The sequence below is a fragment of the Hippocampus zosterae genome, chromosome 13, assembly GCF_025434085.1.
Source record: "Hippocampus zosterae strain Florida chromosome 13, ASM2543408v3, whole genome shotgun sequence".
Lineage (NCBI taxonomy): Eukaryota > Metazoa > Chordata > Actinopteri > Syngnathiformes > Syngnathidae > Hippocampus > Hippocampus zosterae.
The window spans coordinates 12,632,501-12,694,200 of record NC_067463.1 but is presented as its reverse complement, the minus strand read 5'-3'; the positions used below and the strand labels follow the sequence as shown (position 1 = coordinate 12,694,200).

Below are 61,700 nucleotides of genomic sequence, written 5' to 3'. Positions count from 1 at the left end.
ACAATTTCTTCAAAATAAAATATTGGAAAGGGAAATAATCTGTTGCCATTATAAAATGTTGATTTACGATCAATGTGCTTATTATGCTGTGACTTTCAGCTTTGTGTCAACAGGGATATCCAAAGCAAACCATCTGCGTGATTCATTTGTCAGTTTTTCCACACCAGATCCCCGCTTTAAAATAAAGTCCCGTCTGACTTTGGGCAATGGGCAGGGTAGGCCGATAAACAATTATTTAACAAAATGTTCCATGTAAGCTTTTGATTATATTATCAATATCTTCATTGTATTTAATTATTTACAATCAATTAATCATTTAATCAGTGAATAAGAACATTGAAAAAAACCCACCCCCACCCCACAAAAAAAAAAAAAGAGTATGAGTGTGTGCATGAGGCACGTGGGCAATATTTAGTTTTAGAGCACTTGGGTTTTACTATGACATAATTCTGTAGCCTGTTTCATGCTTGCATATTTTGTTGTGACCTTCAGTGGTGTTGTGCTGTCTGCTGTGTCTCTTAATACTTGTACACTTATTTGGTTGAGTGAGTCAATAGCCGAGTCGTCAATTGAGCTTCGTGACAGTGTTAATGTTAACGTGTAGTGTGCTGTGCCAGTTTCTGTCACACACATTCACTTTTCCTCTTCATGTAATTTGCTCAAAGAGCATCCACTTGACAGTGCAGCATCACTGTGCTTCACACATGACATTCATCAACCTACACTGAGAAAAATGGTGTGTTGGATTTAGAGTACTCCGTTTTATTTCATCAAGTGGTTGCACAAGATAAAAATCATTTGGATCCCCATGCATTTTTGAAGTCGAAGTATAGTCTACTTAAAAATGCATCTGGATCCAGATGATTTTATTCCACGCAACCACTTGATGGAGTAAAATTCAGAAAATTCAACAAAAAAACTTTTTTCAGTGTATATAGAGTTAGAACGTGAGAACAGAAGGTCACTTCTTCTCTTGTCATCGCCTCTGTTGTGCACTTAGGCTTATAATCAACACAAAAGACACTTTTCCATGAATACTGATACACACACACACACACAGACGCACGGTTGTGTTGTGTACGTCTCATCTCCCCCCCAGCTCTGGTCTCGGTCCACGATGAGCCATGCTCTGTAATGTGGAGCCGCGCGATGACAGGGCGATTGGCGATGGACAATGTGCCGTAATTTGTGAGGGGCCAAGCCCTGAGAAGAATGATGGGTAATTAAGAGGAAGACCCGGAGAGACACCATGGGGGCCACTGGTTTGTACAGACAAGCCAACAAACTCCTCTCTGGTCTCGTATAACAGGCGCGTACACGCACGCGCGCACGCACTTATTCATTTGTTGCTGGCTGAATTTACAGTTGCTCTCACATGATGTGATAAGCATGCAATTGTATTGTATGTTGAAGATGTATTAACCAGAGGTGGACTTCGCCAGTTCGGTAAATCCCGTCAGTGAGCTGCCGTCAGTATTTCAGGCCGGCCCGGTCTGTCCAAGTTGTCAGCAACAGTCAAATGGCGTTGAGAACGGACTTATCAGTACTAATTCACAGGCAGGCGACTGATACGCAGCCAAATTCAGAAAAAACAAGAACTAAAACGTGCATAAAGAGGCCTTCATGTGTGGAGTTGTTCTCCCCCATGCCTCCGTGGCTTTTCTCTGGGTACTCTGGCTTCCTGACACATTCCAAAAACATGCATGGTAGGCTAATAGGGCACTCTAAATTGTCCCTATGTGTGAGTAATAAGTGTGAATGGTTGGTTTGTCTTTGTGTGCCCTGTGATTGGCTTGCCGCTTACTCCCGGAAGACACCCGCGACCCTCGAGACGATAAGGGGGTCGGATAATGGATGGATGGGTGGATGGGTATATATCAAATATTTGCTTTGGTGTTGAAGTGGGACTACACAGCTTTTTCATGACGCTATAGCCCCTTCTTGTCCCGGTGCAGCGCCGTGCATGATTTTGGAACTGTTTGGAGGATTAATTGAACAATATGTTTACCATTGTGTCTGTATTTTGCAGTGGTGTAGAATGGCATTGCGTCATACAAGGAGCTGTTTCGAATATGTTTTTCCTCTCATGGAGCCAGGCAACAAAGGCGATGTGCACAGCCGAAAAGACGTAACAGATGATTGACGGTATGTTTTTCCCAAATGTCTTTCTCATTTTAACACACTTGTTATTGGCCCTTGCTACAAGCAGTTCATGGTATTCATTTTTAGTGTGCTACTTTTACGACGCTTCGACATCGGTACCAACTGACACTATTACGAGACAGAGAACATGTCTTTGTCAGCGATGGTTGTCCTGAGATGCCTTACACGCTCTTTCCTGTTGACAATGTCCCGTCTGTCTCTTCTTTGTTTCCACGTCGGCTCCCACCTTCCCTCCTTTTCTTTTTTTGGAGCGTCCCTCCGCCCAACATCCCCCTGGTGACCAGCCTCTACTCCCTCTCCTCCCAAACTTTCCCATGCAACTTCTCTTTTTTACCGGTGCCCCCCTGACTTCCTCCCACCGATGTTTTCAATTTACCACCACTATGAATCGGTTCACATTGTAACGTTATCAATTAGGCAGAGACTCCGCACATTTAACGGGCCCGGGAGTGAGCTTTGGTGATTTACTGGCTGCGAAGGAAATGGGAGGGAGGGATGTGCAGACATGGGCTGATACGAGGGGTTTTCTGTGGGAACCCAGTCAACGTGGTGCGTACCTTGAAGAGTTGGTCCTGTGTGTGGTTTTTGGTCTCAGTTGGAATGTGGTTAAAAATTCTTGAGATGAAAAGAGTTGTGAGAGGAAACGCAAGGGAAAGGAAAAACATTGGATATTCTCCGCAGGGTCAAATGGTTCTTATCATACGTTATAGATTTCAACCACACACTTGGACATTCAGCCACACTTTTTTTTTCTGCTGTACAAGTTGTATTCTGGCTGTGGAATAGGTAGCCAGCAAAGAGCATGCAACACACAGAAGGACGTTGGGCAAATTCGACCAATGGAGCATTATTGTTCTGTTGAACTTGAAAGAAGCCAAAGAGCCACATATTCATTTAAGATTCATACATAGAGTCACAACAAACAGTCCCTAATGTCATCCAAACCTGGGAGTTGAGTGACCTGATCTTCTCACTGACAATAGCGGAACACATTCAACAAACAATCCCACTTCATCGAATAGGTCCTTACAAAACGAATTACCGGTAACCGCGTATCTGGTCAAAAATAAAAATATGGCTAAGACCATTTTGAAAGTAATGTCACAATAAACCAGCTTGCTTGAGAGTTTATACTAGAATGTATTCAAAGATGCATACCTGTATATACAAGAAGTAAAGATATACTGAATTGTTTGCATAGAATACAATGAGTTTTCTTGGAGTGAATGTGTGTGTGCATATAGGTGTGTGTATAATGGAAGGTCAGCGTAAATAAAACAACGTAAGAAATGAACCGTGCGGTCCGGTGATCCAGTGGTTAGCGCCTCGACCTCACAGTGCAGAGGTGATGGGTTTGATCCTGGCTCCGGCCTCCATGTGTGGAGTTTGCATGTTCTCCCCGGGCCTGCGTGGGTTTTCTCCAGGTACTCCGGTTTCCTCCCACGTTCCAAAAACATGCATGGCAGACTGATTGAACACTCCAAATTGTCCCGAGGTGTGAGTGTGAGCGAGGGTGGTTGTTCATCTCTGTGTGCCCTGCGATTGGCTGGCAATCGGTTCAGGGGGTCAGAGCTGGAATTGAAGCTGGTACCTCTGCACTGTGAAGTCGACGTGCTAACCACTGTACCACCGGGCCGCCTAATGTATAAATAGATTTTTATATACTGTATATTGGTCTAGTTATGAGTATATATTAGGAGCCGGGGCTCCGTTGACAGGTTCGTCAGTGCGTGTGAGTGTCTGGGCATGAGTTGTGGTTGACAGCAGCAGCTTGCAAGTGTTCTCATTTTACAGTGTATGTGTGTGTTTGACCGTTTGTCGCAAAACCCCATTCAATAAATTTGCAAGTGCGGCTCCCCTTTCCAACATTCGAGGACATTGCAGCACATTTGTTGCTCCATTTCTTGTCATTTTTCTCAATTAATGGCGGCCCTGAATGTTGCTTTTACCCCAAACCTTGGCTCACAATTCAAAGTATACCTAAGGAGGAGGGAGGGTAGGAACCGGTGTGTATTATTATCATTATGATGATGATGGTAAATATTATTATCCTGGATTGAACTTATTTCCATTATTTTATAAGAACATTTTTAAAAATGTGTATCAATCGGAAGCCGACCTAGTAATTAAATAAAATAATTAATTCCTATGTGAAAAACATGTCACACATATATGCCGATATACCTGTATAGCTGAAGAAAAGAATGATGTAATTCACAGACATGTGGACATTGTGTCAAATGTGCAGGATCGGAGAGCAGCAGATAGAGACGCAGGGCCGAGGAAGAGGAGGAGGGAGACGCGCTTTGATCTTGCCGCTCGTCTGCCATGCTGTTTCCTTTCAAGGTTTGCTGGTAAGTTTCAGTAGACACCGCCAGGTCCGCTCCCAGGGATCAGACGCTAATGGATCAGTTAAAGGGGCCAATTCTTTATGGCTGGGCTAAGTGTTATCATGTGGGGTTAAAGACACTGACCATGGAGCAAACCCCTGTCAGATAGCTGCTCCTCTGGGGAATAATAGAAAGCCCTTTGGCAAAGTCAGGTTCGTGAGCGAAAGTGGCTCTCGCTTGGATCATCTGTCTTACTTAAAATGGATTGATCACTTATATTTTGCTCCTATCCTCTCCACAGTCACACATCAGGGAATTTCTCTCGAACGAACCCTCGGTGCTGTTGGAAACCATTTGTCAGCCGAGCAAGACACAAAGCGGACGACGGATTCCAGAGGTTGAGGTGATCCCTTCCATGCAACATTTCATCCTTGGGACCTGTCAGGGTATGTGTGTGTTTAATGGAGGGGGGTGGGTTGCTTCAAATACGACACAGGACCTTCCAGATAAGATCACAAAGACAGACATAGCTCCTAAAGTGATCACTCAGCCTGTGTTTTTGTTTAACGAGTGAAGCAAGGGCTGGATTGGCAGGTCGTCCGACTCCCTCTAATTTAATGTGATAGATTCAGTCATTAAGTTAATTGGCAGCTGGTTTTGATCACAGCAACCTGTCGCAACCACTCAGAGCGTTTATGGCATCATTTTTCTTGTCGAAAGTCAAAAGATCAGCGACCCTACACGAGCTCTTCTGTTGCTGATTCTGTTTTTTTTTCAGAAGTATAACTACAATAGCACAAAGTAGAGCAGGGAGAGAAAGGGAGCGGGCGGGGAGCAAAAATCAGGATGCTTCGTATGTGTTTGTTTGCCTGACCACACTGCGGCAAGCAGCATTTTCAGCAATTAGCCGTGTGTGCTTAGACAAATATGAAGCCTGAGATAGAGGACGCTCTCCTGCTGACTGACAGTTAACCCATGGTGCAACCTACATTCTTACCATCAAGACATCATAAACAACAATTCTTGTGCAAAGTTTGGAGAATGGATGGTACAGCCACCATTTTTGAAGGGTGGGTTGTCAGTATATGTCCTGTGAATGACTGCCGATCAGTCTGGGTTGTTCAGCGCACGCTGTCCCAAGTCAATTAGAAAAGGCTTAAGCTCACCCGCAAGCCTGATGAGGACAAACTCAATCCGAAATCAATGGATTGATGTGACAACACACATGCGTTCACTATACAAATGCCAATTTACATTCTCCATTCACAACTCTAGTAGGAGCGATAATAATTCATTATTGTTACTTTAACTTCTACTGCCAGTTGTTAAATCTCGGAAAAGTCGGCTTGGAGGCTGACATTCAGTCAAATAGGAGAGGGGACCAATGCGAAAAGAGCCGATAACACATGCTTCAAATTGGCCAGTGGTTCTAGATTGGTTTACAAGGCTGGCTGCTTATCAGCCTGGTGGCATCCCCCCCCACCCCCGCCCCCCATTTTGATAAAGCACCAGGGAGTTGTGGGTCAATTAGCTTGCCATAGCCGAAATTCCTGCAGACAGCCAATTAAATCGCTGGCCCGAAGTCATGCCGCCTGCTCTTCCTGTTGACGGCTCATGCTGTAAAACTTAAATCTAGTGCTATTTATTAGGAGAGCGCTGTCGGAGTTCATGTGGGCTTCTGAAACATTGGCAGATTTGGGCAAGCTTTTGTGCCAGGGAAAAAAAATGAGCACATAACACCATCCAGTGTGGGTCCTTGGGCAAAGAGATGCGATAACATGGCTCTGTTGGAATGCTACTACTCAAGCAACCCTAGTCAGAGGGGTTACATGCAGAGAATGTGGGATAAATGGTTACTTCGAAACCCACAGTCACGGTTGACCACGAAACAACTAGTAACTTAGTGTTCCAACATCCACAAACGGCAACTGCTGTCACAACTTGAGATTGATGAGGTACAACGCAGGTTCCATGGTGAAGGGCCCCAGGCTGCCAGATCAGAGGAGGAGGTCATACAAGAGATTGGGAGGCAAGCCCCAATGAATGCAGATGATGAGATTGGGTGGCCAGCCCCAATGAATGAAATGCTGAGCGAGGCAGCAATTGACCTGAAAGCTAATATCATGGCGAGAATGAAAGCTGGGCAACCTAGAAACCGATTACAACGGCTATGGGAAGTACCACCTGAAAGTCTCATGGAAAGTGTGAATGCAGCACTGAGGGCGATCCCTACCGAATCGATCACGGAAACCAAGGAGCTGATATACGCTTCAGCATCAGTGATCCTTGAGATGCTTGGCTATAAGAGCAACCATGGAAGCCATGAGATACGCTACCCACCATGGAAAAGACGGTTGGAGGTCTTTTCTCCAACCGTCAGTTGGTTGGAGGCTAAGATTAAGGTGGCCCGGAAAGATGTGAGTCAATTGACGGAGGCCCAGAGAGATGTGATGAAAAGGCCGATACCCAAGAGGTACATCTAGATGACCATACCTGAAGGACCCGAAACTGCCAAACAAAGGCTCCAAGCCTTGTCCAGCCGCCTAAAGCGGAACACGAAAGAGAATGAGGCCAGACGAATAAACAGGCTGTTCACAACACAACCTGCAAAAGTGTACGCTCAGTGGCAGGGTCCTAACAACAGAGCTGACCACCAAGACTTGGAAACTGAAAGGTACTAGAAAGGCATATGGGAGAAGGAGGTTGCACATAACAGCAGTGCACAATGGCTGGTGACCCTGAGAGAGGAGCACAGCAACCTCCCTGAACAGAACCCAGTTACCATAACAGTGGCAGACATACAGGAAAGAGTCTCAGATATGAAGAACTGGACAGCACCAGGCCCGGACATGGTCCACACCTACTGGCTAAAGAAACTCACAGCACTCCATGAGCGCCTAGCAGTACAAATGAACCAGCTGCTGAGGGATGGGACTCACCCAGAATGGCTAACCGAAGGGCGAACGATCCTGATCATGAAGGATCCCTCGAAGGGTGCAGCCCCATCCAACTATCGGCCAATAACCTGTCTCTCCACAACATGGAAGCTCATGTCAGGCATCATTGCGGCTAAGATAAGTGGACACATGGATCAATACATGAACGAAGCGCAGAAGGGCATTGGTAGAGATACCAGAGGAGCCAAACATCAGCTCCTGGTTGTGCAGTGCTGGGAACAGCAAGGATACTGCGCAGAACCCTCCAGCTGGACGGACACCACCCGAGGGGGGGTGAGACGAGGATTTTATATATATATATATATATATATATATATATATATATATATATATATTCATTCATTCATTCATTCATCTTCCGAGCCGCTTGATCCTCAGTAGGGTCGCGGGGGGTGCTGGAGCCTAGCCCAGCTGTCTTCGGACAGTAGGCGGGGGACACCCTGAATCGGTTGCCAGCCAATCGCAGGGCACACATAGACGAACAACCATCCACGCTCACACTCACACCTAGGGACAATTTAGAGTGTTCAATCAGCCTGCCATGCATATTTTTGGAATGTGGGAGGAAACCGGAGCACCCGGAGAAAACCCACGCAGGCCCGGGGAGAACATGCAAACTCCACACAGGGAGGCCGGAGCTGGATTCGAACCCGGTACCTCTGCACTGTGAAGCCACGTGCTAACCACTGGACTACCGGGCCGCCCTATATATATATATATATATATTTATATATATATATATATATATATATATATATATATATATATATATATATATATGGGGCAAATATGAGCACGTAACACCATCCAGTGTGGGTCCTTGGGCAAGATCCTTCACGCTAATGCCTACCTCATACAATGATGAGAGACAATAAAACGAATGACATGCCGGCTCAGACGTCGCCCGGCCAAACAAGGTCTGCGTCAGGTGCTGGGGAACCAGAGCACCTTGATGAAAAATGGGCTACTGGAACAAAGCGGAGATGGGCGAGAGGCGATAACATGGCTCTGTTGGAATGCTACTACTCAAGCAACCCGAGTCAGAGGGGTTACATGCAGAGAATGTGGGCTGAATGGTTACTTCGAAACCCACAGTCACGGTTGACCACGAAACAACTAGTAGCTCAGTGTTCCAACATCCACAAACGGCAACTGCTGTCACAACTTGAGATTGATGAGGTACAACGCAGGTTCCATGGCGAAGGGCCCCAGGCTGCCAGATCAGAGGAGGTCATACAAGAGATTGGGAGGCAAGCCCCAATGAATGCAGATGATGAGATTGGGTGGCCAGCCCCAATGAATGAAATGCTGAGCGAGGCAGCAACTGACCTGAAAGCTAAGATCATGGCGAGAATGGAAGCTGGGCAACCTAGAAACCGATTACAACGGCTATGTGAAGTACCATCTGAAAGTCCCATAGAAAGTGTGAATGCAGCACTGAGGGTGATCCCTACCGTAACGATCACAGAAACCAATGAGCTGATATACGCTTCAGCATCAGTGATCCTGGAGACTCTGGGCTATAAGAGCAACCATGGAAGCCATGAGATACGTTACCCACCATGGAAAAGACGGTTGGAGGCTAAGATCAAGGCGGCCCGGAAAGATGTGAGTCAATTGACGGAGGCCCAGAGAGGTGTTATGAAAAGGCCAATACCCGAGAGGTACATCCAGATGACCATACCTGAAGCACTCGAAACTGCCAAACAAAGGCTCCAAGCCTTGTCCAGTCGCCTAAAGCGGTACACGAAAGAGAATGAGGCCAGACGCATAAACAGGCTGTTCGCAACACAACCTGCGAAAGTGTACGCTCAGTGGCAGGGTCCTAACAACAGAGCCGACCCACCAAGACTGGAAACTGAAAGGTACTGGAAAGGCATATGGGAGAAGGAGGTTGCACATAACAGCAGTGCACAATGGCTGGTGACCCTGAGAGAGGAGCACAGCAACCTCCCTGAACAGAACCCAGTTACCATAACAGTGGCAGACATACAGGAAAGAGTCTCAGATATGAAGAACTGGACAGCACCAGGCCCGGACATGGTCCACACCTACTGGCTAAAGAAACTCACAGCACTCCATGAGCGCCTAGCAGTACAAATGAACCAGCTGCTGAGGGATGGGACTCACCCAGAATGGCTAACCGAAGGGCGAACGATCCTGATCATGAAGGATCCCTCGAAGGGTGCAGTTCCATCCAACTATCGGCCAATAACCTGTCTCTCCACAACATGGAAGCTCATGTCAGGCATCATTGCGGCTAAGATAAGTGGACACATGGATCAATACATGAGCGAAGCACAGAAGGGCATTGGTAGAGATACTAGAGGAGCCAAACATCAACTCCTGGTTGACAGAACAGTCGCACACGACTGCAGGTCCCGACGTACCAACCTGTGCACAGCTTGGATTGATTACAAGAAAGCCTATGACTCGATGCCACATACATGGATCACTGAATGCTTGGAGTTGTATAAGGTGAACAGGACCCTAAGAGCCTTCGTTGCGAACTCGATGAGGATGTGGAAAACCACACTTGAAGCCAATGGCAGGCCACTTACCCAAGTGTCCATCAAATGTGGCATATACCAAGGTGATGCACTCTCCCCACTGCTGTTCTGCATAGGACTGAACCCCCTAAGCCAAGTAATCACCAAGACAGGCTATGGATACCGCCTCAGAAATGGAGCTACAATCAGTCACCTCCTCTACATGGATGACATAAAGCTGTATGCTAAGAGCGAAAGGGACATAGATTCCCTGATCCACACAACCAGGATCTACAGCAGCGACATTGGGATGTCATTCGGGCTTGAGAAATGTAGTCGGATGGTGACTCGGAGAGGAAAGGTAGTCCGCACTGAAGGGGTCTCACTCCCAGAAGGAACAATAGCAGACATTGAGGACAGCTACAAGTACCTTGGTATACCACAAGCCAATGGCAACCTCGAACTGGCAACAAGGAAAGCGGCTACGGTCAAATACCTCCAGCGAGTGAGGCAAGTCCTAAGAAGCCAGCTCAATGGCAAGAATAAGACCCGGGCAATAAACAGCTATGCCCTGCCAGTGATCAGATACTCTGCAGGAATAATAAGGTGGCCAAAGGAAGAGATTCAGACCACGGACGTTAAGACCCGAAAGCTCCTAACCATGCATGGAGGGTTCCATCCCAAATCCAGCACCCTGAGACTGTACGCAAGCCGAAAGGAAGGAGGCCGGGGACTAGTGAGTGTGAGAGCCACTGTCCAGGATGAAACATCCAAGCTCCATGAATACATCAAGGAGAAGGCTCCAACGGATGACGTACTCAGAGAATGTCTCAGACAATGGGGAACAGAAGATGAGGCGCTGGAAGAGGGACCATCATGGGAGGACAAGCCCCTACACGGGATGTACCACCGGACCATAACTGAAGTGGCTGATCTCAAGAAGTCCTATCAGTGGCTAGAGAGGGCTGGCCTGAAGGACAGCACAGAGGCACTCATCCTGGCTGCTCAGGAGCAGGCCTTGAGCACCAGAGCCATTGAGGCCCAGATATACCACACCAGACAAGACCCAAGGTGTAGGTTGTGCAAAGAGGCACCTGAGACGATCCAACACATAACTGCAGGGTGTAAGATGCTGGCAGGGAAAGCCTACATGGAACGCCATAACCAGGTGGCTTGCATAGTCTACCGAAACATCTGTGCGGAGTATGGACTGGAAACCCCAAGGTCAAAATGGGAAACACCTCCGAAGGTGGTGGAGAATGACAGAGCGAAGATCCTGTGGGACTTCCAGATCCAGACTGACAAGATGGTAATGGCGAACCAACCAGATATCGTGATCATAGATAAAAGGCAGAGGAAAGCCGTTGTAGTGGATGTAGCGGTCCCAAGTGATGGAAACATCAGGAAGAAGGAACATGAGAAACTCGAGAAATACCATGGGCTCAGAGAGGAGCTGGAGAGAGCCTGGAAGGTAAAGGTGACAGTCGTGCCTGTGGTGGTCGGAGCACTCGGGGCAGTGACCCCCAAACTAGATGAGTGGTTGCAACAGATCCCTGGAACAACATCGGATATCTCAGTCCAGAAATGTGCAGTGCTGGGAACAGCAAGGATACTGCGCAGAACCCTCAAGCTTCCTGGCCTCTGGTAGAGGACCCGAGCTGAATGAGGGACGGACACCACCCGAGGGGTGAGATGAGGATTTTTATATATATATATATATATATATATATATATATATATATATATATATATATATATATATATATATATATATACACACACACACATCTATTTATAAACAAAATCAAACTTCAGTAAATCAGAAGCAGGCTGCATGCCAGCATGACTGTCAGGCAAAGTGGTGCCGCGTGCAGACGTGAGATGACACAAGAGCTTTGCTGGGAATTAAATCACAAAAAGTTCCCCCCTCCCTTTTTGTTTTGGTTTTTTTTGCTTCTAAGCACCAATGAAAATCAGACTTGCTGTCACTTCTATTGTTTAGCAAGCCAGAATCGTTGATTTGATGATGTGATATGAATGCAGCGTAACAGTAAACACTGCTCCATTGCGGGATCTCGGTTTGGGAATGACCAGACTCAGTCGAGTCGTGAGCTGTGTCCGTGTGTGTGTGCATGTGTGTCTGTCTGCGTGATGATAAAGTAGAAGGCAGGATCCGGGATTTCTTTCTTTGCTTGTTTCACCATCAAACCCACAACAAGGAAAGGGCAGTCGTCTTACTGATCTATAACAGTGCTTCTACACCGTCATCCTTTCTTATTGTCGCTATGTAGTAACACACTGTTTTAAATGTGAAGGAATTGAAAGTATATTTCAAAAAGAGTCTTTGAAAATAGTGTGTACCCGAGTTTACCGTGGGAGATACGAGCCAAGGCCTCTTTATGCCCAGAGAGCAGATCATTTTCAAAAATATAGTATATATTTTATAGCTTTGTAAATTCCTGCACTGTAAAACGCAGATGAAACAATCGTTTGACACATCAAATAAAAAATGTTGCGTTGTTTTCTTAACCCACTCGCCGGGTCAGTGTGGGTTTTGAGCAGACCGGGTTACTTTTACAATGATCAGTTGTTTTGACCCAACAGATTGAGTTGAAGATTGTATTTGGGCGGGCTGAAGAGGTAAATCGAAGCATCATTTTGGCGGCTGGATGTCTCAGTGGGTAACACTTCTGACTTTGCACATTGGGAATGCGGGTCAAATCCTTGTGAGGGTTAATGGCAACAAACTTTTGCCATTTACAGATTTATACCCACAAGAAAGTCATCCAGTGTAAAAGGTGGCAAACGTATCACGCAAGTCGTTGGCAACACCCGACAAGGGAAAGTTCCATCTTGTTCTTCTTAGAAATGTCGGTAATAAAATTTATATTGTTTTTAATCATATTTTTGATGCAACGTGCTGCATCACATCCTCAAAACCACCAAAAACACATCGGTTTGGTCCCTTCTGGACTTAGTGCTGGGTTCTCTATTTCACCCAAGTTGGGTAACTTTCAACTCAGCAATGTTTTTTCTTTTTTTTTTTTGTATTTGAAAGAACTACTGCGATTGTCTGGCAACACGTTTTGGGTGTATCTCGCCTACTGCCCGAAGAGAGCTAGGATAGGCAAAGGCTCATGAGGATAATGAACAAAAACAACCACGTGTACAAAAATGAATTCGGTTTTCGACCATAATCCGTTCCAGAAGGCTCTTCGAAAACCGATTTGTTCGAAAACCGAAACCACGCTCTTTAAAAAAAAAACTCTTTATTGAACATGTCATTCATTCATTCATTCATCCGCGATTGGCTGGCAACCGATTCAGGGTGTCCCCCGCCTACTGCCCGGAGACACCTGGGATAGGCTCCAGCACCCATCACGACCCTAGTGAGCATCAAGCGGTTTGGACGATGAATGAATGAATGAATGAACATGTCTGCTGACAATGGAACGCTACCCGAGGAAGCGTCACTTCTTCGTGTAAGGAAGGCGAGAGGAGTCAAATGGTGCATTGAAGTGCACTCAATTTGGTCGAGAACCAATTTTCGGTCGTAATCCGAGGCATAAAAAGCTTCATTTTTGGTCGAAAAACGATTTGGTCCAGAACAGAGACGTTCCAAAACCGAGGTTTGACTGTTAATCACAATTGCATAAAATACGGCCCCAAATGTTAGCGCACCTCCTGTAATTTATTACTACCTATCCAAAGCTGAGCAATGAGCCCCTTCTATATACTATAGCTACAATTCTCAGCATTTCCACTGGTACATCTAACCCAATAAGTCGAAAGAAAAAGTTATGCACAGGAAATCAAGCGAACCATGCCAACAGACACCTAGAGGGGCACCCCAGGAGAAGCCCCCCAAATTGTGCCATGGAGCCAGTGTCATTTCAAAGGCCAACACTCAAAGAGGTTTGGCCCCGATAAAGGACACATGTGTTCCATCATGCTTATTTGAAGTGGGGTTTGCTGCGAACACACAAAACAAGCCTCCAGCAACATGACAAAACAAACAGATTTGAGCACATGACAACTGCATCATGTAATAGGAAAGTTTATATTGTCGCATGGAAATTATTTCTCCCGGGGATGTTTATTTCATGTTTTGTTTTTAAAGAAAATAATTGTAGTCATACTTTATTACGGGATGCATTTGTTTTTTTCCTTTCAAAGTGGATCCGTCGTAAAATGTTTTGCGCAAGGCAGTACACCATGACGATAGCTTCCCAAACCATCCCAAATTTGATTACGCTGGCAAAAACCTCAAACAATGTGACAACAAACATGTCACTTACAATCATCTTCCCTTTTTCAGACAGAAATATGAAATAATGGCAGTAGAATTTTTTTAAATTACACATCAATACCTAATTTTGTGGTAGAATGCAGAAAGTCATTGAAAACAAGGATAGTGAGAAAATGGAAAACTGTGTAATTCCGCAACTTTAACTAGAGTGATGTGTTGCTTTTTTGTTTTGTTTTATCCTGGATACTTCACCTTAACATTGCTGCTCTCCTCCTGCGATCAGTATGTATTTAGCATTTACAATTTCTCTTTTATATTTTTGGCCTCTGGGCGTTTTTTTTTTTTTTTTAACTTTTTTGTCTTTTTTTACAAACTTCCAATAATGTTAAATCCTGAGGGCATGTTAGCCTTTGCTTGATTTCTTTTTAGACATGACATCTCTGGAAAGGTATAATCAAGGTCAAATATGGAGCTCATCAAAGGTTTGCACACAACCACAAATTCCCATCAAAGGAGGGAGTAAAGAGGAAAACCGTTTGGTCAAAAAAAGTCAGACACCCCTTTATGGTGGAAGCTCGTCTTTCTGAGTGACCGCTGAAGATGACAGACGAAGACAGTTTGGTACAGACCGCTCAATGAGACTTGCCTGTCCGCCAAAATTCTATTGTTATCTTCAATGGCTTTCAACAAGCGTCACAAGCAAAGGCGCCACAAAATAGTGCTCGCAGTAATATTCTTATGATGTTAAATTGAGTCCATGTTTTGTAATGCACCACACTATGGCAGCCATTGTGTCATATAGAAGGGCCTCTATTCTTTTCATTGACCAAAATGATTTCATGAATAATTGAGATGATGGATCTCCCTACAAAGTTCAAAGAACTTTCCAGCATCCATAACCAACATTTAGCAAGGCACAACTTTGGTTCACTATTTGTCTCATTAAGTGTAGTTTGTATCCCATTAAACCAAAACAGGGACACGCCTAAAGACTCTTCAGACGAGCAAATTACAGAGTTAATATTGTGAGCTTTAATTAGATTTTACAAGCTAGCCGACATTTGGGGCATTTCATTTATTTACCTTCCACAAAACTGCTACATTTACACGTCTCAGAACGGGTCAGCCGCTCCGTTTGCAGAGCTTGTTTTTCTCCGTCACATCATGATGCAATTGGAGTTTTAGCAGTTACGACGCGGCTGTCCCATTTCCTGCTGCAAAAGTGTGCAGTGCCATTAGCGTGAGCAATTCCACCCAGCAGGCCTCCAGTCATGCGTGTGATCGGCCCGAGAAGAAAATAACCTTCACAATGGAAAACCTGAGCTAACGTCCTCCATTGTTCCACCTTGATGTGGTTGTTTCTGTGACCGCATATTGCTCACATATTGTCGGAAAGTTCTCTCAGATTTGTTTTTTTTCTGTTCTGCGCGTGTGTTTATGCAGATTCACACTAGATTCTCGGGTATGTTTAGTATCATGGAGTCCCATATGGGTTCAGGGCCGCGTGACGGTCCCTTAAGGTTCGTAAATGGGTCTGGAAAGGTATTGCAAGGTCAGTGGTGAGTCATGGAGCTGATGGTGGACCACTCAGCATAGTTTGCTACTGTGTCAGCATTACGCTAGGATGCGAAGGTCAGGCTATTCAAAAGTGTCTCTAAGAACCCTCTCATGGATTCACAGACCCTGACCTTTAGTATCTTACTTTAACTTTTGAATCCTACAGTATTAAAAGACTTACCGGTATGTGTGACAACATGACCGTGAATCTCTGCATAGCAAAAGTCAAACAAACAAAGGCACGCAGCAGGACAGATATTGAAAATGTGCACTGAGAGTGTAAAAAGTAAAACATATCAAATTTTTGTCCGGTGTCAACATATACTGCGCAGAGGGATCTCTGATAAAATAGATCAAAATTACATTATTGGCTTTTATAGCCCACTGAAAACAGCTTAGGGGTATGCTATTTGGCACAGAACAACCCATAACATGTCCAAGAATTGTTACCATCTGGATTGACTGCAGGGAATGCTCCTCTCTTTAAAATAAATAATAAATAAATATGCCTCGAAGTCACAATGATACAAGTCAAATGCCGCATTCATAACCTGCTTTGCTTGCACTGGTTTGGCCCCAGCACTTTGAAAACAACCCCGCTATTTAGAAGACGTTAATGTTCAAATTAAAACATCAGATCACAGCTCGCGAATAGCATGTGGACTTTATGGCTGCATTAAAGCTATGAACCTGTATAATGCGCCTTATTTTAGCAACCGTATGAGACTGTTGACTCTCATATTGTGTTCCACTAACTTTGAGTTTTCTGCTTTTTTTTCTAATCATCTTTCTAAATATCGCTATTATATTATATTTTCAGAAAATGAAAAAACGTTCTACAAAAAGTCTTGATGTAGTGTGTATATGATCTTCGAAGACAATTCTCTACTTTAGGGGGAATTTATGAAAAGCTGCACAACGCAATAATACAGAATCAATGTGAATTATAAACATAAACTCTGAAGGAGCACAGTTAGTGAAACATGACATTTGAGTCCCTGCCAAAACCTTTGGCCATGACTGTTGTTCATTTTCCAATCTTTCTAGTTGTAGCAAAATAAAAACGCACACACACACGCACACATTCACACAATCTTCGCCCTCTCAGCTTGGATGGGAAAAATTTTTTTCCTGTGTTACACAGTTCTAATTGTCCTCCTGTACACAGTTTCAGCCCCCATTATGCTATTATGAGATTACAATGTCAATGCGCTTGGAGTTGTGACAATTACAGTAAGTGGTGCAGTAATTTTCAGCATTAAATGGACTCATTGTGTACTATAGACCATATTTATGGCCTGTCATGGTTTGAAAGTGAGCGCATATAAAGGTAAATAAATTAATATTTTCTCGTGTGTGTGTGTGTGTGTGTGTGTGCATGTGCGTGTGTGTGTAAAACCTGTGGAATATGAAACTCGAGTCCCTGTTTAGCGATGTGAATCATGGGGGAGAGTAGACGGGAAGGGGGTGCTGTGCCTCCTTGACCTGTCACTATTGATGATGTGTGCATGTGAGCGAGCACGAGAGTGTGTGAGAATCCGGCAGACATCAACAGGGGGACAGGCACCCCCTCCGCCTCCCCTGCCGCCGATATCCTCTCATGCCACCGCCGCCGCCCCGCCCCTCCCTGTGCCGCCTCTCTCCCCCTCTCCTGGCGCCCCGGTTTGAGAGAGAAAGCTGTTGTTAATAAAAAGTTTTCAAAGAATGGGATGAAAAGGGAGGTGAAATTGAGCGGCCCTGGTTGTATTATTTCTTCTCTGTATGGGTTCTGGCCTCTCGCGGTCTCTCCGACGCTCTCGGACCAGGAGGGGGTCGCTGGCTCGGTGACCATTACTGCCCCAGGGCCAAAGCAAATGATTTGCCTCTCTGAGGCTTCAAAGGCGAGCAATTACACTTAAGTAACCAAATGAATAGATAGCCCAGCTTGGCAGCAGTTTGGGGGAAACAGTGGAGGCCTTTGAGGGAAGAGGCGCCACACCTCAGGAGTAATATGTAACAGCTCGCATCACACAAGAGAGAAAAAGAAGAAAATAAACAGGGGAACAAAAAGGTGCTGAAACCTGCCCTGACAAAAAACAACAAATATCAATTAAGGTGGCTTATCAAACCAGTTAAAACGGTTTACGCTGACCTTTACACAAATCATCCAACTTACCATGCCCACTAACTATGGGACCGGAATGCAAATTCACCAAAAATATTAGGCCAAATAAGACAAAGCTTGTTGATATTAAAGCTAAAAACTACAGTCGACCACTGCATATTAGTAGTTCGGCACCTACGGATTTCCATCTTCACCGATTGTGTCCTTTTTCTAACATTTCTTCATATTTTGAATATTTGCCATTTTTTGCTGTGATTGTTTTTTTTCCTCCAACATTTTACCCTGTTTTTTATGTAAAGCGTGTATTGATAATTTATCATGGGCTTTTTTTTGTAAATCAAAATACATTAAAAATATATATATATTTATCGAAACTTTTTTTTTAATTAATCAAGGGCCCATTCAGAGTGTGGTGGCATGCGGACTATCGCCAGTTTCCCATCCCAGTATGCCACGATCGACCTTTTTGAATCAAACTGCTGGTGTAGCACCGTGTCAAGCATTATATGTGGTACCGATGTTACTGTTGAAGTTGCATCTAGTGCGAGGGGTACACGTAGACAAACGCGCACAGTGGACGACTTGAAAGGGGCTCTGTAGAGTAGAGTGGAGACTGGGAGTCTCCACAGCTCACCTGTGGAGAGGAGTCTATAGCAGCATAGAAGGCCCAGCAGCTGCCAGGGTTGTAAGTCTAGGCACCTAGCAGAGACGCAGAATGGGAAATGTAAGACCCTCTTTCAGTACACTGCCACTTAGTAACAGAAGGCATGTGCCAAACTCGCAGAATGAGAATGAAAACTCCCCCTTCAGAGTTCACTAAATATCAGCAGTGACTCTCTTTTTATCTACTCCCTGGCTCCTTTCTCTTTGCTCCCCCCTACTTTAGTCTATTATAATTCCTCCATAAAAGAACAATGGCTGAGTCAAAGACCCCCAAACCACAGCGATATACCAACAATCGGTGGGGAGAGGGTAAGGGGAGGGTGGGGCCCGGCTGAAGTGTGGAAGCCATCAATTACGGAGGGCCTAAAGTTAACATCCCAGCAGGATATGTGCATTAGAATGCAGATGTAGGCAGGCTACGGGCAGCAGATGCCAAGCGGAGCGGTCAAAAGAGCAACCAGCGCTCATGAGAGGACATATGCTATGTGGAAGACTGTCACCGCTGACCCTCACTTGAATTGTACACGAGCGATAGAAAATTCAATTGATTGATGATTATACAGTAATGACTCAAATGACCCATTGTGAGGTCACGCATGAATTTCATGTTCAAAAACATCCTGAGGTAAGGCAGTTCACAAGTTTCAGGAAGTCGCTCCTTTGTCATGGATCCGGGATTTGCCAGTGCAACAAGTGAGCCCGTCGGTCGCAGTCGTGTCCAAAAGCCACCGGGATTCCACCGCGTCAGTTTCCTAACAGGATTTTCCCCACTCGCCACATCTCTCTATTCTGCACTCTCAGCAAGACTCAGCCCTCTGGGCTTCCTCACACTGCTAATTTACACCAGCCTGCAGGCAATCTTCACAGCCTGAGTAGTGCAATTGTATTCTCGGGCTCATCAAGCAATAGCACACACACACACACACACACACACACACACAAAGGGGAAGCTCTGACAACCCCTCATGGACTTTCCCGTGTCTATGCTATGTTCAACAGGATGAGAAGGAGAAAGCAGATGAGATGGGTCAAAGCGACATGAAAGAAAGGGACCAGAGCGTTGCATCATGTTCATGAAGAGGCTCCATTAGGTTGTTTGGGTTTACTGTGTGTGGAAGCCGAGTTGGAGGAAGAGGGTGGCTGCTCCCAATTCTCTGAGAACCAATGCGGCTGCTCCGTAGCAGACCTATTCAGAAGCAAGGCATGCTTGTTTATTTGAAAGAGAGCCGCTTTTTTAACTTCCCACCCACGCCATTGTTCCGCCTTTGCATGGAGACCACTTTGAAATTGCAATCTCACGATATTCAAACGCACACATTTGTATTGACCTTTGGGGCCAGCAATAACATTATCGCTATAAGACAAGCGGTGCCCATTCTTGTAAGCACTTCCAGTGTCATGAAAAGGTTTTATGATGGTTCAACCATCTGCATGTTTAAATTGAACCCAATAAGCAGTACTGCAATGAAGTTGAATGATGAACATTTCCGAACGAAGGTTTGGGGTTTTAATGCGGATGTACCGGTAAGTTGATTAAAGAAAGAAATGTTTTCTGTGATTGTTACGATGCAGATTTGACTTCCCCCTTCGTGGCCACGAAAGGATCAACATTTCATGTAAACCAGATGTAGTTTACATTTTTTGAAATGTTTCTAATCACCATCAGGACTGAAATTAGATTATATGAAACGTTAAAAGTGGAAATGTTTCAAGTAGGGGTCATACTTGACAGAGGTTTCTAGAAATAATGTTCTGCATATTGGTATGATCCATGTTTCTTAATTGTTTGATATCATTAACATGACCAGAGCTTTCACATAAATGAACATCAATCTCATGATTAGCAATAACATACCGTATACGGTAATTTCCGGATGACAAGCCGCTACTGTTTTCTGGCACTTTGAACCCTGCGGCTTTCAATATGATGCGATTCATTTTATATATATATATATATATATATATATATATATATATATATATATATATATATATATATATATATATATATATATACACACACACACACACACACACACACACACACACACACACACACACACACACATTTATACATACATAATTATACATTTATATAACTTTGCTGCTGTGAATTAGGAATTTCTCTATTGCGAGACTAATAAAGGATTTCTTATCTTATATATTTTTTCTAATGAGCTTCACGCCGCCAATCCGTTTACCAATAGTCTTGTCCCATGGTCAACATACTATCATGCTAGCTGTTATGATTCTATTGCGTAAGAAAAAACAAACAAACGACTGAATTGTATTTTTAAGATCACAATTTTTAATTGCTGTTTTTTTTTTTTTTTTTGGATCGTGCAAGATTTCACGGTGTGAAAATGCAAAGTGATGTTTCTTGCTGCACTGCATCACAGCTTTCTCCGAGCTAATTAAATTGCGGAAGCATTCTTGGGTTTGGGAATTGTGGCCTCAGCGTGCACATTGCCACATAAATGTCCTGCATTGTTTCTTAAGTCGATGCTACACTCAACCAAAATTAGCCAATTGTTTAGACATGAGAGAGATTCATTTTGCATTTGGAGCTGCAAGAAACAAATGTGTTGCTCTTGATTTTTAGAATATATTGAAAAGGCAAAACTATTTATTAAGGTTTAAATGCTAATTGTTTCAACATTGGCTCGATGAAACAGTGAGCCAAAAAAACATTTATATCACCACAGGACACTTATGTTCCCCCCCAAAAATGTTAATTTGCTGTCAGTTTGTTTGCTTGTCGGTCTTCTGCTTCAGCCAGGCAAAAATAGCTCCAATTTCTGCGGTCGTGGCTTTAGCAGAAAAACTCAAGTCCAGGTTTTAAAACCTGGACTGAAGGAATTCGGATCTGGTTTGGATCAAGATGTTATGTTAAATGAAAGTTTATGACACTGTCCATTGTTTAGTGCCGTCCAACTTGAAGTTGGGCTCCTTTTCACCTCATATGAACTGAAGGAGACCAAAAATGAAAATAAATGAGACTTTTCGGTATGGACATGAGAATGTATCATATGAATGCGATCATAATCACAGCCGAGCTCTAGCTGCAGCACACTCTTGCGCTGCTGATTCCATATCAGGCAGGCTTTATTATTTATCTATCTAGTGTCTTCTAAATTCAGTGCTTAAGAAGTGCAGTCCATTTGTCTACATGTAACTGTCTTTAGACATGAAAAGCTAAAATGATAAAGCCACTGATTTGCTTGCATTATTGTTTGGATGATTTGCTACTTACTGACTGATGTTGACGTCACACTTGTTTGGAGAATTTGTTTTTAAGTTGTCGTAGTGAACTTTTATAAGTTAGTGAATCAAAGGGCTCTGTTTTCATGGACAGCGTGCGTGCACTCAGCATAATACATACACAGCCCGGTGGGTCAGTGGTTCGCGCGTCGACCTCACAGTGCAGAGATCATGGGTTCGATCCTGGCTCCAGCCTTCCTGTGTGGAGTTTGCATGTTCTCCCTCGGCCCGTGTGGGTTTTCTCTGAGTGCTCCGGTTTCCCCCCCACAGTCCAAAAACATGCATGGCAGGTTGATTGAACACTCTAAATTGTGCCTAGTTATAAGCAGATTGGAAAATAGATGGAAATCGTATATATTGTAATTCAATTATTATTCGGGTCAGCCCGAGATGTCATGTTGGAGCTTACCTTGAACTTTGGCACGTTGTATCTCACATGCATCTCTAGTGTTCTTCTAAATGGCAGGGCTTTGCATTAACCAAATCTGTCTTTTTGCTCATACTGTGAAAAAAGGTTTAACAGAGATTAAGTTTATGATTGTGGTTGGCGTTTCTCTTGGTGAAAAAAAAAACAAACCTCCTTATGCATTGCAAACTACAACCACAATAATTATCATCATCATCCTAAATGTGAACCTTTCCAGCATTGTTAAAAGCATAATTGCCTTTATCAAAAGGTGTTTTCGATGCTTTTCTTTTATTGCGTGTCACAAATACGTGAAAGTGTGCTTTATGAAGTGACCAGTGAGCGCCGCATCACGGATTTGAATGGTTTTCCATTTATGACGCCAGCTGAAGGGAACATGCTTCCTATCATCCTTGCTTTGACCTTGATGGATAAATCTGCTTTCAAACTCACTAACATCTTCTGACATGGCTTACTCTCCTGCACACTGTCGCACAAATATATTTTTGGGGAGCACCAAACAGAGGAGTCAACTATAGGGGAGGAGCAAGGAGTACCTGCATGCACTAGATGAAACCGTGCCTTAGTCTTCTAGCAGATAGAAGGGCGCTTACATCAGACGTAAACCCAAACCATGTGGGTAAAAAGAGGCCCCAGTGTGTGTGGCAACCGGGGATCTGACTTTGTTAAATCGGAAGAAAAAAAAAGCAAAGAGACACAACATGAGGATTTACTCAGGTTGTGTCGCCAATCAAAAGCTGTGCCCTTCACTTACACCTCGGGGGCTATTTCTTCATCAACCTCTTAATGCATCTCTTTGAAGTTATTTCAAACACTCTATGCTAGTAGTAATATGGGAACAATTGAGCAAGTGAAGTAAAATACAAAGTCCGTAAATCATATTAAGTCATTCCAACAATTCTTAATAAAATTCTTAAAATTACTCCCTTACCGGGGTTTTGAATTTTTGAATTTTATATTTCCGTTTTCTGGCAGACATGATTTCGAAGTCAGGCTTAGAATCTAAAATATAGTATAATAATACTCAAGAAAGATACATTGTTGAATTTAACCATCAATTAGAGTTTAAAATGAATCCCTCTGCCTGCGTGGGTTTTCTCCGGGTACTCCGGTTTCCTCCCACATTCCAAAAACACTCATGGCTGGCTGATGCGTCTTATGTTATTTAATGATCTATTTAGAGACCGAAGTCCTTAACTCCAAGCCATGTCATTGTGAGTTTTAAACTAACAAGCTCAATTGCACTCCCATAGACTAGTGCGATAAAATATTGGGGTGGGGGGGGGGGCAATTGGTTTAGTGAAGTCCCACGGTCGAGTCTTTTCTCCCTGAGGTGTCTTCCTTTGAGATCCAGCCGAGCCTGGCGCCTGCAAAACACAACTTGTCTGACTTATTAAATAGTTGGGAGCTGGAGGAAGAAAAAAGGCCTGTTGCTTCTCAGCCGAGGCCATTGTGACGCCAGAAAGGATCTTGACAGGCCTTTAATTGCTGTGATACTGAATCAGGTCCCCTCGTCACTTTCCGTAGACGTGTTTAATTTGATTTTCTCCTATAAAATGGGTGTCTCTTTTACTCAGAAAAGTGTTTATATAGACATCTCGTGTTTTCTGATCAATTTCTCCAAAAAATATCATATGGATTGTCATGATCGTCATTTGCGAACAGGATATTTGTGACGATGTCGCTGTAGTGAGCTGCACAGCACCGCAACCCTCAAACCCAGGCTCCATTCTTGCCTGAGGATTGTGATACATGAGTACAGCCGTAATCGTTGGGAGAGTACTCCCGATGGAGTGTCCGGCTAATGGATGTAAGTGGTCGAGAGAGTCCTCCCACTGGTTAATTATACTAAAATTGGTCTAAGCTACTTTGCGAGGGCCAGAATGGCCTGTCGCAGCATGGGGTCGGTATGATTAACTACTTCTTCCTTTCAAAAGCCCCTTGATGTTTCCTTTAGAAGGCTGTGAGCCAATCGAAACTGCGCTCGGACCCCAAATTAGTCATCTTATTGGTGGGAGTAAGGAGTGGAAACACACCTCTTCCTCTTATAGACGTCCCTGCCGGGTGCGTAAAAGTTAAAGTGTGCGTGGTTTACTGGAGAGACCCGCACCGGTCCGTGAACGCATCGCCGATTTCATCGCTCCTTTTAGCGGCCCACCGGGAGGTGCATGGGCCCTTCGCCTCGCTTGACGATGAACGCAGCGCCGGGCTCGCCACCCCAAGACGCCCAAGTCGTCCATCCCAAGGAGGAGACGGAGGACGCCCAGCCCAAGGACATGACCACGGAGAAGGAGAGGAGCCGCCTCCCGTTCAGCGTCGAGTCCTTGATTTCCAAGAGGAGCACCTGTAGGACTTCTTTCGAGTCGGCCGTGTTCGCTCACAAGCCCGCGGCGCACTTCACTGCCGGGACTTTTTACGCGGAAGGCTCTCCGGATGTTTGCAGCAGCTCCTCGGACGACACGCCACACTCGGCTGACACCGATCAGAGCACTTGGTTCCAGGCGAACACCTTCTCTTCGAACTCTCGTAAGTAGTAGACAGGACCCCAGCGAATGATCATTTCTGCACATATGGTGCTGAGAATAATGACAAGATGTGTTGTTTCTGCTTAGATATCGCGGAACTACTTCCTCGAATATTGAAAATTTATTGTAAACGGGCTTTTAATACGTTTCGGACTATTTCACTTCAGTAAAGCGCGTGAAGAATACAGACGGATGCGTGTTTATGAATAAACAAAGTCATATGTTCAGGAAAAAAACAGTAAGAGGGCACTACAAAATTATCACTGTATGCAAATCATTGAGATGCAAAGAATCGATGTATCTTCCTGTAAATGTCTTGCATGATACAAGAACAACAAGCGATAACCCATTCCTGATTTTAAAAGCCTTCAAAATTTTCGCTAAATTTGTTTTTTTTCTGACGGTGGCTTATTTTTTCCCAGCGTTGTTACGTAACACGCGTAAAATAAATAACATTGTGAAATAGGCTCCTTTTAATGCATTTACAAGAAGACAAATGCATCTTGTTTTTGTTTGTGTTTTTTTGGCCCCGTGGTGACTACCGTCTCTGTCTCTGTACCAGGGAGCTCCAGTCCATCTCAGTGTACTTTACGAAAGCACAAAAACAACCGTAAACCTCGCACGCCCTTCACTACCTCGCAACTACTGGCCCTGGAGCGCAAGTTTCGCCAGAAGCAATACCTCTCCATTGCCGAGAGAGCCGAGTTCTCCAGCTCGCTCAACCTGACCGAGACTCAGGTGAAGATCTGGTTCCAGAACCGCAGAGCCAAAGCAAAGAGGCTGCAGGAGGCCGAGTTGGAGAAATTTAAGCTGGCCTCCAAGCCCGTCCTGTCCGCCTTCGCGCTGCCTTTCCCACTCAGCGCGCACGTGCAGGGCTCGGCAACTTGGGGATCCTCGAACCCCTTCCCCAGGCCCAGTCTGCCTGTGCCGGGACTCTTTGGTGCACCTGTCACGTACGGGATGTACTATTTGTCGTAGTATTGACGTGTGTGCTTTCATGGGAAATAGGACATGTTGCAAAAAGTACTTCAAGGCACACAACAAAGTTTTTTTTCCAACTGGAAAATGTATTTTTTGAATATACTTTACGTTTAGACAAATGTTCTTCTTACCTCCAAATATGAAAACTGTATTGTTGGACACATACATATTTGTGAGAAAAAAAAAACCATGATGTTGTTTGCGCAAGTTTATTTACAACATTTCAGACAGTAGTTACAAGTACTTAAAGGAAGTGCCTTAAGAGCCATCAACTTTCATGATCTTGTTCAACTGTTTATTTTACTTACCACAAAGTTGTCAGCAGAGAGACCATTTATATTATCTATAATGTGTGGAGCAAATAGTGTATACTTCTCCTAGCGTTGCCTTCACGAGGTTACAATCGAGTTTTTGGGGTGATTTTTGCTGCATATGTAAATATAAAGTCCTGCAGTCTTGCTCGAGGAACATCAGGACATTTGTATTTATTAATCTTTTCTATCTGTACTGTGTACATTTCTCTATGGAAAATCTACAGTGACATGGAAATAAACGTACAAAATATCTGACAATGCGTTTTGTATTTTTGTTGGGTAACAGGGCTGAACTTTGCCTTGCCTCAAAATACAAATGATGAATATATCAATTTAGTTGAATACAAACCAGGGGGGGCATTTATTGTTGTCTTTAGTTAACCCAAAATAACGTGTACATTTTTGAGTCAAAATGTTGAAAGTTAGAATTTAGGGACATGGTGACATCGGTGCATAATCCAAAAAACAAACAGAGGAAACATCGTTTGTTTTTATAAAGCCATTTTTAATACTGAATGTCATTCAAGTCATATGGATTAAATGACATACATTTTGAAATTCAACTGTAATACACGTAAGACAATACTGCAGTATTGATAACATGTTATCGCACAGCGATATTATTTTTGAAGCAGATAAGTTGGTGTTTGAAATAAACTTAAACAAAGATGATCTTGATGGCATAAATATTCACAAAAAACTCAAATAAAATTATTATTGGATATTATGCCATCTATGCAGTGACAAAGTTGCTGTAATTGTGCGAATAACTCATGAAAACTTAACCCCCCGGAGCACGGAGCTCAGGTTGAATTAACAAGGTGGGCAAAGGGTCCATGGACCCCCAGAACCCACTGTATTTTCCAATTCAACCTACGGAGCGTTTATAAATCAAGAGCCCTCTAATAGTTTTTTGAGAACCTTTGACCTAAAACTGGTTATTTATATCCAAGTGTAATTATCTTTATTAAAAATGTATGTGATTAATTAATTGATTGGTTGATTTATTATCTAGAAAATAAAATACATGTAATTAAAACAGCAAGACGATATATACATTGGCTATTTTTCCTTTTCCAAAATGGTTGATTAGTTATATTAAAATGAATTATAAATAATGCTGTTTAAAATCAGCATAAATATTTTAATTTTACTTTAATTTCATTGTAAACTATTTCTATCCATTATCCGAGCTGCTTCTCCTCACGAGGGTCGCGGGCGTTCTGCACGCTATCCCTGCTGTCTTTATGCAGCAGGCAGGGTGCACCCCAAACTGGTTGACAGCCAATCGCAGGACAGACAAAGTAAAACATTTGCATTCACAATCACATATACTTACAATTTAGAAGGATCAATTAACCTGTTATTCCTGTTATTCATGCTTTTTTGAAATGTCGTAGGAAACTGGAGTACCCGGAGAAAACCCACGGTGGCAAGGAGAGAACATGCAAAAACTCCATATGCATAGAAAGACCGGGCCGGATTCGAACCCGAGTCCTCTGCACTGTGAGGTGGACATGCTAACCAACCGTCCTCCATGCTGCCGAGTACAATATTTCATTTGTTCAATTCACGCACCCCCCCCCCCCGACTCCCTTAAATTATTATGTAAATCATTGTAATATATTTTCATTGATTAAAATTATTAAATATTTGGCAGATGTCATTCATCATTTGTATAATAATGATATGATGTATTTATTGTTTTAAATCATGATGTATTAATTGTAATAACAACAAACTAGGCACAAGTACAAAATAAAAATAATACGTTTGATTCGATAATGGGTTTGTTTATTATAATTACATTCATTCATTCATTCATCTTCCGAGCCGCTTTTTACTATTACATTAAAACACGAATGCATTGTCTTATGTACAAAATGAGCAATTGTACATCATTTTTTAACTTAATTTACTAATTACCTATTACCAATCCGTTTGAAAAATCAAAAAAGGGCCTCCTTGAGCGCACAAGTTTGCCAGTTCATTTGCTCTCACCGCACAATGCGAGCGAACCGTAACACTGTAGTTCTTCTATTCGACCAATAGAGAGCGACAACTGACTCACTGTCGACGTGTTTTATTCAAAGAAGAAACACTTCCTTTCCCGAGTCGTCCTGTCAGAGACTCCTTCAGTGCAGTGAGGTGAGGATGCCGCATTCATAGCCTGTTTCGTGAAGTACCAGAGCTAAATTTATTTTCAAATAATAAGCCTATGTGGAAGTGTCTCCTTTACAGCTCTGTTTTAAGCAAACGTGGACTTCCTGCTAATCAATGTTTCGCCAAAACCTTCGTCGTAAAAAAGCTCTTCTCTGACCTTGGCTAGCAGCTAACAATGCTAGCGTCGCTTTGCAGCCAATTTCATGCCAAGAGCAAGGGAAGAAATGTGGCACAAATACAGTAAAGTAACATTTGAGCATTAGATTATTCCCAAGCAGTGTACTGTGGTAGGTCATCAACTGTGCCGCAAGAAACGCTCCCATTTACGTATTAAATATCATATGTTAGCAATGTAGATGTATGTGTATAGCGACAGGCTAAATGCTCATTTACGAGAGGACATAAGATACAAAACTAACTCCGACATCCACCTATTTGGTGGCGTGCCATGTGTTATTTTTCTTTCTAAGGTAAATTAACGTGGCTAGATGCATCTTGAGATATAATGTCAATAGTGATGGGAGCAGTTTTGTGTCCACATCATCTCAGTGTTCACGTGGTTTATTGGCACGTTTGAATGAATGATGGTCATTTAAAATCATGATTACAGAAGAAAGTTGAATGCATATGTTTGTATGTTGTACGGTGTTAGCTCAAGTTATGTTCAGAGACTTATTTAATATTTAGGGTTAACAACTTGGGACGTGAATTATAAACATTTAAATTCTCGACTGGTTACTTGATTATCTTATCTCGCTACATGTGTGTATTATAAACACGTTTTAATTGACACCCTTCTTTGGTCCTTTGAGATTGTCAAGATGGCAGGCCGCCGTTTAGCCCTGAAGGCCATTGACTGGGTGGCGTTTGCTGAGCGTGTTCCACCCAACCAGAAGGGCATGTTCAATGCTCTGAAGACCCGCAGTGATGCAATTTCTGCGAAGTCAGTTGAATGTCATCATCATTGCTCTTTATTGCCAAGTGTGGTCTGTTCCTCTCCAGTTTTTGCCATTTCATGACAAAACCGATCGATACCCAGCGAGAATATAACAGAACTAAGGTTGATTGTAATATTCTTACAAGAGCCTGGAATCCCACCATTTTTTCAAGATTAAAATTGGATGCTCATTTAGGTTGGAGATGTAATCAGAATCATCTTTATTCAGAATCATGTTCTCACTATAGTTTAATTTCCACCCCCCCCCCCCAAAAAATCAAAAACTGTTTTTCACAAAACATAATGGATGTCCCACCTCTCCAAAGAAACTAAAAAGCATGTTTTTGTTGTTTTTTTTAACAGTTGAAAGCAAATCTGTGAATAGGTGAATCCGCAACAGCTGCTCCTAAAGTATGTTGTGGTCCATTGTTTAAAAAAAAAACATTTGGTCTACACTATATCAATACGTTTGAAAATTAAGTAAACATTGTGGGATGATACTGACAGCTTTGATATTCAACCTGTTTTTGCTCATTCACCGCATTTGTAAAAGGCTCCACTTTTGTTTGCATGCGTCTTTCGCCCTCACCAACACATGCTCATTCCTATGCTTTTTCAGACTCTCTTCCCTGCCAGAGTCTCCCGTTGCCATCGACTGGAGCTATTACAAGAGCGCTGTGGCCAAAGCTGGGATGGTTGATGAGTTTGAGAAGAAGGTAAATGGAACTACAAGTCGGCTTTTCGAAAGCAACTTGGATATTTTCTCAATCATTTCGATCAACTAAAGTTGTTTGCTTTCCTGGTTACGTCATTGTTTCATCTTGTTTATAGTTCAATGCGCTGAAGATCCCTGCGCCTGCTGATATGCAGACAAGTGCCATCAACGCGCAGGAGGCAGAGGCTGTCAGTGTTAACATCACATAACCAAAGTTTTTAACAAAACATTGTTTAAAAGATATTTTAATGGGATTGTGTCAACTTTTATAACATACATTTGTTTACTCATGATTTCCCAACATTTAACTTCACCAGGAAAAAGATGCCCAAGCTTACGTGGAAGCGTCAAAAGCTCGCATCGCTCAGTATGAGACAGAGGTGAGCAAAAATACCTCATGAATAGAAGAAGAATATCCTGAAGAAATCATTGAATTCTCTTTCTCTCACTCTCTTTCTTTACTGTTTGCTCTCACAGTTGGATAAGTTCAAGAATATGATCCCCTTTGACCAGATGACCATTGAAGACCTCAACAACACCTTCCCTGAGACCAAGTTGGACACGGTCAAATATCCATATTGGCCCCACAAGCCCATTTCTGAACTGTGATTAATTAATTGACTTGACACTCACTTCACAATAAAAAAACATATTTTAAATGTATTGTGTGTCTCTTGATGCTTATAAGTACACATTGAAATGCTGAGTGTTGCAGAATCTTTGTGTGTCAACGTGAAGCCACCATGTCTGTACGGTTTGTATGCATGCACCCTGGAGTAAGTGAGACTTTTTTTACATGCTTATTCCTTTTTATACTTTGTTTGTATTGAAACAAAAATGTGCAATGTTGAATTGTACTGTACTGCACCGTTTCTGATATCTGATTAATTGAGATTATGTGTGAACATTTCTGCTTTTAAATCATAATCAAATTGTTTTGATAATCTCTTATTTCGGTGGAACCGCCCGTACTCTCGATTTGGTGCACGTGCATTTACTTTTGTTGTTTTGAGAGCTAACTTAATATTTCTGTGGAAAATGCTTATTGATCATTTATCCCCGTTCACCCCCAAATTCTTTTTTTTAAAAGCATTTTTCCCCAATGCATTTATTGGGGTGGGGGGGGGGTCAATTACATGCGTATTTTAGCTATTCGCGGACTGGCCCGGTCCCTATTCCCTGCGTCTATCTGCCATCCGCTGTACCAAAAGTTATCAACCTGCTCGTTTATTATCCGCACTACTCGTACTTGTTACAGTCCTTTTTAGAAAATGTAACCGCGTGCAGTAGGACATGCTAAGTGTCAATCCTTTTGTCGCCCAATAACCTAGCGGCAGAATGTGTGCCTCAATGCTTATTGGACGCCGAGGCTATATTTACATCGGTATAGGCTTATGTTCACGCGGTGTGATTGGTCAATTTTGACAGTTTCTCAGTTGCTGATTGGTTTAGAGTCTTGCGGAAGAGTAGAGGAGGAGTGAATCAAATATGAGATGTGTTCGGTTATTTGAGAGTCATTGACGACAAATCTGGACCCTACCAGTTCAGGTAATCCCCCCCCCCCCATTACTAACTTTTGTTCCAAGTGCGTAATTCGCTTCTGTATAGGTACAGATTTTTTTTGTAACTGGCTCGTAACATCGGCCGACCGAATGTCCCATTCGTGTAGCAGAGAAGTGAGTGGTGCAAAGTACAGCTCGCCGTCCCAGTGTGAGTAACCGTGTTGTTTATCTGAATGTGTAATCATGACTGTTGGAGTGGAAGGTAATAATGCTACCCAGCTCAATTACATTATTTTATAATATGGAATTATCATTTGTTATCGATCAAGCGGAATGCCGACAGTGGACCGCTATCCGTAGCATATCAACCGCTAGCTTATGTTTTGGCGACCAATGTTAGCGACGAGGGATGACGTTACCAATGGGACAGGCTACCAGGTGCCCTCTGACCTGAATGTAGAGAAGGTGGTTGTCAGGGTTTTGATTTTCAAACGCTCCAGTATCACAAGAGAAGCAACTCAAGTTAAACAAAACAGTGTTTTCCAGACCGCACTGTACTCAATTTAAACATTATGCAACAGTCACCCGTAGGTTGTCAGGAAGGTGGAACAACGAGCTGACGTTGCTCATTTCGATGGACTAAATATTGCATCAATATTGCATATTTTTGCTACTACCGTTTTGTGATAAAAAGGTCAGTAAGGCAACATCTCATGGGGTGCAAATTATGCGCAACTATTTTGGCCACTAGGGTGGAATATGAGCTAACCCCTGCTTAATTCACCCTTACAGTAGTGCTGTACACACGTTCGTATTTACTTTTTGCTGCCATTTGATCGCACCACAAGGTCACTTAGTCTCCATGTCTTTGCGTGGACTGAAATGCTCTGTTCTGTTCTTACAAGTACAAGCGGCCGTGGGTGTCCCATATCAAGTGCACATATTGTTGGTTCAAACACTCAAGTCTGCTAACTAGCAAAACATTACACATCCCAATGAATGTGCATCACGTTACATAGACAAGTTTATGTTTGCATCTTTTCCGTACAGTAGTGTCACTGTCAATACGAGCTTTGTTTCAAAGAGGACAAAAGATGTTGGCGGCTGTGGAGGGAGGCACTGCTTGGAGGCAAGAGGTCTTTGTAGGGCAATAAGCAGACGTCGTTACTAAACACACAGACATGTGAAGCCAGAGGTACACGTCTATCATTCAGATTGATGCTTACCCGTGTGAATGTAGTGTGTGCAGTGGCGGGGGTGGATGGCGGTGGGGGTTACAGTGGCAAGCTACACACACTTTCATTTGAAACCTACAATCAAACATAATCCATAACAATGCACAGCCAAATGACACAATATAAGTGCACTCTTGGGTTTGGATGGTCACTTCCCCCAAAACATTAATTGCAGGCAACGTCTACTATTGATTTGAATTAACTGAGTTCTGTTGTCATTTGGATTAACTGCAAGGTTAGTTAGATTTCACTGCAGTACTGTATTCCCCTTTCTTGTCTAGTTGGCACAACTCTTATCAGACACAGTTACAGTAGATACACTAAGTGCTCACACTCTACCACCTTTAACGCTTCTTCTTTGAGGGATAATGGCAGACAGATGAAGCCTCCTCTCTCGCTGTATTGCAGCAACATCCTGTCTGGTGCGTTATTTTGTCACTGCATCTTACTTCATGCAACATGACATTCCCCCCCAAGCCTTTCAGTAATTCAATTTGCTCACTACACGGCAGCTCAGTGACATTTAACCATTCGCTGATGATCAAGATTCAGCAGGAAGTGCATCATGCCTGTCTTGCAGCTGATGCCAGCCTATGGCATTGGTTCGCGTTGAGTACTTGCAAGTACTGAATGCAGGCGAGGTTAGTTCACTATCTGAATGAAATTGATACTACATTTGATTATGCCATTTTTGAGAGGAAACAACACTGGCAGAGGTCATTGGCTGCTCTTGGAAAAATCCACTCTATGTCCTTATTGGTGTGCACAAATTGATTTCAAAACAAATCCAGTCCAGTGTTTTAAACATATTTCAGTGTCCATATTTTTTCCATATTATCTATTTCCATCCTTTTGATGCCTTCAAAACGTTGGCTTCAATTGAAACAGTACATTTTATTTTGGAGAGTAAGAAAAATCATCCCTCAGAGTGGTGGGGAGGGGAGCTACCATCTGGATGGGTTTATTATATGTTATAGAGAATGGTGCCTGTGTTTCACATATGAGCCGTAGACAAAAGCCGAGCTCGGTGTCCTCTGGGTCCAGCTACTGCCAAATGCAATCCTTTGACTCCTCTGTGTCACTTGCTGTCATTGCAGAGACTTGAACTCAAGATTAAGTTTTTGTTACGGCAATTTGACAGGCAGTCGATGTCGGCAGCAGCTCTCAAATTCTTTTTAACTCTTATTCAACCCCCCTGGCGAATATTCTCTTGGTTGTCTGTTCTGTTGTTTACATGGTAGATGTTCACATTCTCTTATTGGTCACTGCACAGAGGATATGCTTTGATAAGCAGAGAAAGATTTGGACATCGTACTTTACACGATCACTGCACTGTAAACATTTTGCAACAATAATGCTTCCCATGATTTTGTTCCAGTGGCCTTTTATGGATCACCCCTATGAAGAAACAGAGTTACAATGGGACAGAGTACCTCGGAACAAGAGGTCCAAACAGATTCTCCAGAGGTTGGTTTGTCATGCAGTGACTCTGGAAATGTTTTGTTGTTGTTTTGTTCAGGTAAATAATTGTATATTGCACATAGCTGACATACTTTGTATTGCTGCCTATGTTCTCATCATCTGTAAGCACAACGCTCAGTGTCCAAAGAGTCCGGCTTTGTCATTTGCTGCATAATCCTTTTTCCCCCTCACACTTTTATCAGTATCTCCTTAAATCAGACATTTCGTCTCATTGACAGGAATGCTACAAAACCTGTGCTGCCTCTTTTTGAAACAAGATTAGTCAGTTTTGATGTTGCAGACATCAAGAGACAAATGTCTCGTTAAAACTGGAGAAAATAGTGATTTCTATGCGTAGAATCGCTTCCTTTTTGTCCTCTTCTTTTTACCCGATTATTTTTGCTGATGGTTGGCCTCCAGCTTCCACCCATGTTCCAAAAACGTGCACATTAGCTTCATCTGTGTTTGTCTGTCGTGAGTGTGTGAGCCTGTATTCCCTTTTGAACGTAGAGCTATGACACAATTGCGCTGCATTTGGAGCAGAAACCTGGCAGTTTCTTTGAAACCTTTTTGGGAGATGCATGTGTGAGTCGACAAGGTAAACTTTGAGATGGTACAGGAACCTGATTAACATGTCACCCCACTGTTTATAACAGGACAAGTTTAATGACATCAAGTCCTTTGTGGAGGAGGAACTCCAGACCAGCATGGTAAGTGTTGTGAGGAGGTTTTAGTAGCCCTGTTTTTACTAAGGCTGACAATATTAAAAGTTTTTTGTTTGTTTGTTTTTGCTTCAGATGATGGGGATTGTGATTGGTGCTGGCGTTGCCATTGTCCTTATTGCCATCCTCATCTTCTTCATCCTGCGGCGGATCCACCTAAGAAGTCAGCTGTTGCTTATGATGCTTTTCTTGCTTGCGCACGGAAAGTTACAACTCGGGTGTTTTTCTATTCATAAGATATTTTCTTGTTGTTGGCAGACCTAGAAGCACAGGAGGCTCCCAAGTACCGCTTTCGTAAAAGAGACAAAGTCATGTTCTATGGGCGAAAGATCATGCGTAAAGTAAGCTTTGCTTTCTGGAATTTAAAGTCTCAGGAATCGTTCCTCTCATTCCCTCTCATATCACTGTTATTTCTCAAAAGGTCTCCCAGTCTACCTCCTCGCTGGTGGGTACATCGTCCTCCTCTCGACCACGCCTCAAAAAGAAGCAGAAGATGCTCAACATTGCCAAAAAGTACAAAAAGGCTTAGTGTCATGAACCACAACAGTGCTCTTCTGACTTCTCACCCCGAGCCGTCCTCATTTGCAGGATCCTGCGCTTTAAGAAGGAAGTGCCTACACTGCAGGCCAAGGAGCCTCCTCCCTCCGTACTGGAGGCAGATCTTACAGAATTTGACGTGGCCAACTCTCACCTTCCTTCGGAGGTGCTCTATATGCTTAAAAATGTCCGGTAGGTTGAGCACAACCGCACAGCTGATGAACAAAATAAAAAAAATAAATAAAGTGAAGTCTTATTGTTCGCCTTTTCATTTGCAGTGTGCTTGGCCACTTTGAGAAGCCCCTCTTTCTCGAGCTTTGCAAGCACATGGTGTTTGTACAGTTCCAACAAGGGGAGTATGTCTTCAGGCCCGGCCAGCCAGACAGCAGCATCTATGTGGTTCAAGATGGAAAATTAGAATTGTGCCTTACTGGAATGGTATGGGAATTTTAAGAAATGTTGTCTATTGCTGCTCAACTACTTTTTGCCAGTCTTCAGTCAGGGTGAAGTGTTACTTCCCTGCAGCAAGAATGCGATGGAAAAAACGTAACACAGAGAGCTAGCGGGTTATGGTGGAGGGTTGTTTGCTTGCCTCTCAGCTCAGACGTCAAAATAAATTTTGAATGTCCATTCGGCTATTGTTTACTCTTTTCTTCCAGGATGGCAAAGAAAGCGTGGTAAAGGAGGTTTTCCCGGGAGACAGTGTCCACAGCCTCCTTAGCATTCTGGATGTCATCACTGTATGTTTCATATCTGACACGCATGTGCAGAAATACAGACGCATAAATCCATGAATGTTGCACCATAAAACAAGTAGAATAGCTTGATACTGCTTTAAATTCCTTCCAAGATACTGTCATATTTATCTTGTAATTACATAAATTATTCCTATCATATGTTGACATTCATTATATTCAAACTCTTCATACGGTATGTACAGCATTTTCTTGTCTGTCCAGGGCCACCAGAAGCCTTACAGAACAGTGTCGGCACGGGCTGCTGAGGTCTCCACTGTTCTTCGTTTACCAGTAGAGGCCTTCCTGTCCATATTTGAGAAGTACCCCGAAAGCCTAGTGCGAGTAGTACAGGTGAGGTTTGTTCTCTGTGGATTAAAGTTTTAATTCCTTTCACAGCAGTTGCAATAGCTTGAGTATCGTACTCATGTTTTCATGTTTTATTTTTGTTGTTGTTGTTTTTTTTAAATCGATCCAAATTTGTATCTTCTTTCCATATATGACTTCGTAGACCTGATGTGTTTTGGATTAACTCATTTTTCAAGCCTCCATCTTTTCAGATTATCATGGTTCGGCTCCAGAGAGTTACAGTTTTAGCCCTTCACAACTACCTGGGCCTGACAAATGAACTCTTCAGCCATGTGAGTTCATAACACACTCGCAGGAGTGGGACTGGGTGATTATGGGAAAAGTAATAATCAAAATAAGTGATTGTTTTGAGAAATATTAAAATTGCCACGAATAAAACCAATTATTCATTGATTTCAAAACTTTGTATTTATTCAACTACTGAATTTAACCAATCAAAACTACAGTCTTGTACTCATGCCCATTCATTGAACTCTTTATACTCTCAATTCTTACAAGTACAAAATTCCCATGTAATATTTGTCTTTAAGTATTGTTAAATTAGCTGTGTGTATGTATTGTGTTGTGTATTCGTTTTTTTGAATGAATATCACTCCCGAAAGTTGATGCAAATTCACATTAGCATATCAATGGCACTTTACATTTATTTTAGCATGAGCATTGGTGATTTATTGATTTCTTTTTTAAACAAAGGATGAGAAACAAATGAAATGTTTTTAACATACTTACTGTGTTTAGTTTTATAGTGACCTCCAAATGGGGTGTCATTCAAAATCAACCTATTAAAGCAGGCATGCAGTGAGGGTCACATACACGTCACACACCTGTCGTGCAACAACCATGGTGCATGCAGCGTGCTTTGACAACGTCAACAACTTAAAAGAAGCACGGCCCCATTTGAGACACTAATCGATTTTCTGCGATTAAAAAGTTTTCAAGATCGTGAAAAATCTAAATTTGTACATTTTGATATCATGCCTTGCCCTACTCGGGTGCACTGTACGCATGAATGTATCATTATTATCATTGACTCAAGTGCTAACATCGCTGTCTGTCTCCATCTATCTCGCATCATTTGTCTCACATACACACGATATGACAGGAATTGCATCCCTCACGTCAGCCACCTCCATCTCCTCACCCGACCCGCACCAGTCCCATCCGCCACGGCAAGCGCTTTGGCAGCCTGACAGTGCCTGAGGAGCAACGTGAAGCTATCATAAAAGGTGATTTAGCCGGTAAGGAAATGAGACGGAAGACTTTGAAATGCATTTCAAAGACCATCAAATAGTAATATGTGATACAGAGAAAGTAAATTACCGGTACATATTTATTTCTTTACCCTTTTTCATTTTCTTTTACATTTAATCTTAGTGGCCTATTCACTTGTCCTCTCTTGGTCTATATAATAGGAGATCAAGCCAAGGATGGAGCTACTCTGAGTCGGACTATCTCTATGCCCGTGGATATTGCTGGTGAGGTGTTTTTCATTCATTTATCAATCATTCCATTCTCTCCAGCAGTGTTTCACAACCTGCATTGAGCCTAGGGACATCCATCCATCCATTTTCAACACCGCTTATCCTGAACAAGTCATGGGAGGGTGCTGGAGCCTATCCCAGCTGACTTCAGGCCAACGGCGCACTATACCCTGAACTGGTCGCCAGTCAGTCGCAGGACACATATAGAGACAGCCAAAGCACATGCTTAGAAAAACCTCATCGCACACCACCTAAACAAGAGGTCACAAAAAGCGTATGTACTCAAGTCAAAACGACCTTGTCTCTGACTTGGCATGAAATCTGGGTTTGTTAATTTGAACACAATGCAGTCAGGAATTGAAAAAAGACGCCCACTTAGGTGTGAAATATATTTATGTACTGGATGCACTAAAATGGATAGATGGATAGGTGCATCAGAAGCCAAACAATTTCTGTTTTCTTTCGTGTAGAACACGTCAAAGTGGACCACTGCTGTGTCCAAAGTGGACGGCCTTTAATAATGAACTGAAATGTTTCATGTGTACTTCCGTCAGTGCAGGTTTACAGAAAGGTTTGAGATCGGACTTTGACATGGCATATGAACGGGGACGGATCTCTGTGTCTGCAGAAGATGGCAACACCCCACCCAACTTTTCTCGGGTCAGTGTGCAGTACTTTATACTGTTTAAACAGTGACATATTGTTGATGTTATTTATTCTACATCATAAACTTAACTGGTTGCGTGTACTTACCGTGGAACTGAGTCACAGTCACAAGTTAAGGAGTCCTTTCCGGTTATCAGTGAATTATCATTCATTCATTCAGTCATCTTCCGAACCGCTTGATGCTCACTAGGGTCGCGGGGGGTGCTGGAGCCTATCCCAGCTGTCTCCGAGCAGTAGGCCTGAATCGGTTGCCAGCCAATCACAGGGCACACAAAGATCAACAACCATCCACGCTCACACTCACACCTAGGGACAATTTAGAGTGTTCAATCAGCCTGCCACACATGTGTTTGGAATGTGGGAGGAAACCGGAGCACCCGGAGAAAACCCACGCAGGCCCGGGGAGAACATGCAAACTCCACACAGGGAGGCCGGAGCTGGAATCGAACCCGGTACCTCTGCACTGTGAAGCCGACGTGCTAACCACTGGACTACCGGGCCGCCCGAGTGAATTATCAATTGAGGCTTATTAAACATTGTGCGCATCATGACAGTCTGTTTCCCAGGACCAGCGGGAGAGGAAGGTGACAGTGGATGAGGTTCCTTCGGGGATTTACTTGTATCCAGAGGAAGAGACAGGGGTGGATAATATTTTCACAACTGTAACCTGTCGATCCAATTCAGCGTTGTTTGAGGAAGCACAGAAAGAGGTCCTTAAGCTCATGAAGATTGAGGTATGTATCCGTAAAATTTGGGATTTCCCCATTGAAAGTGGTACCAGTAATGCATTCCTGAGATGAAGGGAAATGATTTAAAATCTCATTTTTCTACATGTAAAATTTAGCATTTTTCAGGGGCTTCGCAGCTTTTCACATCCACAGTCTACTCAGCTCAACTCAAATGTATTTATTTATAGAGCACTTTAACTCATTCACTCCCAAAGAGGTTTTTAAGCGTCTTTTCAGACTTGGTCCAGAATTGGCTGGTACTGAATGAGTTAATTAAAACAACCATTGCTGAAAGTGTTGTCTATGGAGTGAAAATCAGTGTTGTACAACAACAAAGCAGGAAACAAAACAACTATAAATAGAGTTGAGGGGGGGTGTCAACAACATCTTTTTTGCAATGTGCTTTTGAAAATTCAATTTGAGAAGCTGACAGGTTTACAGTAACCGTAAATCTATGGATTAAGAAATAAATCGCACATTGACATGAGTCACCCTGCAGCATCCGCTTCTAGATTATAATGCTGAAAGCAGGTCATTCAGCAGGCCCCCTGTAGAGGTATCGTCCAGTCCACTTTTATGTGGTGAAAAATGGGGACTCAAACTCGCAGACAGAAACGTTTGATGACAAATTCAGTCTAAACCAATTCTATTGGTGGTTTATCCCAAAATATACACCCGTATGAGTAACGGGTTTCACTTACTAAGCATAAGCGTTGATGGAATCAAATCAATCGATTCCTCAATAAGTCTGATCGTGTTCCTATTGAATGTTTATTGTTCCTTTTTACTTATTCATTCATTGATTTTTAAAATAAATCCTCATTATCCCAGGACCCCTCGCTGTTAAATGGGAAAGTTACTTTACACCATGCTAAAGCTGGAGCTGTCTTGGCCAGACAGGGAGATCAGGTAAGTATCGCAATGCAAACACAGTATTCTCTCTTTAGTTTGAAAAGCAATATAGTAAATCAAATAATGACAAGCATGGGGAAACAAAACCATATGATGTGTGCTTTCTTTTCCCCTTCCTTTCTTCACACTCCAAGGATGTGAGTCTGCACTTTGTTCTGTCCGGATGCCTGCACGTCTATCAGCGGATGATAAATAAGCAGGAAGCCGTCTGCCTGTTTGTGACCCACCCAGGGGAGATGGTGGGACAGCTTGCTGTGCTTACTGGGGAGCCTCTTATTTTCACCATCAAGGCCATACGGGACTGTACTTACCTCAAGATATCCAAATCTGATTTCTATGAGTGAGTAATTTTGAGCATGTAACGTTTGACAGCAAGCATACAAATTGCTCTCCTGGAAATATACCGCCTGAAGGACCGTAACAATTCACATATACCGGTAGTCTTCGAAAGCATTACTCAAATCTTGATCGGTACAGTAATTTAAAGCCTTCATTTTCCCTTTCAATGATGTGATTGCACTGCTCAGGATTATGAGGGAGCAGCCCAGCGTGGTGTTGAGTGCAGCGCACACTGTGGCCATCCGTATGTCACCATTTGTCAGACAGATGGACTTTGCTATTGACTGGATGGCTGTGGAAGCAGGTAGAGCTCTCTACAGGTACACTTGTCCATCTTTTTACCGGTTTGCATGCATTACTACCATCATGGTTTATTCAATGGCATAAATGTCAGTAACTAGAACATACATCACGTACCGTTGTGTCTATACTCATACAGACAGGATGATCAGTCGGACTGCACATACATCATTCTCAATGGACGTCTGCGTTCAGTCATCCGCAAGGCAAATGGCAAGAAAGAACTCGTGGGGGAATATGGAAGAGGAGACCTGATTGGAGTGGTGAGAGGTTTCATACTGTGAACTTTTGGATAGTAAACAGCAAGGTGCTGGAACAAAGTGCCGTGGATCCTCGAGTTACACATCTCCATTTTAAAAATTTGGGTTATGAACAAAACTATCATAGCAAAATGACCTCTATTTTCGATATAATTATGAACGGTCTTATCATGGCCGAACCAATGGATCTATGTTGGAATTCATCTTGCGCAGCGTATCCATCATTATCAATGTGCATAACACATTGGCGTAATCGGAAAACTGGTGATATAAACAGAGGAATCCGTTCCATATGTAGGCAGAACTGCCACTTATGTATCCTTGATTCCTCCATAACAAATCTAATAGCCGTAGTGTTTGATAATGACCTGATGAAAGAAGTCAGAAAATCAGGGATGGAGCTTTTGAACTTTTGGAAGCGTTTGTCATAAATGAGCAGAAAGATCTGTGCTCTTCATCTCGCGTTTTCTAACTGGGCTATGGATCTGTCGTGTACAGTACTTGATTTTTTACTCGATAGACAAATGAAAGCACTTGTGAGTCATTGCGTGAGCGAGGGAGTCAAAAAAAATGAAAAAAATGATCCAGAGAATTATCTAAAGAATGAATCTTACACGACACAGTGATATCCCCCCCTTTTTTTTAACAGAAAAAGACACATTTCCTTGAATTGGTATGCCAAAATCAACCAATGAATTAGAAAAGAAACCGACATAGTTAGAAACACTTGAATCAGACCTTTTTCATGTGATTAGGGCACATGACTTTTTCAATGGAGGAGCTGTAGTCCTCTTCTCCGCTTTCCACTCCTCTGGTAAAGTTAATGAGCAAATAGGTATCATTTTTTTAGTGTTTTATATCTTCATAATAGTGTATTTTCACTTATTTCTAACCATAAATTAAGCAAAACTTAATTTCCATAGGTGGAGGCATTAACCAGACAGCCGCGAGCAACGACTGTGCATGCCGTAAGAGACACTGAATTGGTCAAGCTGCCCGAGGGAACACTCAACAACATCAAAAGAAGATATCCTCAGGTTAAAAAAAAAAGAAAAAGAATATATAAAATATATTTATTCCAAAATGTGTCTGTGTTTGTACTCTTGTGGTTCTGAGGCTCACTGTGTTCAGGTGGTGACGAGGTTGATCCACTTACTTGGCCAGAAAATTCTGGGGAACCTCCAACAGGGTCGAGGCCCATTCTCAGGTGAAGCGCTCACGATGAGGATCATGAAGTGTGATTGGGTATACATTTCCCACTTTTGACAGTGAGTGACTTGAGATTTATCCCCCTAACGTTTGTCCCTTGGCTCACTTGGCAGGCTCAGCCCTGAGTCTGCCCAGTATGAAAACAAGTGCTGATGTAACCAACCCTGCCAGCAACCTCTCGACTGTGGCTGTGCTACCAGTATGTGATGAAGTGCCAATCAATGCATTCAACCTGGAGCTCAGCCATGCCCTCAGCGCCATTGGTAGGATTCCGTGATCTTTGTCTGATGCAATTCCTACTCATTGATTATTTGGATATTCCTGCTTTATGCTTTCCTCACCATAAAGGGCCAACTTTGCTGTTGACCAGTGACATCATCAGAGAGAGACTTGGAGCATCTGCCTTGGACAGGTTACCATCATCTCATTCGTATCTTATTTGGCCTCATCGTCGAAATAACCTTTTAGTGCCGTTTTAATTCTCAAATACGTCCCAATGATACTTCCTGGAATTATAGTCTTTTCTCATTCCCTTTCTGTGGGTACGGTAGCGAGTAAAATTCCCTATTCCTTTCTCTCAGCATCTATGAGTACCGCCTGTCTGGCTGGTTGGCCCAGCAGGAGGACCTCAATCGAATTGTCTTGTACCAGACTGACAACAGCATGACCCCATGGACTCAGCGCTGCATTCGTCAGGCAGATTGCATCCTTATTGTTGGACTGGGAGACCAGGAACCAACAGTTGGCGAGGTTTGAGTCATGAGAAAAGCCCTATATTTGCAACAAGGCAATTTTTCACGTGATATTTCCAATACGAATGCTCTCTTCTTCTATTTACCCCCAGTTGGAGCAGATGCTGGAAAACACAGCAGTCCGTGCATTGAAACAGCTGATCCTTCTTCACAGAGAAGATAGTTCAGGTCCTTCCAGGACAGTCGAGTGGCTTAACATGCGTAGCTGGTGCTCGGGGCATCTTCACCTGAAGTGTCCTCGCAGGGTCTTTTCCAGACGCAGCCCCAGCAAACTGGTACAAAAGACCAACTAGAACTCTTTCAGTATACATCACATACTGTAGTTTTTATTCCTGAAGCATTTAATGTGTTTTGCAGAGAGAGGTTTACGAAAAGGTTTTTGAGAAAACAGCAGATAGACACAGTGATTTCTCTCGGCTGGCCCGAGAGCTGACCGGAAACAGTATAGCTCTTGTGCTGGGAGGTGGCGGAGCAAGGTGAGCCGATGAGATGTGTATCATGAACCCTGTACGTTTGCAGCATCTTGATGTCCATGTGGTTCTCCTCGGTAGAGGTTGTTCTCACGTGGGTGTAATTAAAGCTATGGAGGAAGCGGGGATTCCCATTGACATTGTTGGTGGAACGTCTATTGGATCATTCATTGGTGCACTGTACGCTGAAGAGAGGAGTGCTGTCAGAACCAAGCAGAGAGCCAGAGAGTGGTCAAAGGTGCGGCACTCATATTCATATTATTCAGAAATAGTAACCGGTTGCGATGCATTGTCATTTCATATGTACTGTATTGTAATTTCTGGCTTGTTCGACGGTGTCTCATGGTTTTATTTTAAGCATGTTCACGTTCGCTCCTTTTTTTATACAGTGCAACATTTACAACATCCTTGGACTTTTTTTTCCCGTCCATTTATTTTGCATGTTGATTTTTTTTATTTTTAATTCAAACATTAAAAAGGGCAGAAAAAAGTACTTGCATGTTATGGTGGTCTATGATTATACACAGCGTGTACTGTTTATAAGCCAAGTCTTGTGATAGTTGTTGAATATGGTATACATGTCTTTTGGTAATTTAATAGGCCATGAACTCAGTATTCAAAACAGTCTTGGACCTGACCTATCCCATCACCTCCATGTTCTCTGGCTCTGCATTCAATACGAGCATCTACAAGGTTTTTCAGGACAAGCAAGCTGAGGTGATATTCAGTGTACAGCACTTAAATACATTAGTGTTGGAGTAGGAAAATAACGCGGACTCAATGCGCATGGCACCATTTGTATCTTCAGGACTTGTGGCTGCCGTATTTCAACGTCACTACGGATATCACAGCATCTGCCATGCGTGTTCACCAAGATGGTAAGTGGCAGCCGATTCAATGATGACACCTGACCTTCATTCCTTTTTGTATTTTGCATTCAAATTCGAGACAGTTTAGGGGCATCCGATTTTTTTTTCTTTAAAAAACTACACTCAGCAACAGTTTGATTTGTGTTTACAACACAGCTCAAAAATAGTACTTTGGTATGTACTTTCAAAAATACGGTATTTTGAAAAATATGTCAGTCCCAAGTCGAGTAACATATTGGTTGTTATGCCGTCATCTGCTGGAGTTACACTATGATTTTTCATACCACGGAAAAGAAGTACAGTAACTGGCATGCTTTCAGTTTTATATCTAATTGTGGCACACTCCAAACAAAATGTAAATGGAATGATAGTAAGAGATACTGGTAGACTCCGATAATGCACAAATTCCTTCGATGCTATTTGTAGGGCGCCACAACCAATGATTTGTTTAGATTGACAAACAAAAACAAGGTTTGGATGCCTTTCTCTGCTTGTACATTTATTTACATTTGCGAATATGCATCTTCACTAAGAGTGGTTAAAGTACTGCAGTGCACTGCCCTCTTCACCCCACACATCCAGTGTTCTATAGAAGATGACTACTGTGCCGTTTAGATTTTTTTCCCCTATTGTTGAAAAGAATTAAAAGGTATTTTTGTAGAGTTATGTTTTACTATATAAAGCATGCTGGATATGAGGGGTTTACAGGCCAGAGTGCTCCAAGTCAATATGCTCTATAATATTGAAATAGATGTTTGCATCGTGGCATGTGTATTAACAGCTGAAGCTAAGCTTTTCCCTCTCTGTCTCACTGTTCCCGTTTACTTGACCAGTTCCTGTCATTTCTATTTCAGTTTGGTTATTTTTATTTAATTTTTTTTATTGCTTACTTTCCTTCCCATTTTTATTTCATCAGCTAAGTTGCTATTTTGTCGTTGTTTTTAAATAGCTGTGTTTCAACGTAACTACAGAGAGACATCACAGAACTAACCTACTCACAGTCCCCTTAATGCCTTTTAGTTGTCCCATATCCATGTCAGCATGTAGGATCCAGAACACTCCATCCTAAGCTTTTTGCTCTAAAATGGCATCTTACCATGTTTCCTTCACTCATTCAATTTCATTCCAGGCTTTCTGTCGTTATACTTGTGTGTGCCTAACCCAGCAATAGTGGTGTGACATTTAGTAGTAGGTTTCTTTTTTTTTTATTTGGAGAGGGCAGGGGGTGGGAGTCTCCATTTCATGTTTTTTTTTATCTATTGAGATTCTACAATGTGAGATTCTGTTACCATTATAGTTTGAAGATTGCAGTGGAGGGCCTAGTGATGCTTATTGAAGCGTTGGACTTCCTCTTCCTTTCCTCTTGTTGCTGTCCTCCTCCTATTTTCTTTCTCTCGCACAACCGTACTCACTTTCCTCATTTCCTGGCTTGTTACCTAACAATGCTAATATTATTCATTATAAGAACTCAAAATCAACTTGGCATTCAATTCCACATACTGTATTAGATAATACACCGTGGACTGACTCATAGGCTGTGTTTGGGTTTTATTATTCTTAAAATAGGCACCGAATGTAATCATTGAAAGTGAAAAAAATTACAGTTTTAAATCGCCTTAATGATATAGTTGATCAACACATTGCCATTCATTCATGTGCATGTCAGCTTCCTGTCTTCTCCTCTCACACTTTGGCTCTCCTTCTCTTTTCCACCTGGGACTTTCAGTCCAACCCGTATTTGATGTGTTCCTCCTCCATTTCAATCTCCTGACAGGTTGCGTCTGGCGATATGTTAGAGCCAGTGCCTCGTACACCCCCTATTTACCTCCCCTCTGCGACCCCAAGGATGGCCATTTGCTTGTGGACGGTTGCTATGTAAACAATGTCCCAGGTCAGATCTTAAAACGCCCACACACCCAAACATCGGCTCTTACCCTCGAAGTCGACAAACGGCGGCTCGGCTATGGTTTCCCTCTCCGTTCCTTTACCTAACTAACCCCATCCCGACCAGCTAGACTTGTGGAGCCCATGGTTTGGAAGGAAAGACTATGTTTATTGATGTGTCGTTTGGATTGTGCCCACCTTCAAAAAGTAACGGCCAATGGGACATCTCATGCTCTTCAATTTACATTTGTCTTTGGATACATTTTCTCTTGACACAATGGGCATCTACGGATCATAGAGTTGCATGATTGTTTGTCTGTTTCTGGCCTCCTGTGTGTGCTTTGAAATTTCTTATTCATATCTGAATTTGGACTGATAATGCCAATGCTTTCATGAACACACGTTATCCCAGCGGTTTTCAAAGTGTGTCCCGCATATCTCCTTTGTCGGGGCGCGAGGGACTTCAGGGGAGTAGCAGCAGTTTGAGAAGATGAAAGAAAAGATCATTTTAGAGTTGGTTGCTCACTTCAGTTTCAGTATGTTGAAGGCTTGGATATGAAATACTTGGATGATTTTTGCCTCTTGAGACGGGAGATGGTGTTGGTCGAGCATCCCACCCCTCGAGATTTTTGCTTGCCTGTTTACAAGTGTGTACTGTAAATGCTGTGTTGTTGTATCGGATCTGATTTTGAAAAACTCTAATGCAGATTTTGCATTTCAATAAAAGAAAGGGTCGTTAAAAAGTGGGCGGTATAGTGGGCTAATGGTCCGTCTTGCAGTTCTGAGGTTTGGGTACGAATTTAGACCCTTGCTTTGTGGGGTTTCTCCTGATATTCTGGCTTCCTCCCACATTTCCAAAAAGTCAAGTCAAATTTAACTTTTCTAGGACTTAACTGCAGAAAAGTCTCACATGGCTTCCCATGCCCACAAGATTGTAAATCATTGCTTGTCTATGTATGCACAAATTGGCTGGCGATGAAAGCATGGTGTTTCCTGCCCTTCGGGCGTGAAGTCAACCGAGATAGGTTCCAGCTTACCCATGCCCCCCAATGAGGATGAGTGCCTTAAGAAATTGATTGTACGTTTGGTTCAAAGTTCATGCCCACGATAGAGTGCCACATACATTTTGATATTTGCTTTGATATACAAGCATAGCCAATGTAGATATTGTTGACCACTTTTGCACCCTTCAAGAGGAAGTATAGCCCTGCACTGTGTTTACATCGCAATGTTATTATGGTTTGGATAACTGCACCTGCCATCGGGCTGAAATGTTGTCTGTCTTGTTTCCCCATGAAGCGTTGTTTGTTTTTTTTTTTTTTTTTCTCGGCACAGTTTCATTTCAATTCATCTCTCAGTTCATCTTCACCTGAAGGAACATTGTGATTGGCTCCTTCAGCAAGCCTGTCTCCTCCCCTGGCTTTGCTTGCGTCCACGTGCATGCCACTTCTGGACCCATAGGTTCAATGAATATGTTGTCATAAATGTGCTGGGTCTCTCACTTTGTCTTTTTATTTCAATTGTTCCTTCAGGTATTTGGGAATAAGTGTTCTGGATCCTGCCGTTGCCCATTTGTTACCTGTGGACAAATTGAAAACCCTGCAAAGATAGCTTTCAATGTCTTCCCAATTCACAAATACTTAAAAGCACAGTTGCACCCTGGCGCATCTCTGCTGTGCTCCTTATCCTTCCAACCCATGCAGCCCCCTGTCTGCTCCTGCCCCCTGCTGGCACTGAATTGTTCTGCAGAATTGGGCAGGCTGGTTGTTCCCTGGCACAATCTTCAAACTTGTCTCAAAACAACTACGTCTTTGACCATTGACTTCTTTGCAGCAGCAGATGTAGACCATCATTTAAATACACACTTATTGCTGCTTGGATATTTTAAAAGTAAATCCGCTAATGTTGAGAGACACAGTCTGGAGATTTGTCCAGTCTTGGTGCTCTGTGATGGCTGCCATTTGCCTCATACCAGCCGCACAAGTCACAATGTGTCTGTGTGCTTGGTAATGAGGTTTGTTTTGGTGTACGGCAGAGTGTAAAGGCGGGCAGAACTACAGTCCCAAACTTTGCAGGGATCGTCTCACCACCCGTGACTGATCGCTGCCTGGTGTTGGGGTTGTGGTCTGAATCAAAACTAACATGAATCACTTAGCGGAAATTGAGATGTTATTCCCCCCACCCCCACAACCCCCTTCCTCCTCCCTACCTCCGTCCCCGGTATGCCAGGCTCTCTGTGGCGCTATGTGCGAGCGAGCATGACCCTATCTGGGTACCTGCCGCCTCTCTGCGACCCCAAAGATGGGAACTTGCTTATGGATGGTGGCTACATCAACAATCTGCCAGGCAAGTAAAGGTGGTACCCTCTCTCAATATCCACCAACCTCGTGGCCCAGAAGGATGGGTTCAAGTGGACTAAGGGACACTTGTTTGGTGCTTTACTGTGAACAAATGTGCACAGGATGGGTGAGTATGTGAGTATTTTTTATGCGAGGCAGACCACGAAGATCAGAGTGTACAAACCAACTTTCCAATGGGTCCCATTGAGCCCAATTGCTGCTTACTAAAAGTACATGTGAAGTATGTTACAAATGTTCCATTTTAAAAAGTCAACTTCACACTTTTCATCTGGGCTGCACCGTCCATTACTGGGTAGAAAGTCATTCCTTTTTTTGGGGGGGGGGCTGGTAATGGTCTGATCCAAGCCACTCCACAAAATTGATTGTTGTCCGTCTTGAATACATTATCCTGCACATCTATTAGATTTGATGGTTTGCGTCTACCGACAGACAACTGCTATGGATGGTGTGACTGTGAATGCACCCTCAATTTAAGAAACACTCAAAGACAATCTTTGTCAGACCCATTTGATATGGAGAGTACACTTTGTTCTTGGCCACTGCACTTTTATACAAACCGATTGGGAGTGTGAGTGGTGCTATGTAGGTATTACTTTGGACCTGATGTCTGCCTCATCAGCTAGTGTCAGATGCTGTACTTGGAAAGTATGGGACGTTTCAAGTTGATCACTTTTTACTTTTAGACATGAAGACAAAGTCTAGTTGTGCAAAGTCCAATTAATGCAATTGTAAGCATGAATATAAACATCACCCGTCTTTCTTTGACCGGCTGACACTAGTTTATTGACATCAGGACCTCGTGCCTTCAGTTGAAATTTTCTTAGAACAGAGCAACACTGTTGAAAATGTTCTATGCTCATTTGGAATGTATTTGGAAAACTGTGACATTGGTCTTGTGTCAATCATAGGAAATTATTACTCGGCACAACTTATTGTACTAGTCTTGCTCTGTTCTGAAATCAACCGTTGTCCCCATTTCAACCAGAGTAAAGATGAGTTGAGTTTGCCGGTCCGCAAATCCTTGTTTAAAAAGATCCATTACATCTCGGTGTGGAAGATGTGTCGAGTTTCTCAAGTCCAATATGTTATGAAGATGAAAATACTTTCTCAAGATTCCATGTCATCCTGATCAAACAGAGAAGGCACATTTCACAAAGCTCCGCGCTGGGAATCATATCTCGTCTTCCGCCGATAGTTGTCACTGAAGTTTGTGAATTATGGCGCTCTGCGGGTCCAAAAATTGATCCAACAGACTTGCAGTTTTGTAAAATCAACAGCCCTTTATTGATCAACTATAGGGCTGCCCTCTCCCCGAGATGTGTGATCAATCAAGAGTATTTATGGGCCTTTTCGACACTGGATCAGAGCATTGCACTTTGTGTTTAAATGGTAATAACACCACCACAATGTCGATGCCCAGTTGTTTACCTTGAGTCCGTTCATGAGAAAGATGATCATTCCCATCTCACTTCTGTGTTCTGTGTATTCATTTTCCAAAAATGTCCACATCAGTTAGTCACCAATTGACTTTAAATTCCCTGCCGGAAATCATTTTGGTGGTGTTAGTTGATTTACTTTGGGACGCTAGAATGCAACTTGTATTGAAGGAGTCTTTATCTCTTTATCTGCGGCTCGATTCTGGTGTTTGTGTTGCGGACATCACAGCGGATATTGCGAGGAACATGGGCGCCAAAACAGTCATTGCCATTGATGTGGGAAGCCAGGATGAGACAGACCTCTGTAACTATGGCGACTGTCTGTCTGGCTGGTGGTTACTGTGGAAACGAATCAATCCTTGGGCCGAAAAAGTCAAGGTGCGTCTGGCATGACCGCGATGACCATGATGAATGCATAACTTCCATTCAGCGTGTTCCTGTGATGAACTAATTTTGTGTCAGTTTTACAGTTATTGTATTGTAATTGTAATCTTTACATTATCTAGGTGCCAGACATGGCAGAGATCCAGTCTCGGCTCGCCTATGTGTCTTGTGTGCGGCAATTAGAGGTGGTCAAGAAAAGTGCTTATTGCGAGTACATTAGACCGCCCATTGATCGTTTCAAGACCATGGACTTTGGCAAGTTTGACGAGATTTATGTGAGTTGCTTCATAAGACTTTTCTCTTTCACTTTATGTACCAATGTGAATGGGAACACATCTTGGATAACTGTTTGACCTGTTCATGTAAATATTCAGGGCCTTGCAAAAGTGTTGGGACCCCCTTGAACTTTTTGACCTGTTCCCACATTTCAGGCTTCAAACAACCATCCATTTTGTAATCCACCTATCCTCATAAGGCTCGCTGGTGTGGCTGTCCCAGCGGTCTTCGGGCAGTAGGCGGGGACACCCCGAACTGGTTGCCAGCCAATCGCAGGGTATACATACAGTAGACGAACAGCCATTTACGCTCACACTCACATCTAGGGACAATTTAGAGTGTTCCATTAACCTGCCATGCATGTTTTTGGAATGTGGGAGGAAACCAGGGTACCTGGAGAAAACCCACTCAGGCACTGGGAGAACATGCAAGCTCCACACAGGAAGGCTGGGGCCCGACTCGAATCTTGCACCTCTGCACTGTGAGGCGGATGTGCAAGCCAGTCGACGACCGTGCCGTGGCTGCAAACATTCTTTTTTTGTGTGTGTCAGGTATCAGAGTACTAAGTACCGGTAGGTCACAATTGTGGAGCGGAACTTTTTTACAAATAGAATCCTGGAAAGTGGGATTTGCAAAATGATCTGCCCCCATCAATCATTAAGGTCAACATTCAATCATTCAGAAGCTAAAAGAGAATGGAGACATTTGTGGCTTCACTAAGAGAAAAGGGAATGAATAATTTCCCACCTCCTACTTTTCATGTTTAAAAAAAAAGCTTAAAATATTGTGTACATTTTGTTCCACTTAACGATTGTGTCCCACATCGTGTTGAGTCTTCACAAAAAAGAAAAATACAGCTAGACAGATCAGATCAGATTGGCAGTCTCCAGCACATCCGCGACCCTCATTAGGATAAGCGGATTAGAAAATGGATGGATGGATTTATGTTTGAAACCTGAATTGTGGCAGAAGGTAAAACAGTTCAAAGGGGCTGATACCTTCACAAGGCACTCTTTTTCGGTTTTATGGCTAGTATTGTTTCCTCAGATATATCTAAATCATCTGTGATCGTACATCATCACCGCTATTGAGCATTTTAACCGCAGCATTTCTCTTGTTGTTACCTACGTCTCCTGCTGATTCATTTTGCTTTTTCAGGATGTGGGCTTCCAGCACGGTAAGCTGTTGTTCACTGGCTGGGCCCGAGGTGACATCATTGAAAACATGCTAAGGGATCATCGATCTGCTGACTACAACGACAGCAAAAGAGTTGATGTGAGTACCACTATGAGAAGTTTTACTTGATCGTTGAATGTTTAAAGCGTTGAGCAAGTGTCCAACCATAAAACAAACATTTCTGTGAAAAGGATGCTGGCCCAAAAGCCTAACAACTGCCAGTATAGGAGAATATTTTATAATACAAGTAATATGCTGCATGTGTGTGTTATGTGCATTATTTATTGACGAGGCTTTTCACGATCTGGGTTTTTGGAGCCGATCACTGATCCAAAAAAACAATAATAAAGACTTGGTAATTTACAGTACAATCGCCCCCCCACTATTTGCAGGGGATTGGCCACGAATAGCCAAAATTGGTGTATAATTGACACCCACTGAAATGCATAAAAAACTAATGCTAATACATCTTCAATACACAGAAAATGCATTGGGGGAGCTCTCCCTCACCCACCTTAAAATAAATAAATAATAATACCGTATTGGGCAAAATTCAAAATAATCCGACTGCATATTTTAGGATTACTAACTATGGCAGCACATAACGTCCCTGGAATGAACAAGATTTTGTTGAATGTAATGTCTTATTTTGTGGCTCCAGTCAATGACATTATTGAGTGATCTGCAAATTGTCACATACTAACGACCACCGATTGAGCATAAAATGCCCATATCTGCCGATCCAATCCAGCCAATCAGATCAGTGTAAAGCTTTTTTTTTTAATTCCTACAATATTCGCCATGAATGAATCAAAAAAATGTGTGTCCCAGTCATGCACGTGCCAAGGAGCCGACTTCACAGACCTTGCAGAGATTGTCTCCAGGATCGAGCCAGTCCAAAACTATGTTTCTGCTGAGGGTGAAGTATTCATTCTTTATTCAATTTTTACTGTTTGCAGTTTTTTTTTTCTTTCATATTTCAAACACTTTTCACAGTTCACCTTCAAGATCTTTTTGTTTTTGAACTGGTATAATAAATAAGGGCTTACTACTTTGACCAAACATCATTTATTGGAATATAGCAGAACACGTCCCAACAATTTGATGGATGCAGGTGGGTTCAACCACCATATAATTTATCGCCCTAATATCGCTTCTAAATCTTTCCCTTCAGCGGAGGAGTCAGACTGTCTGACGGAGTATGAGGAGGACGGGATAGATGCTGTGAGAGAGGAGGAAGGACAAGAGGAGGAAGAAGAGGCAGAAGACCCAGAGGACCAGTCCCCGGCAGAGTGGGGACCGAATGGAATCTTCCAGACTGTGAGTACAAATGTTCATGTCCTGTTTCAAAAGATGAGTCGTTGGACGTGACATAGTGGGCTTTCTACTCTGAAGTAGTAGTTGCGTACATTTTTGGAATTTCTCAAAGTTCGATATAAATTTGTCATAAAGCAAAAGTCTGATCATCCAAATCACAGAAATGAGCGAACAACTCTGGGCGCAGTTGTCTCTTGTCAGTCTCTGTGTGATACATAGAAACATTGTTTTACTGTGCAGGATGAGGAAAAATCAGTGAGGCGACGTCGGAAACACACCAGCGACGCCTCCGAAGTCTCTGACTGCTGACAACAAGCCACAGTGGGAGATTTTTAAGTGGATCATCAAGGGCCCCAAAAAAAACCTCAGACAATGTGCTCCACGCCAATTTTTTTTGGAAATACGTTGTTTGTTTTCTCTTGAACTCATCCTCAAAGCTCTCTCAGTCATGCTCCCGATCAGTCACTCTGATCCCAAAAGAAGTGGCTTTCTCTGTCTGTTCCACAAGAACTTAAGCAGGTTTTTCAGAGACGGATTTGAAAGAGGCCCACTTACTCCATGTTCTCTTTTCCTCAAACCCCAAAAGGACTCCACTGCCCCCTCCCCACCCTACCGCCCCCCCCCCCCCCCCACACACACACAGCAGTGTTTGGCTATCAAATGGCCAAAACGACGCCACAATGCATGCTTCCAGGCTATTAATATACACTGTGCGTGTGTGAGTCTGCGTGTGTCTGAATATTGAAATAGTAGCAGAAGAAGGTGGATGTGTTTTGGAACTCTGGGAAGAATGAATGCTCATGTTGACAAAATGACATTTCAAGTTGCATCAATCATGAAGATAGCAGATGAAATAGATCCTGGAAAGTCAAGGACGTGAATGGAACTTCAAATTGTTTTAAAATGTGTCTTTTCAGGAAGTACAAAAGCAGCAGCAAGTGAGTATTATTTTAATGTAATTTATTTGAATACGAAAGCACAATGGCAGCTTGCTTTTGGTAGTTGTCAGGGAAGAGATGAGAGGATGAATGTGTGATGGAACTTTGAATTGATTGTGCTGCTGTGATTGGTCCAAGCGGTTTGGATGACTGTGGGATGCAGCCAGCGTCCCAACCCAGACCCCCTTTTGCCACACAGTGTCCATTTTCATTTTGACTGTACAAAAACGCTCTGTCGCTTTCCCCACCAAGTTATGCTCACCCCGTAACAGATGTGATGTCACTCTGTACACCCCCATGTTGAACTTATTTATCACAGTCTCCACTCAAAAGCACCCTGAGTAAAAAAACAAAAAGCTCCTAACTGGAATATGTACTTGCTTGTGTTGATATTTCTCGACTTACTGTACATCAGTTGTACATATCTGAGGCTTAACTGCAGAAGTGACATCCAAACAAAAGTGATGTGAAATATTTGTACTGTTTATTTAAAAAATATTTAACTTTATCTCTTAACTACTGCATTTTAATTGTTTTTTGGGGGGTACATTTCCTCAATTTATGGTGGTGGTTTTAATTAGTTTAGAATGGGAACCAAGAGAGGGACAATATTCTTCGCTCATCTGATACATGGGTTCCATTAATCATCCCCATTGGGAACCCAACGCGGCAAACTAAGGAGGCAACTTAAAAATAATTCTGTATTATACACATTGGGGAGAGGGGGTAATTGTGTGGGAAAAATTGTGTGCATAATGCCACATTGCAGTTTATCTTGACTGCATGTTTCTGCTTCACCATTGTTTAAAATGAAAGGTGCTTGCCTGCAAAGAGCCGTTATTTGTATATGCACAAGACTTCAGCTTTGAGATGACGGTGTATTATCTGGTTTTCTTGGTGATCACATTTTTCAGCGTAGTGCTGATAATAAAAAAAACTGCAAAACACTCTTTGGGCAGTGAAAATATGTTTGGGTAAGGTGGGTCGGGGAGGAGTGGGGGGCGTTAATCAAGAGTCAGGTGTTCAGAGTATTGAAAGTGTCAAATTACCTTCATTTTCCTTCCCTGTTATTCAGGAACAGTAGTACTTTTTAAGGAATAATTGTAACCTCCGTAGTAAAAGTGGTGAGAAGTTGAATTTGTTCTGCGATAACACTGAGAACCGGATGACGCAGGTTTAGAACAGAGCAGGTGGAAGCTGATGCAATGTGGGAATTGTTCCAGCTGCATCGGTTTATACCCAACAACTCTTTACTGTTGTCTCAACGCATCTCATTTTTTAAAATGAGTTTTGGGAGAAAAAAAAGTTACATTTGAATTACTTCTGAGAATAGTTCTGGATGAGATTTGAATATTCAATTCAGATTATCTCCATGATGGCATCTGAACATGGGTTTGGGGTAACTGTGATCCATGACATACGTCATCCCATCATCAGTTATCTGTCAGTTTCCATTTTGAGTCGCTATTTTTTTTTTTTTTTCGGGTGAGCTCAAAGACTCAAAGAGTTGGTGTGGGCAGAAAAACTTGGTGGGACCTGTCCATCTGTGAGACGGGTTTATTAGGAGGCTGCTGTTGCTCTGTGACTCGAAGGTGTTTGCAGCGCCTGAACATGAACGTCGTCAGTGCTTTGGCCATCGTCGGCCTGCTGCTTGCAGCTGCCAGTGCGCAGAAACCCCAACAATGCGGTGAGTTGGATCTCTACACTACATCTTTTCTCAGTTATTGAAATTGAAATGACTCGACATTGATCCTGCATTCCTCTGCGTAAATCTCATATGAATGAGTTATAATTAAACTGGTGATATAAGAGGTGGGAAATCTTTTTTGCCAGGGGTCAGACAAAAGGGTTACGATTACTGTATATAGAGTGCATCTGGAAAAGATTCACAGCTCTTCATTTTTGTGCAAATTCTTACAAATCAACTCCAAAATGACTTAACTATTCACACACTTTGCTCAGACTTTGACAGCAATTACAGCCTCAAGCCGTTTTGAATATGATTCCACAATCTTGGCGCACTTTCGCTTTAGGGCAGTTTCACCCCACTTTGCATCCCCTCTCGACCTCCCATCAGATTGGATGGTGAGCGTCTGTATTTTCAGATCTCCAAAGTTGGTCGATCGGATTCACGTCTATGCTGTTGCTGCAGGACATTCACAGAATCTTGGCATTCGTGCCAAAGAGTTAAAACGTCTCATCAGACCATAAAATGTTCTCTCTCCTGGTCGAGCACGGCTGTAGGTTCCTCTCCCGTAGACTATTAGGTTTGCCTGCACAGTCCAGTGAACCTTCTTAACTTGTTGTTAATGGAGACTACAAAGCCACAGGATTGTTGGTCATTGCGGGCAGAAGGCCAGAACTTTTGATATTGCTCTTGTCGCGCTCATTTAACAGCCTATTATACGGTGGTCAATGAGTGTTATTTTAAAATGTTACTCCATGTTTTTGAATCACGCTTTCTAGAACCTGAATACTCATTTCTATGTCTATTTTGCATGCACCAATATTTTTTCTACATTTCCTTTTGCATAGAGTCTCCTCCCCTGATGACCGGAGGTGTCACTGTGGTAAGCCAGACAGTTGCTTTTGTCCCCCGTCTGCATTTAAAAAAGAATACTATACACATTGGGTGCATACTGTAGTTTACCTTTGGTATCCAGAAGGATGTCACTTGTCTTCCAGATGGGCTTCAATGGTCTTCTCATGTCTACGGGAACAATTAGCTATGATGCTTTTGGTCAGAAGATTCGTGTTCGAAACATGGGCATGGTTGGAAATGAAACCTTGACTGTGGACCAACTGATGCTGTTCCAAAAGGTATTTACATGTGAATGGCGCATCTGCTTTTTGAGGCAAAACTCATTGACCCACCCGCCCCACCAAATAAGTTTGTTAAACCATAAACCCAAAGTAAACAGTTAATTGCAATGCTGAGACACATGACTGAGCACAGGGGACCAGAATGGGGGTACGCCATTTTTCGGGGGGCATCAAACACATAACATACAAAAGATGGAAATGACCTAAAATAACCTAAAAACAACCAAAAAGACAACCTTTTCGTGTGTGGAGTTTGCGTATGTTTTGCATGCGCATTTGTGTCTTCTCGAGGCATTTCCTCTTCATATTTGTGATTGCTTTCTGTACAGTAAACATTGAAGAATGATTTATTAAAGGGTAACACTTTTCTATTTTCTAGAAAGTCTATTATGAAATTGACTGGAGCAAACTGTCTTGCAAGAAGAGACGCTTGAATACAGATTTTGTTCCCATGCAAGTGCCCGATGATGCCAATTTGATGGGTCAGGCCGTTTTTGGCTCCTCCTCCTCGTGGGGAATGGGTGTGCTCGTCAACACGTGGTACGGGGACCTGCCCGGCAATGGTGAGAAGAAACGCTACGGAACTGTGACAATCGCACAGCTCCTAAGGTCAAAAATAACTCTCCATTGACAGGGCAAGAAGGTTCAGAAGAGTGTGATTTTATAATCCAAAATCCATCATAGGTTAATTTTGAGGTGACATATATTTGCAAAGTGTGACAATGCATGAAACACTTTTTTTTTAACACTTATTCTATATCGTCATGAATTCAGGTTCCTATATGAGCGTCTTCACTGAGATTGGTTGCATCCCAATGACCTTCACTGGCTACACACCAACAAGTGGATGGACCACTATCAGGTATGGCCTGGCATGCCACAAGGAATGTTCTTGAAAAGCAATTTCAAATTCAAACCTTCACGTTTCCTCTGTCAGCATCCTTAAGTGTTTGTCGTAATAATGTAATGATACGTATGAGAACTAATGCAAGCGCTGCATCAACACCAGCGCATGCTCACGTCCCCTTTTGTCAATGAGTGTAGTTTTAGTTTGCAATTGGCTATCTGATATTTTTCTCTTCGTGCAATCCTGTAAGTGTCTGAAAACATGCAGAATTACTCAACAGAAAGTCAAACGGAAACATATCACCGAACAAGCGTCTGTCTTCCTTTTCCAGCACTTTCAACTGGGTACTTGGCACCACCAATCCCATGGACTTCTTCCCGCCTTTCTTCTGTGCAAAGGCTCAGCTGGAGGATTCCGAAACACCCGAGACCATGTTTACCGCTTTGGAGTCTCTAGCCAGAAAGACCCACGACATGAAGTAAAACATCAGGTGTTGTATGTGTTCATCAGCCAGTCCCTCATTCAAAGGAAGAGGAACGATCGCATTCATTCAATGCAAATAAAGTCTTGACATATACAGAATGCTTGTTTGGTTTGATGGGGAAAAAGTCATTCACCATTAGCGCAGAGTGCCCCTTTACCCTTGGTGTACGCATGACTAATTTAAAGACACTCCTATAATACTGCAGTACTCCTGTCCTCCAGCAGATGGAAGCAGCATTCTTTTTCCTCTCAGAAGCGACTTGAAGGTATACGTTTGACTTGTAATTTTTTTGCATGAAAATAACAACAAAAAAACTTGTAAAATGCCTTCTTTTATGATCTAGAGAAATGAAATCAAGATCACTCATTGCAAAACGTGTCACGCCATTAATGTATTTTAACCTGTATAACAGGAAAAAAAACTAAATTGAGGGAGTCAAAGTTCAAAATGAATAAACAAACAACAATCTGAGTGTGCAAACTGCGCATTGCCACTTACAACTGAGGTTGTGGCTGTGTTCAGAATTAACCATTTTTGTTTAAATCCAGGTTAAATGATGCCGTTGCTTAAAGTGCCTCTGATAACCCCCAAATGAAGTTCAGGTATTTCACGAGGCTTTTCATGACAATTTTGAGAGAGGGAGAGGGGGAGAGAGAGAGAAGAATTTCTGAGGCATATTACTCTAAACAAACCACATAACACAGTGAAGACAGTCATCGTCGAGTGGTGAAAATATGACACAGCGGTGACAAGAACCCCACGTCCCCTGAACTTCTGTCCAGATTCCAACAGCAACACTGAACAAGCTGCAAAGCTTTCTGGCAGGATTCGGGCAGATTGGTGAACAGTGGCTAAAAACTGCAAACATCCTTTGAAATCAAAATTAAACATTTTGTTTGCCACAAACACAGTGCTGAAAAAAGAAGGTTCATTTTCTTCAATTGAGGTGCGCAGGGTATAGGTCGCATTACCAGTGGAAAAAAAGTTTTGAAAGGATTTTGCTTCATCTCACACAAAATTGTGGCATTTGAACAGTAGTGTGTAGACTTAATATATCCACTATATATATTTTTGATCAATGACTGAGAAATTGTTTTGTTTTTAAATTATATTTTTGGGGGTATATTTTTGTACAGGTGTTCCGCTTTCACTTAAGTGTGCCAATGATTTTGTTTTTTTTTTTACCATGGCCATATTTAAGTTTGTGGTGCATGAATTCCGCTAACTCTAACCTGAAAGTCTTCCTCATAAAAGCATACGTCTTTATATATAGAAAGAAACAAAGTCGTTTCAGCCACTGTGATGAGGTCATCGCATATTTCAAACCAGCTCAATATGCAACTGAGCTGAAATGTTCGACCAAAGACTGCAGGCAGATTTGTAATTTTGTGCTTGGCTGCATATCAGTGGAGAGATGAAGCAATTTTAAACTCCGGTGCCTTAAAATTCCCCAATGTTTCACCGGAACACAACTGAGCTAAGGCTCACTTCATGGAAATAATGGAAAGCATAAGGAGCATTAAAAAAAGAGTAATTGAACACCGTGAACCGCTTCAGACTCTTCACTCGCAAAGATTTGCACGGGCCGTCCTCTTATTTAGATGACGAACGTCAGACAGTCTTCCTGCTGAGGTGTCATCTGTATGTTGTTTGTTCAATCAGTAGCACATGTACCGGTAATAAGGCAATGGCACACATTCGTGGCTACGGATGGTGCTCCCATGAAATAAATGGCTGTAAATAATCAATTTGTTGAGGGCCTGTCTCACATTGCTGTGGCATGATTGCAAATGCAAAAATGTTGCGGTGATTATATGCTTCCTCATCCATGGTTGAGTCCAGATCAGGAGTGGACGGTTGCACATTAATGCACGCTGTCATCGTGTGAACGGTTAGTGATGTGCTGGGAATCTATCGGCTGAAAGGTTTAGCTTCAGTGTTCAGAAATTTCACCTGCACAGCCATGTCCGTTTCAAGATACTGTATGGAAGGTATCGACTCCATACATGATGGTGCGCCGCAATGTTTCCCAATCTGAATTGAGTCAAGGCATGTGGTGTAGACTCGGAGGGGGGGGGGAATTAAGGGGATATTGGGATTACGGATGAAATTTGAAGACGAACCTAAACTTCAGTATTGGCTCTACAGGTGAACTTAAGTTGAATTTCTCTCAACTTTCGAAGGCGCATTTCCAGTGTTTCAGTTATTTTTGTTCTATCCCCCGCTATATACATATATAAATAGATAGATAGAGAGAGATGAACGTTACTTGTCGATACATTCTTTGCAGAAAGTAACTCTTTGAATCAATCAAGTGATTTTTTTTTTCCTTTTCATGCCTCACAGCACAGTGGTTTTCTCTCTGTTGTGGTTCACTGTAGTTGATTTCAGTTCAGGCAACATGGGGTCAATCCCCGCACATGTGTTGTGAGTGCAAATGCTTGTTTGTCCATATATGCCCTGTGATTGGCTGGCAATCAGTCCAGGGTTTACCCCACCTCTCAACTTAAGTCAGCTGCATAGGCTCGAGCTCACCCGTGACCCGAATGAAGATGAGCAGTCTAGAAAATGGAGGGCAACACCAGTGACGGTGACCTCACAACATTTGTCATGGATGCCCCCCGCCTCCACCCCCCATAATGACGTCTATAAAAACGGCCTTCCAAGTCAGCTCGTGGCAAGGTGGTGTGAAGGCCGCATCGTATGCACTCGGGAAGTCCGAATGCACTCACTTATTGAAGTCGCCAATGACTAATCAAAAATGTAACACCGGCTCCACGGAATCAAAAATGTTACACTCAGCGGCCACAATATTATGTCAAGCAGATGATAATGAGACGCCGTAAAATAACTTCACATTAAAAAAAAGGTTGATATTGAGTGTTCATTTGTATTGCTATAGATGAATTCCAAATGGTATTTTCTACTGTACAGTAACAGTTTTATACCACGACCAAGTACAACCGCAATAATACTTACTGTATATCGTTAAATGTATATTTTGGTTTTGGATAGAGCTCGGGTTGCAAAAAGGTGTACCTAATCGTATGGCCAATGAATGTATTGATATTTCTTCTCTCTTCACGGCACATCACAAATGGCTCAAAGTGCTGAAGCCTGAATTTAATGCATTCGTGGGTAACAAGAGCAGCGCATATGTACTCCGTAATGTTGCATGTTTTAATGCTTGTGTGAAAATAAGGAGGAGTGAGATGAAGGAGTTACAATGGTGCTTATGGATCCGCGTGATGCCGTTTTCCCTGATGTACTGGCCCAGTGTCGCCATCGCACGCTATTCAGCAGAGGATGTCAGGCTTCAGGGGTCGGGGCTACAATTATACTCTTTATGCTAATGAGAGAGCCTGTCCCTCCTCGTCACGGTCCCCATCCTCAC

The 61,700-nt window shown here is 42.7% G+C and overlaps 4 protein-coding genes across 15 annotated transcripts; all 4 read left to right on the top strand.

Annotated features, from left to right (window-relative positions):
- Nucleotides 1-23,390: 23,390 nt before the first annotated feature.
- LOC127612775 (homeobox protein MSX-2-like) lies at nucleotides 23,391-26,278 on the top strand. The gene is made up of 2 exons (XM_052083570.1): nucleotides 23,391-24,726; nucleotides 25,288-26,278. Exons 1-2 carry the CDS (start codon nucleotides 24,369-24,371, stop codon nucleotides 25,701-25,703), a joined length of 774 nt encoding a protein of 257 aa, XP_051939530.1. The 5' UTR covers nucleotides 23,391-24,368; the 3' UTR covers nucleotides 25,704-26,278.
- A 1,771-nt stretch (nucleotides 26,279-28,049) lies between these two features.
- Nucleotides 28,050-30,491, top strand: atp5pd (ATP synthase peripheral stalk subunit d). Of its 2 annotated transcripts, XM_052083586.1 has the most exons (6): nucleotides 28,050-28,168; nucleotides 28,996-29,126; nucleotides 29,740-29,836; nucleotides 29,952-30,023; nucleotides 30,153-30,215; nucleotides 30,313-30,491. In XM_052083586.1, exons 2-6 carry the CDS (start codon nucleotides 29,005-29,007, stop codon nucleotides 30,442-30,444), a joined length of 486 nt encoding a protein of 161 aa, XP_051939546.1. In that variant the 5' UTR covers nucleotides 28,050-28,168; nucleotides 28,996-29,004; the 3' UTR covers nucleotides 30,445-30,491. The 2 variants fall into 2 exon arrangements, with proteins under 2 accessions (XP_051939546.1, XP_051939545.1); XM_052083585.1 differs by lacking the exon at nucleotides 28,050-28,168 and having other exon boundaries at nucleotides 28,953-29,126.
- Nucleotides 30,492-31,229: 738 nt separating this feature from the next.
- Nucleotides 31,230-54,508, top strand: pnpla6 (patatin-like phospholipase domain containing 6). 11 transcript variants are annotated; one of them, XM_052083489.1, is made up of 38 exons: nucleotides 31,294-31,383; nucleotides 33,085-33,213; nucleotides 33,951-34,039; nucleotides 34,690-34,743; nucleotides 34,831-34,918; nucleotides 35,014-35,096; nucleotides 35,177-35,268; nucleotides 35,344-35,484; nucleotides 35,571-35,730; nucleotides 35,952-36,032; nucleotides 36,252-36,380; nucleotides 36,587-36,667; nucleotides 37,498-37,633; nucleotides 37,808-37,870; nucleotides 38,436-38,536; nucleotides 39,097-39,276; nucleotides 40,102-40,179; nucleotides 40,317-40,522; nucleotides 40,710-40,841; nucleotides 40,961-41,084; nucleotides 42,005-42,118; nucleotides 42,213-42,288; nucleotides 42,404-42,553; nucleotides 42,639-42,702; nucleotides 42,872-43,040; nucleotides 43,135-43,317; nucleotides 43,400-43,518; nucleotides 43,594-43,750; nucleotides 44,113-44,229; nucleotides 44,321-44,390; nucleotides 46,156-46,272; nucleotides 48,495-48,604; nucleotides 50,284-50,439; nucleotides 50,568-50,720; nucleotides 51,880-51,996; nucleotides 52,729-52,816; nucleotides 53,072-53,217; nucleotides 53,455-54,508. In XM_052083489.1, the coding sequence occupies exons 3-38, from the start codon at nucleotides 33,992-33,994 to the stop codon at nucleotides 53,521-53,523; spliced, it is 4,152 nt and encodes a 1,383-aa protein (XP_051939449.1). In that variant the 5' UTR covers nucleotides 31,294-31,383; nucleotides 33,085-33,213; nucleotides 33,951-33,991; the 3' UTR covers nucleotides 53,524-54,508. The 11 variants fall into 11 exon arrangements, with proteins under 11 accessions (XP_051939458.1, XP_051939454.1, XP_051939453.1 ...); XM_052083491.1 differs by lacking the exon at nucleotides 31,294-31,383 and adding an exon at nucleotides 32,852-32,994; XM_052083494.1 differs by lacking the exon at nucleotides 33,085-33,213 and having other exon boundaries at nucleotides 31,231-31,383; nucleotides 37,519-37,621.
- A 1,089-nt stretch (nucleotides 54,509-55,597) lies between these two features.
- Nucleotides 55,598-58,398, top strand: LOC127612783 (ependymin-like). Its single transcript, XM_052083579.1, has 6 exons — nucleotides 55,598-55,839; nucleotides 56,688-56,722; nucleotides 56,838-56,972; nucleotides 57,355-57,538; nucleotides 57,750-57,837; nucleotides 58,154-58,398. Exons 1-6 carry the CDS (start codon nucleotides 55,764-55,766, stop codon nucleotides 58,302-58,304), a joined length of 669 nt encoding a protein of 222 aa, XP_051939539.1. The 5' UTR covers nucleotides 55,598-55,763; the 3' UTR covers nucleotides 58,305-58,398.
- The last annotated feature ends 3,302 nt before the right edge of the window (nucleotides 58,399-61,700 follow it).

Bases quoted from the DNA above. Each gene is read 5' to 3' on its own strand.
- LOC127612775 (XM_052083570.1), top strand. From the start codon at position 24,369: ATGGGCCCTTCGCCTCGCTTGACGATGAACGCAGCGCCGGGCTCGCCA. The intron at 24,727-25,287 runs GTAAGTAGTAGA...TCTCTGTACCAG, and splicing joins CACCTTCTCTTCGAACTCTC to GGAGCTCCAGTCCATCTCAG.
- atp5pd (XM_052083586.1), top strand. From the start codon at position 29,005: ATGGCAGGCCGCCGTTTAGCCCTGAAGGCCATTGACTGGGTGGCGTTT. The intron at 29,127-29,739 runs GTCAGTTGAATG...ATGCTTTTTCAG, and splicing joins AGTGATGCAATTTCTGCGAA to ACTCTCTTCCCTGCCAGAGT. The intron at 30,216-30,312 runs GTGAGCAAAAAT...TTGCTCTCACAG, and splicing joins TCGCTCAGTATGAGACAGAG to TTGGATAAGTTCAAGAATAT.
- pnpla6 (XM_052083488.1), top strand. From the start codon at position 33,992: ATGGGACAGAGTACCTCGGAACAAGAGGTCCAAACAGATTCTCCAGAG. The intron at 50,721-51,879 runs GTGAGTTGCTTC...TTGCTTTTTCAG, and splicing joins GCAAGTTTGACGAGATTTAT to GATGTGGGCTTCCAGCACGG. The intron at 51,997-52,728 runs GTGAGTACCACT...TGTGTGTCCCAG, and splicing joins ACGACAGCAAAAGAGTTGAT to TCATGCACGTGCCAAGGAGC.
- LOC127612783 (XM_052083579.1), top strand. From the start codon at position 55,764: ATGAACGTCGTCAGTGCTTTGGCCATCGTCGGCCTGCTGCTTGCAGCT. The intron at 56,723-56,837 runs GTAAGCCAGACA...CTTGTCTTCCAG, and splicing joins TGACCGGAGGTGTCACTGTG to ATGGGCTTCAATGGTCTTCT. The intron at 57,539-57,749 runs GTGAGAAGAAAC...TCATGAATTCAG, and splicing joins CGGGGACCTGCCCGGCAATG to GTTCCTATATGAGCGTCTTC.